This window comes from Anopheles moucheti, chromosome 2 (genome assembly GCF_943734755.1).
Source record: "Anopheles moucheti chromosome 2, idAnoMoucSN_F20_07, whole genome shotgun sequence".
Classification (NCBI taxonomy): domain Eukaryota; kingdom Metazoa; phylum Arthropoda; class Insecta; order Diptera; family Culicidae; genus Anopheles; species Anopheles moucheti.
Window position 1 is genome coordinate 80,312,192 of NC_069140.1, and position 72,089 is coordinate 80,384,280.

Here is a 72,089-nt window from a genome sequence, read left to right on the forward strand (position 1 = left end):
ACTGGTACTCAAGGGTTGTTTAATTTCTTCAAGCAATTCCTATAGACACTTCTAACAGTATCTCGTTTTGTGTCTCCTCAACCATCACTGCTCAAGGTTCTAGCGTTCCGTAGCGCAGAATTCTCTAACAATCTCTTTTGTCCCGTACCGCAAGGACACGAACTGAGGCTTAATCTGATGCTTAATCAACATCGTGATTGATTCTGGTTGGCGCTAAAACTAAATCCAACGTGTCAAGTGAAAAGATGTGCCATTTATTAACATCCAGCAGCAGCAAGGAGAAGGCAGCTCTATTGGCAGCACTTGGGCAAGCGTGTGGGTTGCTGTGGGTCTCGTACCAAACGAGGCAGAAGGTTTTATGTCCCAGTGATTGATGGACTTTGACTTAATTCGCATCATTCTGATCGACATCACTCAACGGAAAGAGCCCGTCACCTAATCGCGCGGGCCACGTTTCCTAATGCTGTTGCTTTAAACCTTTTTTTTTTTTTGGTATTTTGCATGCCTCTCGTGCTAGGCAACGAAGTTTTGAAGATCAACCAAGATCTACTAGGTGTTACATAGGAAGGTTCACTCTCGGTATCGAGGTGATACGGAGCGGTTCTGGTGTTCTCGTTAATTTCGACCTAGCCACCACCAACGATCGTTCATAGCGCGTTTAATCGTCGGCAACTCTTGTGTCCTGGCATGGCAATGAGTGAGAAGTGAAGATTTTTCACTGTCAACGGGCCCTGATACACATCCCGACGACGTGTTGCTTCTCCGATTTGACGGTTAGAAGCTGTTAAAATTCGACCAATTGCTGAGATGACTTCAAAACGATGGCAAGATATCAACCGAGGGAACAGGTTTTCAATTGGGGGAAAACATTGTTGACATTCAAAACGACGTCGTAAAGGCGCATTCTTTTATGAAGATATTCTATCCAGATATATAAAAACGGAAACACCATTACTGAGGACTATAAAAGATGTTGAAGTTAGAAAAAAAAGTTGATTTGGTTTAATAAATACATTGAATGTATTGAGAGTACAATTTAGGCAGTCCCCAACATACGCTATTATAGCGGACCGCTATAACCCGGGAAAAATCCGCGTATCTCGAATTTCCGTTTAAGTCGAATTTTGGTGCAATTTCGTTTATACTTCAAAGTCACAGAGTCGACTTCCTTATCTGAACTTAATTTATTCCGCAAATCAGACGATTTTAGAAACAATGCATTAAACTAAGTTACAAAACTAATGCTTTTGCTTAGATTTTGTGCTATAAATGAGCTGAGCTGTCAAATTTCCAATAACCAATAACAATTTCCAATATCTCGGGGACTGCCTGTACATACTGATCAATAAGGAGCTTAATACATGAAATCGCGAGATAAATATTTGCTACTAGATCATACATTTTATACTATAGTATATAACTACTATGTTTATCAAGAGACTAAGCTGTCAAATATGTACAGGCAGTCCCCGAGATACGCTATTATAGCGGACCGCTATAACCCGGGAAAAATCCGCGTAACTCGAATTTCCGCGTAAGTCGAATCCTGGTGCAATTTCGTTTATACCTCAAAGTCATAGAGTCAACTTTCTTCTCGGGGCTTAATTTATTCCGCAAATCAGACGATTTTAGAAACAATACATTAAAATAAGTTAGAAAGAAATGTTTTATGTAACAAAGAAAGGTATTTTTGACCAATTTTCATCATTTGCTTAGATTTTGTGCTATAAATTAGCTGAGCTGTCAAATTTCCAAAAACCGCGTATCTCCGAATCCGCGTATAAGAGGAACCGCGTATCTCGGGGACTGCCTCTAGTTTAATTACACTTTTTATGGGTTTAAACTTTAAAATTTAATGTTTGTATTTTTATTGTTTAATTGGATTTATAGCAACTTACAGAAATATATTCGTATCTTTTTTTTTGCTTGCATCCATTATAGCAGAAATGTTTGTGAAAATTATCCCCTGAAATAAATTTAATGCCTCAAAGAGCACACACCACAACGAAGATCTAAGTCAAACAAAGTCTAAGATAGTCTAGATTTTAAACAATAAACCAAGCCCCCATCGTATATTCCAGTGTTTCAAGCGAGATGTCTATCGGTGTCTAGCCCGCCTAACCTTCAGCTGAAAAGCAAAAAGCCTACAATCATAGAATATCTGCAGGAAGGGAAATAAAACGCCACCGAGGAAACGAATTCACACGCTGAAACCGGCCAGCAGAACTTTCAATTTCTAATGTCCATAATCGCTGGAGCTGGAGTCGAGCCTTCGGTCAGCTGCCCGGGTGCGAGTGAATTAGACGAGACCCCCCCCTACCATAAATAGTCTGCTCGTGTGTGCCACGAATGTCGAGAATCAAATTCTGGCAGTAGTTGGATCGCCAACAGTGCGGGCCCCACCGTTGACAGTATTTCCTGCGGTCGTGACTTTTGAGACTCTTCCGCGACATGCTTCCTTTGCGAATTGTTTCGCCACCCGTCATCGTTCGGCACACGACTAGCACACACCAACCGCCTTTACTATGAGCCATAAAATCGACTCCGGTTGCTTGGGTTGCGGCTGCTTCTTGATTCCTTGGATTTTTTTTGCTGATCTCGGACACGATCGTAAAGTCGTCCGTTCGAAGTTAAAGTTTGCCAAAGTGTTGTTGCTTAACCCAGCAAACGTCCTCGTGGTCATGTACGTTGCCAAGTTTTTACATATGCCGGACGCGTAAAGCAATTACTACAAGAGGAACACACAAAAAAAAAATACACAAACTATGAATCTCCCTCCATGCTAGAAGAATAGTGTTGCAGTTGCTTGGTTACGTTTCATTGCGTGTCGGTGTGTTCTTACCCAGCAATCGTAACCATTTTTATTGATCGCTTATACAACGACACCTAATTAACGATCGATTAATCATCGTGCGCCTATTCGCATGTTTTACAACGCCGAATGGAAGCGTTATCCGACGACAATTTGCATGCGCGGTGTTGAATTTGTGTTGGCAATTGAAATAGAATTTCTTTCCAATCTTCAACGTGTTTAACATCAATAAATTCAGCATCAATTTTTCATTCCGCTATTGGAGCAACAACAATTCAACCCCCCGGTAATTATTGTGGTACGTTTATTTTGGTCGCTTTAAATGGGATTTTAATTACAGTCTTGACCTGCCCCACTAAACGCATAGCGATCGTTCCCGTAGAAACACACTCGAAACGGTTCTAGCGTTGCTATAAAGATCGTTTATCAATATTGATCGCGCTTATATTCCTTCGACCTTGAACGGTGATTTTTTCCATCAATCATAATTGAAACCATTTTTGTGTTGCATTTTGTTTTTCTTTTCCCTTCTCTGTATTGCCACATCGCCGAAAACGAACCGCGCGGGTTGGTTTCGAATCGGTTTCGTTTCGGTAACCGTTCCCGGGGGCTCATATTACCAACAGCCGGGCACATCCGGAGTTTGTGTCAGAGAAAGACACACCGTTGGCCTCGCGGGAGGTTCGACTGTCACGGCGCGTTTGTCACCGACAAGTGCAGACCTAATGATCCATCGCTAACCAGTTTGTTGTTTTGTTGTGCCCTAACCGTTCCCCTTTCCTGCCTCGCCAGCTCCCATTTTGCATCCACACTGTGTTCGGTGTGTGTTTGTGTGTGCCTTTTCTAACCGATTCCGCATCCAATCAAAACCATTTATTAAACGAAGCTGCCAAACAGGTTTACACCACCCCTTTTGGACGGGGTGGCCAGTCATATTGGCTGCCAACGGGCGAGATTTGAACCCGGTTGATTGGAGGCCTGATGGGTGGGAGTGTAAAACGGATTGGGTATTGGGAAACGGTAAGAGCAATTATAGCTAAATTGATAAGTCACCTAAACGGGCGCCAAAGTATCCTCCATGCACGAGACAGTTGCTGAGAGAAAATATTTATTTTTTAATCTAATATTAGTTCAATTTCCAACTTACTTAATAACACATTTTTGATGAACAAATTTAAATTTAAAAAACCGATTTTTATTCACATTTCCATCCACTTTCTATTCAAAAGCGCGTTGCCGGTTGGGAGGGCGCTCCTTTTTGCTTTGAAAACCTTCGGCGGTCTGCTCAAACACTTCCTGGAGCAAACGGTTCCTTTAAAGCGCCAACATACCACCTGGGGCGCCAACATAGCAACATCATTACCCGGTAGCAGGAAGTGTATTATAGTGACTGTGGTTGTGAAAATAAGATAATTAACCGGCAAACCGTTGTGTGCGACAGCTCCGCAAGATCATGTGATCGTGTGTGTGTGTGTGTGTGAGAGCTGCACACAAACGTTGCCGTTATGATTCATTCATTTGCTACTGCTTGATTCGGTTTCCATTCTTGGGGGTTACTTTTTCAAAATATAAAATATAATCAATATGATAAGTTTTAGTACATAATTTTGTAATATCAACAAAATTTGTTACATTTTATAACAATTTTTTGTATTTTAAGTTAAAACATGTTATTCGAAATCAACAATTTCATACATTGATCACATCAATGCGTATTGCTTTTATTTATAAAACTTTCTTTTTCATTCTCAAATTACCAATATAAATGCAAAATTCAATACAACTTTCAGTTTCCACCATCGTTTTGTTTTGTTTTGTTCGGTTGGCGTGGATTGTTAATTTTGACTTCTTCTGTTCGATTATTATATATTGTAATTAAGATGTTTTAAATAGTCAACTAAAGAAGTGTGAGCAATATTTGTTTTTTTTTAATTTATTTTTGTTATTTATTCCGTTTATTTATTAACTTATATTATTATTTTATTTATTTATTTATATATTTATTTCGTTTAATCTTTGTGAAATTTGACTAATTATTGTCTATCTGGTTAGAGTTCTTCTTCTTCTTCTTCTTCTTCTTGGCGTAATGTGACCTTTATCATGTCATATGTCTGCCATTGGCGGCCTACAACACTTATTTTACCACTGGTCCGGCTGGGATTTTGGTCCTGTCCGTTTGTGTGAAGAAGTGCCCCGCTACCATCATGCCACCGGGCCACCGACCTGTGTAGGATTATTTTGTCTTGCTAAAAAGATATGATTTGTTATAATTTCAATTTGCAATTCAACTGTAAAATGCTCCTCGAAATTGATAGCTTGTTTAGTTTGTTTTTGGAGAGGTCAAAAAGGTCTATTTTACTGAAGTTTTAGTTTATCATATAAATCGAATTGGGCCCAGCCGAAAGAGGATCCCAAATATAAGTAATATTAATTAATAATAATTAATAGTTTATAATAAATAGGTATAAAAGCCTAAAACCATCCATGAATCGTACTATCCCATTAAAATAATAAAATAATGAAATCAAAATTCTCAAGAAATTCTTTCTAGCACCTCTCGAATACTTTATTGTATATTTAATTTAATTCTTACAATACCTCAACTACCATATAATAACAAAAAAAGTAGTTCTGGAAACACTACTGCTGTAGTACGCGTAGATTCATTTGAAATTTGGCATATCGGGATGCAATAAATCGTTTTACTTGAATGTTTTTTGTGTCGCGAGTTGGAAAGAGAGGAGTTAAAGGAACATGTCCATAATGATGAAATTGTAAAGATAAACAATTTTTACCCCTCGAGGGTAACGTTAACATATTAAGAAAGTGGATTATTTTAACAAAATAGTAATATCTTCTAAACGTTCAACTATAAATTGATATTTTAAGATTAAGAAGCATGTATCTCGAAAAAAGAAAAGTATTTCGAATGCAATTTGTATGCGAATGCATCGTAAGTTAACTTGTATAAAGAGCCCAGCAACGGCATTTTCAACCAATGCGGTTTGCGATATAAAAAGTTTGGCAACCCTGGTTTAGACCATACACTTTACGACCAAATATTTCGCTAAATTGTGTGCTACATGTGTAAATTGACGTTTTGAGTGTCCTAAAAATAAGTACATCATGCCATAGCTTCTAAACCTTCACAATGAAACAAATTTCAAAGACAATATGCGTTTCCTTGCCATCTTTAACTCCATATATAAATAGACCAAAAACCATGCGCCAATGCATTGTTTTTGTTCATTCTGGATAGAACTCCTGCACTCCCTGTGTGGTTTGTGTGGTTAATGAGTTAACCTTTATGTCCCATTCCGGCACCAATTTTTAAAGAGGGGAGAGAAAAAACTAATAAACATTATGCTTCCCAAAGGCCCATCTCCTGTTGTGGAACGATTACGGTTTAACCTGTAACGGTGCTTGAAGTTTGGAAATGATGAGGGCTTTTGTTTTTCCCTGTTTTTTTCCGTTTTTTTGGCAAAACAACCTCTCATTACGGTGACTTTCACCTTGCGCGTATCCTTTTTCGAGCACTGCTGGAAGAATGGCGGTGGGCAGAACGGAAGAGCACATAATAACCCTTACACAACGAGGCTCGGATTGCAGCATAACGGCGATTTTTTTCCCCAATTTACTCTGTGCGTTGTTTTGTTTTTTTTTTTGGTTGCACCAAACAATCACGGACGGTAAGAGAATGTTATTCCTTATTCTTTCCTTGTTTTTTTTTTGTTACTGAAATATTCTTCCAAAGAATGGCAGTGCATGGGAGGATGCACCGTGTGCACACTTCGAACACGTGTGCCGCTCCTCGTAATAATATTATGCCACAGCCGAACCCCCGATTGGAAAACCGGATCGACATTTTCATCGTCGATTATGCTCACCATGTCCCTGCTTTGTTGCTTCCTTTCGCAGGACACCCGCCTCAACCGGCCAAGATTGAAGGGCAGCAATGAGACTTAAGCAAAAAAAAAAAAAATACAGAACAAGAGAAAGAAAAGCCTCCATGAAGTATAAATGGAAAACTGATGATGAACGCAATAAACGCACCCCGAAACGCATCATCGACAAAAGGGAGGACCAAGAAGAATGGTTCGAAAGAAAAGAACGCACAGACACGGGCAGGACGCACGATCGTATGGAAGCGTCGGGTAACGGAGGGCCAAATGGGAAACAAACGGGCGACCCCAAGCAGAGAAAGAGAGTAACGTTATGCCGCACGGTACACGGGGTCTAACCGATTGTGTGTCCTTCATTTTCCCTGTTTTTTTTGGATTGCTGTTGTAAGACCAAGACCTGATCCTATAACCCGGTGAAGATCACATGCGTGGGAACGTTGAGCATGTGCAACGTTGAAACCAAAACCATCCACCATTCCCGCCCGCATCAACACCCCCCCTTCATATCCATGTCCTTTCCATGTCCCTGATGTATGTGTGTTCTCCTAGCCTTTCCTTTCCTCCCTTGTGTAACTGTACGCGCCCCGATCGCGTACCGGTAAATCGTAGCCCGAAAATAGAGAAAGAAGCAGCAATAAAAAAAAAACGCCAAGACGCATTTCATAAGCACCACACACCCAAAACGCGCAAGGGATCATCAGCACGAAGCTGCTGGCGAGGATCGGTCCGCTCCGGAAAAAAGGGAATGCAATTTCTCACTTGCCGCCGCGTGTTTGCGTGTTCCCGCGATCGTCTTTGCACCCGGTCTTTTTTTTTCTTCCTCCCTCTCCATTGTCCTATGACGACACTAAAACCTTGACACCGGGTTCGGGGGGAAAGATTCTTCGGTGGAGCGAACAGAACGAACACAAACGACAAAAAAGGATAAAGTGAAAGAATGAAATTACAGCACAGCGCACAATTCCCTGGTCGAATGTTTTTCCTTTTTTTTTTCTCGGGTAGGTGAAATGTTGTGTTTGTTGCAACCTATTTGCCGAGGCTTTGACGCCTCGGCCGAAGGTGGTAGGGTTTCGGAAGAAGCGAAGAAAAGCGGGACAAATTTTCCCACACGCAACGGTTTTTCCACTGGGTGTGGTGTTGTCAGCTGGAGGTAGCGATGGAGCGATGATGTCTTCGGGTGACGATCGGGAAAATTCCCAATGCTGCAGCTTCTGTCACACTTGCTTGCGTTGGCACCGCACTCTGGCTGTTGAACAGATTAATTTGTCTGATGAATAATTGACTCGTTGTGTTGGTAGATTTTAAATTATATTTTCTATTTTGTTTCTCGTTTCTTTACAGGACTGGGATGAGCAACCACTTTTTCCTATTCTGGTACGTAGGTTTTGTATATTTTGCATGTTTTATGAACATATCATGTTTTTTTATTTTTTTTTTTTATTTTTTTATGTATTGTTTTCATATTATTGGTTAGATTTAGATTATGGGGAAATTCAAGTTTTATAGGGTGTTCCACACCGGTGAAAATTATCTATTGGGGTTTTCCCCTTTAAATTTAATAGTATAAGTAGTTCACTATCAAAAACTGTCAACTGTCAAGCACTGTCTAAAAGATGCTGTCAAAAACCTCGTTGTCTCATCAAGAATCCAGGACTACTGTCCTTCAACTCCAAGCACCAATACAGGATTTTTCAAACAATTTGCATATTATTCCAACAAAGTCAAGTGCGTTCTAGTGATGTGATAATAGAATCTTTGTAGGGATTCGAATCCTACTAGGAATTCGGAATCCCAAATCCCAATCCCTCAAAATGTTGAGGCGGGGATATCTAAAGATTTTCTCTGTCAATAAGCACACACTAACATAAAAAATCGCAAAAAAAAATATTCGGGTGATGCAATCGTGTGCCACCGAATAATAATGCTTCACCGTACAAGAATGACGTCAGTCAGAAGATTTTCTAACACAAAAAAGCGCTAATACAAAAAAAAAAACCCAAATAAACCCAGAGCCTTTTCTAACCAGCCGATATGGATCCCTCATTGGATACCAATAGGACCTCAAAAAGCAAAACTACATGCTTTTTTTTCGCTCTTTCTAACAAAAAATCAACCCTGTCATAGCGCGAAAATGTTTTGTTAAGGTTTGTCCCCAACAGAATCCCTAGAAAATTTCAATCGGATCCAATCCCTATAGAGTCCCAATCGGATTCAATCCTTTTAGGATCCCAATCCTAACGAATCCTTTTAGAATCCGTCATTTGGGATCCGATCCGATCGAATCCTTCAAGGGATCGGATCTTCGAATCTTCCAAATCCCAAACTTCCCAACACTAGTGCGTTCGTAACTTCGTTACTACCGGGAACTCTACCATAAAAAGGTTTCTGGAGAAGCGCCTGCTCTGTGTTACATTTTTGCCTTGAGTGATGCGAATTAAAGTTGGTTTTTTACTTACCCAAGGAATGAATCCCATGAATGAACCCCCTAAGCGCACTGGAACTAGTGTCCATAGGATAATACTGAACACCTATGAAGCAGGACCATATGAAAAATTTTCAAAGAGGTCTAATTTTAAGCAGGAATGAAGAAAAAGTGAGCTCAAGTACAGAAGTAACTGCAACTAGATGTGTACAGAATCTAATGAGTGGAGTGAAGCATAAGGTGCGGTTATGGTATTGAAGTTGAATGAAATGACTATACCACAAACTTATTGCACTTTATATTTTATTATGTGAAAGTGATGAAAACTATCTGTCAGCTGGTTAATTATTTTCGGAGTAATTTGAAGTTAGACTCCCTTTATTAGGGTGATAACCTTTGTCTAGATCTAGATCAACAGATCTGCAGATTTGTTAAGATAACAGATCTAAATATGGCAGATTGTCGTGATGTTTTTTATATGTTGAGAGCAAAACTTTATCTTTTTCTTAAGTTTTCTAGAAGGTCCCTACCATCGTACGTAGGATTTTTTTTAAATTTTTCCAGGAACGGCCAGGCCGTATTGCTAAAGGATTTTTTGGTTATGTTGAAATTTATAATGATATTCATCAGCTTTGGAAAAAGGGTTTTAGATATTCACGTTCGCAGGTTTGTGTTCTCGCTCGGAGTGCTTCGACACTGCTTCACTTTTGAGGCAATATCTTTGTAAAGGAGTGTCTTAAGAACTCCTAGTAAAGTTTATAATGAAGTAGACATTTCTAACACTTTATTTACGGAATTGGTACTGCAACTTGCAGTAAGTTTAAACGACTTACTTGTACATTATTAATTGTACAAAACATAAAAAAATAAAAATCAAATATATAATCAAATCGATCAAATATAAAATTCTAATCAATACTTTTTTTACATGATGAGGATCACTATGCAAATGGCTTGGTTAATTTTCTATTTACCTTCTGTACCATTTTATTTTCAAGTTTTTAATAAACTTGCATTTTGTTGTTAAAATTACACACACAGCAGGTCGTCGATCATTTCTCATCTAGACTTAGTAATTTTGGCGAAATGGGTTTGGTCATTCGAATTAGTGCTTTTAATGGCTATTTAGCTATTTTAAATGGCTTAATGGACTTTTAGTTACCTATCTTATCGATTTTTTTTATTTGTTTATGTATTTATTTAATTATTTATTTATTTAATTATTTATTTATTTATTTTTTATTCATTTATTTATAAATGTAGTTGTCTATTTATATATTTGTGTATGTATTTATGTAGAAAATTTTTATAAGCATTGTCTGATGGTTTTGTGTATTTCTTAATACCCAACCCAAAAACAACATTTAACCGACCACACAACCATTGCTGTTGTGGTAGCGTGTAATTCCGATTCAAAGCCATATAAAGAACCAATTGCCTAATTGGCACTGCAGTTACTGCGTTGAGCTTTGCCTTTGTATTGGCATAGCATCTTCTGCAGCCTCGAGAAAGGGCTGCACCGGACGGCGCAAGATCGACGCCGGCTGTCACAACGTCACGCTTGGAACATGCGTGCATGAAAGGTACCACGAAAACTGGTAACCCTGAACTTGAACCCACCAATTAGTGTCCGCAAAAATGTTTTCACAGTTGCTGCTACCGTATCGCTGGCATGGTAGCATTAGCCGTGCCGATGCTATTCTCTCGGGTTTCGGGTGTAAGGAGGGGTGGATTGGGAGGAGGGGGGGGGGGGGGTTGTTCTGTTTTTGGCAAACGGAGAATGTTGGGCTACGGGTTGCATCCGCCATGCCAGCGTGTGCATCATGAATGAACAACTGACAGAAAACACTCCAGAGGGCACACACACGAAACAGCTCCAATTAAGTTGCTTCGCCCGAAAAGCATCATCATCATCATCGGTCTGTCCCGAACTACCGAACTGCCCGAGCAGCATAGTGGCAAACAATTGGCAGTTGCTTTGTGCCAACGAGAAAACCCTTGTCCATCCTGACGTATCGTTGTCTGGAACTGCACTACACTGGTGGGGGTTGTTGTAATTGAGGCAACAAGTACCTACGACTGTGTACGTTTCTTTCTTTCCCTTCCGTGCTCCTGTTAGCGTGTCGAGCAGAAGACGGATGTTTCTTTTGTTTTGTTTGATAATTTGATGTTTGCAGAGTTTTTGAGCTGCTGTCCTAACAAAGCTGACCCGAAGGAAAGGGATCGGCCATAATTAATCTGCATTAACTGATTCGTTTCTTTGAAATTTTGCCAAAAGTCACTCGAAACGACAAATTAGCTACAGAAGATGGATGTTCTCTTGATTAGTGCATAAGAATTGGACCGCCTAACACCAGCCATCACTTCCGCTGATGAATGATTCATTCTCAATTAAGTGAATAGTATATGGCACAGGACATCACGTGTAATCCACGTGAGCCTTATCATTATTTTGTTGTATTATTGATTTGTTTAACTGCTGTCTTCACATTTGCTCCCACATTGTTTCAATGTGAAAATTTAAGTCATTTTTGTTATATGAGATATTTGTTAGAGATTCAAACCATTTGCCTTTCTTCAACTTCTTATCGATAAAACAGCTATTCTTTACTTTTATAATGAAATGTAGGGATTAGATAATTAAAATTATCGTCTTGTTTTAAAAAATCGGTCTTTAGTTGCGTAAATTTATTCCCACTGTGAACAGCACTGAAACAAAGGAAAAATTTCATTTTAATGTGTGAAATATTTCAAGTATAAAATTTCATTGAAACATTTCACAGCCGTTTCCAAAGGGAATGCGAAATGGTACTCGACCAGATTGTTTTTCAGTTTACTAATTAATTTTTTTTTCTTTTCAAAGTGTGTAATATTGAATAGTTTTTATGATGTTTCTTCTGTGAGTTAATTATAGTAAAAAGAGCTTTTGAAAATTTCATAAAAAAAGTGAAAGGACGATTATACTATGGAAATTAATTGAGCTAAAGGGCAAGTTCTAATTGAGTTCATTTTAGAATATATTTAATTTTAAGTTCAAAATTTATAAACCAATGGAATCCTTTGAAGAAATATGTGAAAATGAACGATAAACGAAAATGATAATTTTAACGTATTCAGCTCATTTGAACTGGTATAACAAACAGCTGTTTATTCAGCGGACACGAACACTGCCGAACTTTGACAGCTTTGACAAAAAGAGACGTTGCCATACAGATGGCGTCTCCATCTCTTTCGCCGGCATTTTTGGAAAGAAAACATAGCAAACAAAAACACTTGCTGGTGCTCAAGAGTCTACATCAAGGAAGGCAAAAGTTTGTTAATAGTTAAAGAAGTTTTCGTATTCTATACTATACTTGATTTAAACTCGTGTGCAACAATGGAGTTTACTGCTAAAGCAACGGTACTGGAGTTATTGCGACGATACGCAGTTGGTCATCGTGCGAAAGATGATGAGTTCTTTCGGGAAGGGAATGGTTACATCAAACCATTTGTTAAACTCGGTGTTTTAAGTGAATTCCCGCAGACCAACCCTGAACCGGAAGATGTGTAAGTATGCCATAGAATTTGATACGATTTGAATCGAATCCGATAGTTTATATTCGCTTCTCTTTCCAGTGAGATAAGTTGCAATGTTCCCGACTGTAACTATTTCTGCCAATCCGTGATTGAGTACGAGTTTCATTACAATGCCCAGCATCGCTATACGTGTGCACAGTGTAAAAAATCGCTCCCGAATGCCCATCTACTTGATCTTCATCTTTCCGAAACGCACGATTCATACTTTGCCGCACAAGTGCAAGCGTCCAGCCGACCAATGGTAAGGCTTAAACACTTTTCCATGGGAAATTTGATCGCGGCTAATTGAATTTAACTCTATTGCAGTATGCTTGCTATCTTGAAGAGTGCAAAGAACGTAGTAAAGATCCCGCAGAGCGCAGAGATCATTGCATACGGGAGCACAAGTTCCCGCACAACTTCCGCTTCGACAAGCAAACGCAAAGTGAACTGAAAGCAAGCAAGGTCACGAAAACAAGCGTACCGATGGACACGGAAAGTGCAACTGCTTGCGGATCCAACACAACAACCGTTCTGGAAACGGAAACAAAACCTCTCGCACCAAAGTGTAGGAAAAATTTCTCCTTTGGCCATCCGCAGCCGCGTACGTTTAAGGCGGTTAAAACGAAAAGCAACAAGTGTGATATACTTGAAAGTAACAAAATGGTGATCGATATGCTGGAAAGTCTTCCGCGTGAGTAAAACTCATGGCATGTACAGGCTTAGATGGTTTAAAAAATGGATTTCTCCGCTCAATTTATTTTCGTTGTGGTAGCAACAACTATAAATACGTTAAGTACAGTAAAGTGAAATAAATAATATGAATTTAAAGTGCAACTGCCCGGCTGGTCCGACAAAAGCGCACGTTGTGGATTAGGCTTCGTTGTCTAGATCTTCCGAGCTGTACTCATCGGTCAGGTAATCTTCGCTGGTTGCCGATTGCGATGAGTTGCGGTACGTTTCTAGACTTTCCGTCGCGAGCGTTGTTGCCGACAATTCTGACGATGCATCGCTGCTGGACGCATCGGTCGTGGTAGTAGTAGTGGATGGTTCCGTACTACTACTGCTCGTCGAAGTCATCATGGACATGGGTAGAATCTCACAGTTACGCCCCTTGTAACCGGTAGGACATTCGCACCGATAGGACCCATCATCTTTGATCAACGACTTACACTTTCCACCGTTCTGGCAAGTGTCTGGATTGTTTTCGCAGTAGTTCAGCTCTGGAATCGGAAATAGGACGCTAATAATTGTGAATCCTTCAAGGACCCTCGCCAGGACTCACCTTCATCGCATAGCATTCCTCCCCATCCGGGCTTACAGTTACATTCCCACGGTCGCCGGCAGTCTCCATTAACGCAGCCAGGATACGGATGACATTTGGCACATTCCTGTCCCATCCAACCAACCTTGCAGCGGCACTCTCCCGGACGTCTACAATATCCATGTTCCCGGCTGCAGTTTGAAGCGCAGATTGCTAGGATTCAAATTGAAGACGATTAGATTCTCGGTCTCTCTCTAACAAATCTCGTCTAGTCCCTCTCTGGTCTACTAGTTCAGGCTCGTCAAACCCTCGTCTACTACAGCTTGATAGAAAGTTTACAAGTTTTTCCAAGAAACTTACGCGTTTGGCAAAGTATTCCTGTCCACCCTGGTAGACATTTGCATTCCAACGGCTTCGTGCATGTTCCGTGCATACATCCCGGAAGCACCTGACAGTCACGACAGGTCGGTCCAGCCCATCCCAACCGGCAGCGACATTCACCCGGTGCCTCACAGTATCCACGCGATGGATGACAATCGGAACGGCAAATCGCTATCAGAAATACAAAGGAATCGAGATGAATATCCCCTTGGAGAGGAAGTCCTACAAGCTATTCAAGCTTCTCCTTACGTTCCGAGCAGAAGATACCGTCCCATCCCTTATGGCAGACACATTCGAACGACACCTGGCAGCCACCGTGCTGGCAACCGGGCAGCGGTATGCACCGGTTACAGTTTTCACCGTAAAAGCCTAGCTTGCAGCGACACTCGCCAGGTCGCTTGCAGTAACCCTGGAGCGGATCACAACCCTTCTTGCAGATCGGCACATCGCACAGATCGCCGGCCCATCCGGGCAGACACTTTACGTCACCGTTGTCGTCACAGACGTAGTGAGAGTATTCGTTTTGCGGTGTTGGCAGTTCGCAGGCCTGAAAAGAAAACGGTGAATCACAATCAAGGTTCATTTCATTCTCTTTATTCGCTACTTTCTATCAATGCAATTGCTAAATTAATGAAATGAAGTAGCTTTTACAGCTTCCAATAATAATTTCCAATACTTGAAATTCTTTTAAATATACTGTAGTTAAAATGTACCAACAAGATATCAAAAGTTGTTAAAAGATTTCATTTAAAGTAATTTCCTTGTATTAAAATATTATTTTTCTTTTTTAAAAATGAAAAGTTTTCAAAAATATTGAATATTTCCACTTAGGACAACTTAAAAATTTTCAAATTCTAGAGTGCCTTGAATTGCCATGTGTCTTAAAATTCTCTTTTTGAAAATTCTTGAATTCTATTTGCTCTTCAAACTTTCGCTATAAATTGATGCTAAATAGATAAAAGCTCTGTTCTATAATCATATGTATGCTCTCTTTTTGTGTTTACTTCTCAATTTAATCATTATTTCAACAATCTTAATCTGTTTTAGGCATCTTGAGAGTTCTTGGCACTCGCATACGGTTAACAATTATTGGCGTTCGTGCATTACATCACAACCAATTGCAATTAAGTCTGCAAGTGATACAAAACTGGTTATAAGTTTGCAGAAGCGATAAGCCTTCTTTTTTTGTTATGCACCATTAAAACAATCTCACGCATCTCGCACGCTGCTTAGCTGTGTTAAACCGTTGCTTTTTGCCGCGAGCCATCACCGAGCACAAAAATCGGATAATGGAAGAAAAACATAACAACATAACGGGTTTCTTCCGATGTACGTATGTAGTCCGCTCGGGAGGCTGCGACTACAGGCAGCCAACGAAACGGGCAAGCGACCAGCATAACACCATAACCGGAAGCCCCACCGTTCTAGGCCCTCTTCGATCACATTTCTCACGAGAACGGAGAGAGCTTTATGGTGTAGTTTTTCCACCGGTTGCAGTTAAAATTTCTCTTCGACAGTAGTCTTCTGCACTTTCCTCAACCGTAGGCCATTAATGGGCCAACATTTGTTTACTATCCACATTTCTGCCTGGTTGCGAATGAGCTGAGGTCACTAGTGCTAATGGAGAAATCTAGGATCAGTGTCATTGCCATCGTTAATCTGCGACCGGACCACGCAGGTCCGCCCCGTTTCAATCGGTGACGGGCGATCGGTAAAAAGCTAGCAGCAAGAAGTCAAAGCGCATAATTTCACTCAACCTGCTTCTTCCACTTTGGCACGTAACGGACAGCACCGGCGGGTGACGTGAGGGTGATCAGCTGCAGCAGCACACCGACGACGACGATCCTATAGTAATGATTGTGACTCATGATCTCACGTTGTCTCAACGGGGGCCGAGGATCAACAGATCGAAGAAAAAAAACTGTGTTAACTATCAGCGAACGTTAACCTTAACCGTGAACGAGGAGATGAAAGAAAGCAACAACAAAAAAGCCAACCCCAAACCGGGCTGGAGACTTGCAATAGAACGTCACAACAGACTGATCCACTCCGATCGTAGTTTGCGCGGCGACTGACGATTCGTGGCTCGAATGGTAGCGGTGGAACCAAGGGATTTCATAGTCTGGGTCGACAGGGAATTGGTTTTGCTGCAGCGGTTTGGTGTACGCAATTTCTTCTGTTCGAATGTTAGTTTGCTTTTGCTTTCTTGCCGCGTGCTTTCACCTGCACATCGTGGTACGCTTGTTGGATGCAGAGCTGAGCAACTCGATTTTCGCTTTAGGATCTTGTTCGTTAGCTCAAAGCAAGTGTTAACTGTAAAGTATTTAAGTGTACTATCAGCTTTGTTAAAGTTATGATCGAAAATTGGTCAAGAAGAAGCGAATTTTGTAGAACGCAAGGTACACTTTACCTCGTGCTCGTAATTTTAGAAGGCATTTATGTAAGTTTACGACCACTGTATTTCTGGTAATTCCGTACTTATTTGTATGCAATGCACGTTGCTCGTTGCCGGGCAACATGAAAGCTTCAACAGTCTTCCATTCAAAACGCAATACCAGCAATGTATGATGCGTGTATCAATTCACGTCTAAAATTTATTGAAGCTGTGTTTATTAACAAGATTTATGTTAAATTATGTAGCAAAACTACTAAAAAAGATTAATGAAATGTAAGCATATCTAAAATGACGAGATTGCAATTGTGTAGTTGTTGATACTGTTAATTTGATTTCTACTGTTAATTTGAATTTTTACATACATAACTGAAGTAGAAAGAATGGAAGTATTTTAATTATGTTAAACTTCAGTTTGTATTGTTCCAGTGATTTATTGAACTTACACTATTTCAACGAAACAATAATTGGAAATCGAGAATGTATCTCTCAAAATTAATGTTTTTTCCGAAGTTTATTGAAAAAGATTTGCGAGTCTTTAAACATAAATCATACGAATTTGAACTAATTGTTAGAAAATTGATCACGATTGAAACATTTTCTCGTTTCTACAGCCCTGCTAACTCAACGACCAATTCAATCATTCTGCTTCGACACTTCAACGATACCGCATAAACGGACACATTGTTGTATCCCGTTTGACAGTATGAAATCAAAACAACAATCGATTTAGAAAAAAGTAAAGAACACAGAAAGAAAAGCAGATTGTGTTTTGTGCATCGGTCACAGGTTTTACCGCTCAAAACCCAAAGAATACATGCAGTAAACGTGTTTGGTTGTGCGTAGGAATACCTCTCTACCATGGCAAACGATCGCGAAATATTGCGTGAAATTTGGGAGGGAAAAATTCCAGTACACTTTAAGCTATCGCCAGACGAAACCGATGTCGAGCCGGAAGAGTATTTTCTGCTCATACCGCGCTTGAGCTACTTTCCGCTCGTTACTGATAAAGTAAGCGCGCTGCGGTTGATATACTGTAGGATTGCATGGTGTAATCTATTGGCTTTGTTGTTTCGTTCTAGGTACGGAAACATTTTCTTCGATTCGTATCGAACGAGCTGCAAGATGGAGAAATGTGGATGGACAGCAACGGGACACCATTGAAGTGGCACTTCCCTATAGGTGGGTGTTTTATCGAGGTTACATCGCAAAATATGTGATTTGAATTAATTTTCTTTTCCTGTTCTAGGTGTTCTGTACGATTTGCTCGTCGGTACTGATGGGACATTACCATGGCACGTAACAGTACACTTTTCCAAATTCCCAGACGATATTCTTATTCGTTGTCCAAACAAGTGAGTGTTGGGTTATTGGGAAAGGCGTAAAGAGGGTTATTTACTACTAGCACGTGTAATTTCTAATTACAGAGAAGTTGTTGAAGCGCACTTTATGTCTAGTCTCAAAGAAGCCGATGTACTGAAGCATCGCGGTCAAGTGGTTTCCGCAATGCAAAAGAAAGATCACAATCAACTATGGTTAGGATTAGTTAACGGTAAGACATACGATAGCTTTTGATTGCTGGGCGTGTGATTTGATACTGTGATTATATACATTTTTAGATAAATTTGACCAGTTCTGGGCTGTCAATAGACGGCTGATGGAACCTATTCCCGATCAGGACGGCTTTAAACACATTCCAGTTCGGTGTTATGCCGAGGTAAGATGATTTATGTCTAGATGTAGTTAAGATAATGCAATTCTAGTCAATATCTAATCTTTCTGTGTTGACTTTAAATCTATCATATATTGGCATTGCAAAGATATGTTACACAGTTATTTCTCGAGTTATGTGAAGTCTAGATACGCGAAATTTTGACAGTTCGTGTAATTTTGTATATAAAATTCCTATTTTTAATTACCCAATTTCAAATTTTCAATCGTGTATTGGACTCTATTAGTCCATTAGTCTATCAAACACACAGATTATAAGCTACCTCCTATATTAAAGAAACATTATTCTTGTGCTTCTGTATTTTGGTATTAAATTTGGTTTAAATTAGAGAAAAATAAGAATATAACGTAACAAAACAGTAAAATGCCAAATACAAACACAAAATAAAAGCTCGAAAAAAGAAGAAAACCTAAAGAATTGAAGTAAACAAAAAAGAGGAATACAAGTGAAAAGTAAAAAGTAGGAACGAACGAGGAATGAATCATATAATTGGTCAGTAAAAAATATGTTTTGCATCAAGTCATGCACAAAAGTTTATAATACAAGGGTTGCTAAAGAATTTTTGAAAAGTCTAGATTAAAGATCTCAGAACTACAATTCGCGGGCCCCATGCGGCCCTCGATAGCTACCAGTGCGACTCTAAACGCTATTGCTAAAATTTAGAACATATCAAACTGCTTTGAAGTTGTAATATAGTTCAACAGTTTTTGTATGAATCAATGCTTTAATTCTCTAAAGCAAAAGGCTTACAATTTGCATAAAAAAATTATCTAGGGAGCAATATCAGTATATATGGATATATAAGATATTGAGTAATTGAAAGACAGTAGTTTCATCCAATGGGGCACGTGGACAGAAAAGTTTGGAGAACCCTGAAGATCTTTGATGAAATGATTCATTCATTTTCACTTGATGTGCATATAACAAGTTAATTTTTAAGTTATATTGTTGTATATAAACGTTTGAAAATATTTCATTTGTTGAAGTATTTATAGAATTTCATAATGCCAACATTAAAAAAATATTAAATTCTTATAATTAGGACATAATTTTATTCTAAGGAAATTTCTTATCGAACTATTGGTAGATTCTCGTTAGCTGTTGTTAACTGAGCAACAGTATGTAATGGATTCATATGTTTTACGTATACATTATTACTATTACGTTATTACTTATTACGTTTCGCGTAAATAAGATACATGAAGAAATCGTCAGCATGTATAGTGCCAAAATGCTCATGCGTTTGAACGAAGCGCAAACCTCCACAATTATCGTACGATCACGAATGCAGTCAACCGTTAGCCACTTTAATTATCATTTGCTGTTAATTTTCTCTTCCCCGGCAGGATGGTACGTACCAGCAAAAACTAGTCGCACCCAGCACTCCATCCGGTCAGAAGCGTCTTTTGCAGGATTTGTTGGACGATTTCTCAGCACCTGTTAGGAAGGCAGGTAAGTCAGGTTAGCTTTCCTTTGTTATGTTATGCTGCCGATATTCTTCCCATCTCGTGTGCCACTGTCATTGCAAGCTCCCTCCGCAGTACGCAGGCATGAACCGATACCCAAACAATTTGCCTTTTGCAACAGCCTTTTTTCTTTCGTGTTTGGTTATTGTGATGCTGTTGCCCTGGTGGCCCTGTATCAATTCATGTGCCAGTGGCACCCAAGTCGAAGGGATGGCATTGTGGAAATTATTGGCGTTTTCCGCTGTCCTGTAACGACGTCCGAACAGGGGGCGCTATTGTTTATGAGTCACAAAAGAAAAATCGAATGCGGGATCCTTATGGGCAATTGAATGGGTCGAGCGAAGGACAATAATATTGCAGTACGTGATGGTGCGTACGTTTAGGGATTACCCTGCAATCGGTGGCAGGTACTGGAAAAGGTACGGGTAATTAGTTCCACAACATTCCCCTGTGGAATATCCTTGAAACGGGGTTCACATTTCCTTTTGCATTACGTTTCAGGTCAGTTGGAACAGCGTTGCATTGTTGCCACATAGAAATAATGCGAGACAGCACGGAGACAGCCGAGGAGATGCTATCGGTGTTTGTAGCTCCGTTGGACATCTGGCTTACGGTTGGCAAAAGACGATGCAATCGGGATGGCTAATTTTCTCACACTTGTCACAACCCGGGTGACAAAAGTATCCGCTCGCCTTCTGGACGGAAGCGATATGTGTACCATCACAATCGCACCACGAACCGATCGATTCAATCGACAAAATTGATATTTTGTTTACGAATTTTACCATCGCGTCCGGCCGGAATACCAAATGATGTACAATTTTTCACATCGCACCGGCTGCTTCTCACCTCACACCAACCAGGTGTGCGGTACGGAATACGGTCGGCTGTCTTAAATGTGTCCCGCGACTCATTAATATTGCTAACGAGCGACGATTATTTCTATGTTATGTATTTAAAGTTGTCTTCTTTTTCGATACTTGTGATACGTTTTCTTTTATGGTTTTCGATCAGCTTCGCTCAGTTTGGCAGCGCTCTAGCGCTGTCCCTCGATTCGCGGATTTATGCCGTGTGTGGCCAGGTTTCAGCACACTTGCCCTCCCCTTGGAAGCTATTCCCACTAGCTGCGGCGGACGAATCAAAGCAAAGCGATCTGATTTGCCGGATCGCTCGCTCCGTGGTGTATGCAAATTTGTTTGCCGTGTGCCGAAATTTTGCGATTGGTCCATGGGCTGTAGGAAGCGCACGGGGCGCAACGCGTGAGACCCAGCGAGGGTATGTGTAGTAATGCGGTCTCCATCCCTCCGGTCGTTTTGTTGCTGTAGCTGCTAGCGTGCGTTTAGAGGCTATAGGCACGAATTGATGTATTTTATGGCCAATTAGGATGGTGCGATCGCATCCGTTTCGATGTGACGACGAGAAGGCCAGTAGTTAGACACGATAGTGTTTGCTATTTAGCTGCTACAAACAAATCCACCGTGTGTATTTTTATGAGACAATTTATTATAGCTTACACTTACTGGGTGTACCACAACGTGGTGTCTGAGTTTTATGAATATTGAAAGAGAGTGTTTAAGAAATTGTTGTGTTGTTTCAGAACCTCATTAAAAAAGGATATCGGCCAAGAGAACACCATTGGATGCCAGGTTTTCTTAATTTTTTGGAGTATTTCAGGCGAATTCTTGACGTTATTCTTGAGTTATTAGAAATTGATTGATTTTCTGAGCACATATCCCATCAGGTTTCCTGACAGGATCACAATAGAAGTCGTAAAATCTTGAGTAAGAACCTTCTAAAGAATAGAATATAGAATAGAGATCATGGAAAGTATTATCTTGGGCCAACATTTGTTGACGTTCTAGAATTGCGACACTTGAAAGGACTAATTCCACCATATCCTGTTTAAAGCCCGGTATATTCTGACGCACAGAGACTGTCAGAGATCCTGTAGAATTGCATTTTAGATCAACGTATGAGTAATCTCGAGGAAATATATCTATATTTTTATGATTATTTCAGAGTTATTCAGCGAGACAGCGAAATCTTGACATATTTCAAATTGCAGTTATTGGAGATTGTCCCTCAGGTATTCTGACAGAAAGAAGACAAGTCTCGGCAAATCTTGAATAAGGCCCTTTTAAGAAACAGAGCACAGAGAAGCGGCCTATCAGTAGGGAATAATTATTGAGCTGCATTATTAGTTATCCTGAACGCAAAGCCATCCTCAACAACCAGGATCATCATGTGAATCATGTCAAAGTACTGTACTGAGTATGATCTTGGACCAACATGATGCTTTATGACGACGACACTTACACTTACTAGCTCTGGTATTTTTATTACTCCAACAACGGGGTTTATTCCAACGGACAGAGGTTGTCAGAGATCCTGTAGTATTGAGTTTTAGACCAACGCAAGATTAATTCCTGAGAGTTGTGGTATTCTGACTACGATACTATGCTAAAAAGTTGTCTGACATCGCTAAGTGTCTAAGCATTGCATTAATTTTGTTAGGTCTCTCTTTAATATCATGCGTAAGTATTGTCCTATTTCAATTAATTGGACAAGTTTAGTACATAATGTGCGTGTTTCCGAACACACAAACATCATTCATCAAAGCCTTTCACTCAACCATTCAAGTCTAATCAATTTTAGATCGCATCGAATCATTTATCTAATTATATTTAATGAACGGGACTCGTTTTCTTCACTTTCCCGCCTACTGCAATCAGATCGTATCGACATTATTCAACGCTGGCTGGCAATAAGTGTCTCAATCGCGATTGTTTGCTTATTGTGTGGCGGTGGATTGACAGGCAAATGTGGCAATGACTGATCGTGCGCGTATATCATACGCTTGACAGCACTGAAAATTTTCGCCGATCCATCACCAATGACTCAACTTTTCCGATCTCGATTGTGAAGCACAGGATGATAAGTAATCGGTGACTGAGTACGCATGCAGTAATTGATGGTGGTCAATCGAGACGACTTCATCACTCTTTCCGTGGAGCCTGGTGTCTGGTGGAAACGTTTAAGAACAGCACGCGGACCATCGCCGTGGGCCTGTTTGGGGATTGAGTGTGCGATTTCATTAGCTCCTCCTGCTCTGCCGCTTCCATCTCCGTTGCGTGTTCTCTTCTTGTATTTTGCTTTGCAAAGAATAGTGCGTTTACTAGTACGCTCACGTACAATCAATTAGCGAAAATTTGTCCCCCGGATATCGTACCCATATCGTCTTGCTGCAACGTCTTCCCCAACGGAGGTTTTGAATATTTCATGTCTAGTACGGGCTCCCCCCCGGGACCGGTCGGTCGTCACCTGTCAAGTGTCAGGTGTGTGTGTTTCGGGTTCTTCCGCACAGGACGACGAGATAGCCAAGTCAGGGCGGCGAGTCGCGTGGTCCATCATCGAGCGCGCACATTCGTCCTCTACGTGAGCTTCAGGTTTTTGAGGGCCGTGCATTTGTTTACCCTTGTTCATCGATTGCACACGAATGGGATGGGGATCAGTTCATCGATTCGTTCGCATCCACTAGCATATAGCGGTGGGGGGATCGTTTTGGGTGTTGCAAAACCAAACCCAACCCCATCCGCGAACGGTACGGCACAACCCTCAAGGTGTGTGATGGTGGGGGAAAATTTTGGGGGAAACTGTTACCTCCACCGGCTAGTGTGTGTGTTTATTAAAGCAGTTTTGTTTGTTGATTTAGAGCTCTTTGCATACACACCGATGGTCCGATTGGGGCGTGTGCTGATCGTTCGCGTTATGTATGTAACGATCGACGATAAGGCACACTCACAGCACTTGATGAAACTATGCTCGAGCGCGATGCACAATACCCCTACCTTCCCAAAACGTCATAGTCTCGGCAAGTCAAGTCATCTATCAATTAGTCATTTATCATTCGCAGCATATGCGGTACGATTTGTCGATGGATAGCTTGACGACGGTACACTGTTTGTTGCACCGTTGCTTTATAATATATCTGATTTATGGCAATAGCACAAAACTCGCAAACATTCTACGGCCGCGTGACCCGCTCTGATACTGAGCACACAATCCCGACGTACCCTGCGTAGAGCGAACCCTTCAGTTTACATATTTGGTTCCCTTTGGGTACTGTCCCAGCAAAACACCGAGGCAAGCATTCCACAACCGCGCTGATTGGGTGTCGTCGTATCCGTCTATGCATCCGTCTCATTACCCGCTAGAGTGACGTCGACCCCCGGTCGAGGATGAAGATGGATCGGATCTCTATTCGTTGTGTGAATTCAATTAATGCAAACATTTCTGGTGGCATTTTTTCGTCCGGCAAACAAACAAATAAATTTCAAAAAGCGGGTGCGGGTGATTCCACATCACCACCACCAAGTCGCCCCTGCTGCGGTTCAATAGGGTTTTGCCGCCCCAGCATTCCGAGGATGCCACAACATCCCACAACGGCTAGGTGTGTGTTTGTACTGCATTCCTGTGCCGTGATCTACTTCGAAAATAGCACGGCATTCCCAGATTTCGCGGGACACGGAATTCTTTGGGTAATTTTATATCGCACGTACTTACTCAATTATTACCGGGTTGATGATTGTTGGCTCAGCTGCTCATGATCAGCTGCACGTAAAACCAAAGAACTCCTACAACGGCCGGTAGTTGGATTTTGGTGGGTTCTGAGCTGATTTATGAACTACCTGGTGCTTTTGATGTTTGGCGGAATTAATTAAGGGTAAACAAAATGTACGGAAATGAGGAAGTGTTTTACCAGTGCTAAATATTTGCACAAAACTTTTGATTTAAATTCCGCAACAGGAGGTTGTATGTGATCTCTGAGATCTTTAGGATGCAAAGGAATTGAATTGGGACACTGCATTGTACTGGAAGAATTGGGATGAGTTTTAGAAAATCGAGCAAAGCCCAATTAGATTATAGACGCCAACATCAACCAAATGCGCACCGGAAGCTTATATGTCAAAAGGTCGATTGAATTCGAAAATAGCGTGTATGGACAGAGATCTCACTTTGCATAGGAGGATATACCGCAGATTTGTAGTAGAAGTGCAGAGTGATCTCAAACCCTGATCTTTTAGGAGTACATAGATGGTTTAGTATGAGAAGAATCTGGTTACTCGCCGGATCAGTAACATTTTTCATATAGAATACTTGACATTATGCATCTACGATGTATATACATCTACAAGAACCAAGAGAATGGAGATCTTAAACACAAAACGAATATCAATACGGGTAATCACCGCGAACTTTGGGATAACGAATCGTTTAGACTTCTTTAATATTCGCTGACGTAAATGTCCTAACGGGCCATCCGGCATAGGTTCTGAGGCTTGAGGAGTTGTTCGTCCGTAGGCTCTCCGGCGAATCGGGCAGTTCCCTGACCATGGTGGTTCCTGTTTTAACAGGCATCCTTGGCAAGGATGTGGGTTCTCTATGAAGATTCTCTCCTCTGACAATCCAAAAGAGACTTCTTTAATACGAATTTCCAAGTATTTTTAATGCAGGTGACTTTATACTTAAATGTCTACGAATCCATAATTTCTTGTTGCAGTAGTTGAAATACTAACTAACTGTGACGAACCAACGAAAATCCTTCGTATTTCCACTGAAGCAATCACCTCTTAATCATTGTAGAGATACTTGTGATTGCCTGATAGATTTAAATCCGAAAACTGGAGGTTCGCACTCCTTGACGTCTATGGCGTCCTTAAATTTCTCTGATGGTATTAGTTCCAAAAACTTCAGGTTTTGATCATGCTCCCCAAGGATTTGTGACTGTTCCAAAGTTTGCATCTACAGGCCAGGAACTTTTTCACCAGGAACTTAATCTAATGGAATTATCTTGTCGGATATTATAGGACATTGTCGAAAAAGCATTCGCAAGTTGTTCGCAACAATATTACCAAGTAATTCTGTAAAATAATATTTTCAAAGTTGTTGCTGTATCTCCATATATCTCTTTGGAACTGAACATCTACTGCACCGTTAGATCTACGGTGATCTAGTGATCTAGTTCACCGTTAGAACACTCACAACTGACGTTTTGCCACATCTACTGATACAACTCACTTCGTATTGGTTTTTTTATTCTCTTCTCGAATTCGAAATTAGCCTAACAATGCTGATCCTTGATATAGCATTCTATTTCAAATATATAATTGCTACGTGCAAAATATGTACTATCCTTCCCAATTGCCAGCTGGTCTGCAGTTTGGAGTGTTGTGTTTATTGCCTATATTAAGGTAAGATCCCACGGTTTGCCATCTGCAGGCCACAGAGGAACACTTGTTTGCGCGTTGACACCTTGATGATTGTTATTTTTCCACACTCAATCATCGAACCTGCCGATGCGATTTATGGGAACCCGGTTTAAGTACGGTCTATGCAAAGTGTTCCCCGCAATCCCCGTACCTGTGTCAAGACGTGCCAGCTGGGATGGCACTTTCTAGGTGTTGGCGGTTAAATATTGTCTTAGGAGGATCAGGTAAACCCAAAAAAGGACGATTAAGAGGATGAAAGTATTCCAGCATCCCGGCGGTCGGCGGTAACGATTCTGTTTCCTCCACTGGCTGCACAAACAGCATCAGCGCATCTTATGAGCGGAAGGATCGTAAAACAAAAGATCGGTTTTTCGTAAGAAGGTAACCGAAGGACGGCGGCCAGTGTCTTGCACGGGTGTAATGAAAAGCCGAAATAGAAAAGCAGGACTAGGGATGGATCTTCTAGGGATCGTCCTGATCGGTGCCGTGCAACGGATGACCCTCACCTGGAGGAAGGATCACACGATGTTTGTTCGCTCGGTGTCCATCCACCGGTGGTACCTGTGTGTGCGCCTCCGAAACCAGGCTGCTGTTTATTCAGCAAGGTGTGAATATTTTATTACCATCGTAAATGTATAAATAAAGCCCAAAGTAAGAGGATGCACCGGCGGCCAAAGAACAACAGGCGCATCCTACGCGGGCCGTTTTATGTTGTTTCGTCCATTTCACCGACGAGCGCCTGTTTGCAAAAGGAAGGTTTTTGAAGGTATTCGAGAACCCGGTGCTTTCCATTCGCCCAAAAATTAAACCTCAGCACCTCGCACGAAATGCGAGTGGTGATGGACTTTATTGCCTTCTAGCCGTGTCTATGCTGGAGGGCATGATTTTTGGCGCAGAGATGGGAACTATTTCCTGCGGGCAATCGAAGGCATTCGTACCTCCCGGAGGTGAAAAAGAAACCCCGCATCCATCTTCCTGCTTTGAGGCTTGCGATTCCCTTTTTATCCTTGAGTTCTTTCCCAACCTGCCGACTGTGCACTGGCTCCGTTCACAACAACGGTACCGAGAAGAACCTGCAGATGGACGAGTCGGTCGCATAGAGGAGAAAAAAAATGCAAATCCATCTTTTCGAGTAGTGTCGGTGCAAAGTGCGTCGGATTGCGGCGCTGTGGCCGAACCGTCCGGCCAACGGTACGGTACCCCGTACCTGCCATTCATGGCCAGCGTCTCCCACGGTTTTCCAGTTCGGAACAATACCCGACCCGAGGTTCCGGCCCCCGGGGGCCATTTGGGAGAGAACATTTTTTCTTGTGTCGGTGAGCAAATTTGCATAAATTATTATTTCTTGCACCGTGCAGAGAGCATATGTGTTGCTTTGTGCACGTATTCTGTTTTTTTTTCGTTGTTGTATCTCAGGTCGTTTGCTGAGGAATGTCTGACGCATCTTCAAAATGCTTAAACGGCGTGGGAGGTATGTGACCACTCGCTTGTGCGTGCCTCTTTGTCTACGCACGCTTGAATGGAAGAGTATTTTGCTGCTAGCTTATGGTATGGTTTGAGCAGATGAGGGAAAAGAAAGATTTAAAACAGGTATATTAACATTGGGAGAACAATTATTGGGAAATATTGCGAAGCGTTCAAACGTTCCAAAAATAGAAGCGTATGTGATAATTAATTCAGATGCATGTAGTATCCCAAGAACCTCAGAAGTACCCCCATTTTAAAGCTCTTTATTTATTATTTATTGATCTGAAAAGGCTTATAATACTTCAAATCATTGAACTTGATATCTTTTTAACAATCTTTCTTCTACACCGCAGCCAATTGTTGCTATATTATCACGTGACTCATTCGAAAGAAGCTATCTGTTTTCCACGTAACATTGGTTCTTGTTTTGCTTTGGTTTTTTTATCTGCAAACGACGCAGTTTGTGCTTCCATTCGTTCCGCGATAACGTTCCTGCCGCGCAACATTATCCATCATAGCTGAAATAGATCATCTCACTTGCTTTAATTGCAAATCCGTCATCGATCGACGGTTGTTACAGTGGTGAAAATTGTTGTACGAACGCATACATTTATTTCGATTTTAATTTTATTTGTTTCTGTAAGTATTGATGATTTTTAATGTGAACATTTGTTTTTAACACTTTACGTACATTTCATACAAAAATGTTTTTTTTAATTAAAATGTTATTCCAGAACTTCATATTCTGCTCATGAATTTCTTATAAGTGCTCGAAGTAATGAGTAAGGATTGGAATTGGAGGTGTTTGGAATTCAAATTGTTGTAATGAATTGCATACACATATTAAAAAGTACCATGCAAGTTGTCACATATTTAAATATCAGTGTCTTTGTTTAAAGGAAAAGTTCCTAGACGAAACAGAATGTACAATAAATTGGGGAATTCACGGCAAATTAAGCATTAAGTAGCGCATATTATAGATGGAGAAGATGTATTTAAGTTAAATCATCTAAAAAAAGGACGTAAACATACAAAAGGGGAAGACAACATGGATAGGGATCAAATATTCTTACGAGAAGAATTTTTATCTCTAGTTACATTTGGACAACAAATATTTGAGAAGTAGTTGATGATTTATGTGATCGATTTTTTTAGAAGATTTTTATTGGACTTGGGCATGGACTTTGTCCAAAACTGACGAAACTGACGACTGAGTTGTATGACAAGTTGACTATCGTACAGCGAATCAGTCTCGTCAGACATCGGTGGGCTGGTCATGTCATGAGAATGACGACCCAGTCCGTAAAGTCCTTTTAGTTCATCCAAATGGACAGAGGCAACAATGGTAGGTCCAAGTAGAGATGGAGTGATGGCGTTGTCCGCCAGAATGTCCTGGTATATTGGTTTGACAGACGACGTCACTCGACCGTGAGCTGCTTGGAGGAAACCTGTAGGAATTTAAAGGACTCCTGAATACTCCTGAAAATCGCGAAGTGATAAAAGCAATGGCTATGTCCGTAAGTAAGCAAATTTATTGAGCGAAGCACTCAATCAAAAAGTGACAAGATATTGTTCTTCAGGACTATAATTTGGAGATACATTAAAAAGTGTACTTCAAGCAGTAATTTTGAACCATTTACCTCAAGTTCTATAATTGTTTTGTTATATTTTTAGGCATCTTTTGTCTCCAATACTTCAACGATAAATAATTTCGCTGAGTTGAAATTTCCCACGGTAAACGCTCATACCCGTCAAGGACAATTCATCATACTTGATCACGTTACATCACGCGAGAAGAGCAAACAAACGCTGCACAAACATTGACATTGGATTGCAATCGCTTCGCCCGACTGTGGACCAAATGTGCAACATTGCACTCTCCCTTTTGCAAACATCCACAGAAAAAAAAGAGAAAAATTGGCAATCATCGTTTCACCCGAAAAAAAGCGTCATCGATCGAGGTGATAAGGTGGAACTGTTTTGAAAAAATGATTATTTGTAAACGTTGTTACACTGCATGTATAACCGCGCGGAAGCAAGCATTGCTCTCGTTGGCCCACTAGAGGGTGTGTATAGGTCAGTCTGCGCAGAGCTTATCGCACGTATTGGTTGCACTTTGGAGCGCACTCGATGGTTTTTGTTGTTCCTGATTTGTTGCGTCCGCGGGGGCCCAGTTATCGGGAACGGCGGTATCAGAAATTAAGGAACGAACGAGCAAGAAGCAAGCAAACACTACTACCCTGGCGCCATTAGCGGTTCCCTTATCGCCGATTGTGTGGCCCGATTCCATCATCATCATTTTTTTTTCGATAGGGGTGGAACGAATTTGCTCTAAAACTCGTGTGGCGTTTGTTTGTCACATGGGGCTATGCGGACGATTTGTCAGTTACCAGATAGGCACCCGGGTGTGTTTGCGTTACTATTAAAACGGGAAGGAAGGAAGGGAGGGGGGGGGGGGTTATTTTGCACGATTTTCACTGCCGCAAGCGCGGACCCCAATATTGCTTGTGCGGTCAACGAGAGAGTAAAAAAAAAATAAACACGCAAACCGTATCAAAAAGCAAACCGAACCGAACCGGTGGCCAACATTTCGATGGGCTGACATCACGAGCGCGAAATAAAACAATGACCTAATCGGTCATCAGCGCTGCCCCGCTCAAACGCGGTGTGCGGTGCGACAAGACAAGTGCGCAGCACTGCCAAACGGAAGAGATTAGCCATCGTGTCGCCCCACCAACGGCCAATGGCAACAAATGTGCACGAAAATACAAAGCCCAGCAGGAGGGGGTCGTCTTTTCAACGTGCGTGCGAATTAACACGTCCGTACACGTTCACCTAGTGCCGGTGCACAGAGAGCCCTGCATCCCGGGGAGAGCCTTTTCGCAGTGCCAACGCGGTTGGCCACGCGCGGTTCGCTTCCATCGAATGTGTTACACTGCAAACAGAAACCAACAACCTCCCTGCATGGCGCTCGATCGTCAATCATCGCCATGCACTTAGCATGCAATTGAAAAATGCAGCTGCAAACCGAAAGCGAAACCGAACGGATTTCAACTGAACGCATTTTTGCTGATCAAAGCATTGACACTATAGCTGCCTGACGGTGAGGTGCGTGAGCGCGTTCTTCCTTACCCAAAACCCACCAATTGCGAAACCTTTCGGCGTTTGGGCTGTGCTGGCATCCGCATCCGATAATCAACAAGCGCGTGTAGCGCAAGCCAACCAAGTAGGGACGAATGTGAAAGGGAAAGCTGTTGTTGTTCTCGACACTGTGTGTGTGTGTGTCTGGTTTTGTTTTAATTAGCCAAAAGGTTTTTCACTTTGTTCTTTGCCGCCTTGATGTGCGCAAATTTTAGCTTAAACGCCCATTAAAGAAAACGGCACCGAAACAAAAATTGAACAAAAATATAAAACCGGGCCACTAAACGCATCTTGGTGGGCAATCGGTCACATTGATGTTGCGCTAATGTAATGCGGTTGATTTCATAACTTTGTTAAACCTTTCAATTAATTGTGTGCAATATGCTGTAATGTACTTGCCCATAATCTTTAAGCTTTTAATTAATGTTATGTGTTATCAAGTTTTGATGCAATTATTTTCTTTTTCGGCATTGAGATTTTTCTCTAACCTGAAAGAGAAGTAAGTAACCCTGTAATTATTGATAATGACAATGATATCGTCAACAGATTTGTAGTTACTATTCGCCTTTGGAGCTGTCAGTTATTAGTAGCCCGGATAATCCAAACACCCGGATAATCGGCATTTCACTGTATAGTAAATGCTTTGAGTAGTTGATTGACGGAAATTCGTTATAGTGTCAACTTTTTATGACTTCCACACAACTTTTTGTGGTTTATTAACAATAATTAAAAGGAAAGTACATAAAACTTTCTGAAACTAACCCTACCTAGGAAGCACTCTTTTTAGATAACTGTTTTGTGACGTTCAATGCTGTGCTGTCCATCATTGGTTTTTTCCCTCCCGCTGAACGTCATCGCCTAGCGTGTACTTTTGGGGTAATTTTATTTTGCGTGGTATTTCTCCTGCTTTTTTTTCTCTTCCTTTGCCCACTCATACGGGCTGAAAGACGCATCGGAATCCCATCCCACTTGGCAACTCTTGGCACCGATCCCTTGGGTAGAGGATTTTTTTTATCACGTTGCTGCTTGCTGTCACGCGCATCGCCTCATGCGAAAAGCATCTGCTGGGGGTTGTTTTCTTTATTTCTTCCTTTATATTTTGAATTAGAAACCCGAATAGTGTTAAAATGACGGGGTGACGGGAAGGGTTGGTTTTGGGTGGTGGTGGTGGAGGAGGGCGCTAAATGGGGCACTAAGTGCAGATCCGGTCGATTGTAGTTGATTGATGCAGCTCTAAAAGTGGATTGTAACACATGATGGCAGGGCCGCCGACACTGCTGCTGTACTGTTGAAGATATCGCCGTCATCGCGATAACAATCAGAACAACAACAGGCCACTGATTATAAGATTTGTTTTTTTTTTTATATTTTGTACTTATTTTACTCTTAAAAAAAATAATAAGTTCAAATTAACAAACAATTTCCTGTGCGGTCTTAATAAATATGAAATAATGAAGAACTTTTAAAATTAATTGCAGTAAGTAATTCTCAATCAAACTATTAATCCTTTTTGATGAGATTTTTTGTTATCTTTTAGTGAGCAACACAACGCCCATTAGGGAGGCTTTTTTTTGTCGATAAGATGGCGCATTGCCTCATGGTTGCATCATGCAGCTGCACATGCTGCACCTCCGGCGCAAGGTGTATGGCAAAAAAGCGGGGCGGCGCCCCAATGAGGAGCAAGGCACAGCTACGGCCCCCTTAGCTGGGGCGTTGAGAATGTTCGCTTTATTTTGGCAACCGTAATTGCAGAATCGAAAGAAGAAAAAAAAACACCAGAATCCTCTATCCGCACAACCTCCCAGCAGCAGTATCCGTGTGACATCTTGTGATGTGTGGCGTGGTTGGGACGGTTTTTTTTCTCGTCTTCTATTCTGCTCCGAGTGGCAGTGAAACGGTGACTCAATCGGTCTCAAAATATCCTTCGGATGCGATGCGGTGTTGTGGGTTGCGTGTGGACGCCGGAGGACACACCCACCTTTATAGCCCAAGCGTCGTTCGGTTGCCCCGAAGCAATCAGCGCAGGTTGGTGGCGGTGTTTGGCACATTACAGACAAATTGAGGCCCGCGAAAAATTCCGTCCAAACGTCTTTTGCGATACAAAAGCGACTCCGCTTGGCAGGGGGCGAAGAGGGGGACGGGGTGCGGTCGATTTCGAAAATAGATCATCTTAACCGACAACAACCATCATACCCACCACCACCGAACCATCGGCCGTGCGACAACGGTCAACGATTTGACGTACATCAAACTAACGTGTACGAGGTGTACATCACATCACACCCATCCTCAGGACGGACACTATCCGTCCCGCTTGGTACCGATGTTAGGTGCTTGCCCAGTTGGAAAAGGGCTTTTTTTCAAAATCGATCACGAGCTACTGACTGGTCGAAAAAATATATCGTCCAGTGTTCACCTTTTGGGCGAACTTGGACGAGCCTTCCCGTCTACTCAACGTGACAAAGGGAAAGTTAAAGAACAGAATGGGAATCGTCCTACGATTGTCCTTTCTACTTTCGACGACTTTCCCCCCCGTGTGAACCGAGTTCACCAGATTCCGCCGCTGGGTGGGCGAATACCAAGAAAAGATGGAAGTTCTTCTCCACTCCCTACTGGTTCCATCGTCATCGCAGTCGTGGCAGACATTGTGTCTTCATATGTGTCCACCGTCTCCACTGTGTCGTTTTGACAAATCTCCTCTCTCTCTGTGTCGACCAAGCAACGTCTATGGGGATGTACCCCTGCCGTCTCCGACCCTTGGTGGAAGGAGAACTTTATATTTATTTTTAAACGCACTGTACCGGTCATTATCGCTCGAGTACCGCTCACCTGACGGCGAAGAGGTTTGACGTGAATGGTTTTGCCGACTAAACTGTGCGCCCGCCAGCTGGTCAGCTGGTGGTCATTGGTCTTGAAATGACGTACGTTGCGGATGCATGAGCGGAAAGTAAAATTTCCACACAATACAGAAGAAATGGAAGGCGTTTAGGTGCGTGACACCCGACGTTTCAGGTTGTCACGCTAGTTGAGTCCTACACGGTGAGGAAAAGCAAGTTATGAATGGCTTGAAAGAATGTTTTTTTTCGGAATTGTTTTTAAATCCGCATTTTTTGGTATTAACTTATTTGCCCAGCATAAGCAATTGATTAATTTTGAGTAATCATCGATTAATACGAAGAAGGCATGTCTACAAGCTTTTCATGCAGTATTCGCCCTGAAGGTTAATGAAGATGTTTCTGGTAAATCCATGAACGCATCTTTAAAAACTTAGAACTCGCTAACAAAAGGGTCGTTATAGTATTTTTCAGTGTAATCATTGTGCTCAAATACGCCTCTGAGACATGGATTTTGTCCAAAATTTAAGGAACCCTCTTAGCCGCATTCGGGAGGAAGATGCTCAGAAGGATTTTATGTCCCTGTATGTGTGGAAAGACAATGGAGGAGCCGCTACAATGATGAGCTAAATCAGCTATACAGTGAACTTATTGTCGTACAGCGGATTAGATTTGACAGGCTCCGGTGGGTTGGTCACGTCATGAGAATGACACCGAACAACCCAACCCGGAGAGGCCTTTTAGGTCGTCCACATGGTCAGGCCTAGATAGAGATGGAGTGATGGCGTTGATGCTACCACCAGAAAGACCGTGATTGGCTGACGACGGCGCTCGACCGTCAGCTGTTTAGAGGACTTTGTAACGTAACGTAACGTAACGTAACGTTATCAATATCCAGGAATTCATCCTTCTTTCCACACAATTACAGGCCCATATTCAAACGATAACGAATGTGGTTCTGAGTTCTTGTCTTTATTTGATCGAAAGTTTTGGAGATAACCTCTACATTGTACTTATCGCTTAGGTATTTCCAGTAGTACCTGTTCTTCATCAGCTTTGTAAGGAACTTCTTGTAGTTTTTAATTGATTCTTCCAGCTGTTTTTATTATAATGTTTAATATGCGTTGCCTAACTACTCTCTGTCCTATTCTTCGTCGTGGTTTTACGATCAAGAAAAGCATATCTCACATTGGCAAATAATGGCTCATTTTTATCATGCATTCGGGAGAAGCGCAGAGATCCAGATGGGATTCGTTCCAGTAGAGTCAGTGAGCTAGACCAAATACCCTCCATCATTTGTACTGTCATTTCAACTCTTTCTCTGTGGATTTAGCCAATAGCTATCTCAGAGACGTCACCATTCAGTCGAGAATTGAATTAAGATTGGTGAGGTTGTGATGTCCTGTATTGCCGACATAACCAGTTGAACGTAATATTGACGATTAATTAAGTAATATTGAGGTAATTGGCAATTTCAAAGAGAAATTTAACAAAAAGCTTAAAAGATCTTAAAAGTTAACAGTTACTTTTATGGTTATCAGCGTGTTTTTGTTTTTATTTATCCAGGAATATCATTTTATCCATCAGAAATATTCATCAAAAACTGATAAATATTTTTTTAAGATACTTTAAACGCTGCCCATTATTCAAATTATCAATAATAATAATAACCTAAACGAAAATTCCTCTTATAAAAGATGACTTAAATAGAGCAACATTCCACACACTCGCTGAGGCAAAGAATTTCGATCTTCAAAACCTCAAGAAACGGTGCACTGTGTGCAAGTCCAAACATTCCTTTCCACACTCGTACCGGATGGTGAATGGAATGTTTTCAATTTCATCCCCGGTGGATCAAACCCTCAACCCGCTCTGGGGGCGCGGATCCTGCAAAAGCCTTCTAATGAATTATACAGATTCACAAGTAGGCAACAACCAAAAAAAAAAACAAGTTACTCATTCAATCCAATTTCCGAAGCAAAAAAAAAACCGAAGAAGCTTGTTGTTGGTGTGTCAAGAAACTGGCCCGGCTGGAGCATAAGAGCTAAAAATAATATGCGCCAATGCTGCTGATGGTATGCCCGGCCTCCCCGAAATAAAAACGCACCTTCCGATTGACAGGATCTTCCAAACGGCAATCAGGCCGAGAATGATCGGCGGATTTAAATCAGCCCCCAAAAAAAAAATGAAGAACCCCATACGAATGGGTGCGGTTTTCTTGGAAGTAGCGCGCGGTCTCGAGAAAGCACCTCAAGAAAAAAGATCTCCGGCGGGGATATGGGGGATAGAAATGGGAGATTATTTTGAATGATTTCCATTGTCCCTTCAAAAGGTATCCGGAGGGAACTTCAGGGCAAGAGGAGCAAAAAAGGAGAGCTTAAGGTGCGAAATGAACCACAAGTGACTAAAGCGAGGGGGGAAAAAGAAGGAACACGTAGGGCCACTTTTGCTGAGGTAATCTTGATCATTTTTGTTTTTGTTATTTTCTAATGTTAACATATTTTTTTGTTAAATTGCTTTCGAGGTGTGCGAAAAAAAAGCAAAGGAAAGGAAGGCAAAAAAAATATGTGTGTGCCGCCGGTGCAAAAAATAGAAACATAGAATGATCCAGGGTGTACCAGGGTGGCGTCATCCGACCGACCATTGAATCCATGAAAGTTTGTTAAAAATTAACACACGCTTAACACTAACCCGTAAACATAGGCCCGACCGTCTCAGACCGTCAACAGAAAGGAACCGAAGGATTGATGAAAAAAAGAACGATCTCTGGGCTCCTCAACGTCTCGGTCGTTCGGTTGCTATCTGGTACCCATCATCGCTCGCTCCGTTCTGTGGAATTTGTCTTTCCTTTTGGGCTGGTCTTGCCAACGCTTGACGGGGTCCGTACATGGTGAACTCATTTCAAAGCAATTTTCGATCGTTTCATCCTCTCGTACGAAGCTTTCGGACGTTGCGTTGTGGCGTTGTGAAGTACCCTCAAGGCGGAGATGAGGAATAAATGAGGTATCCGCGGTCGGTTTATTAATTTTCTAATCGCTCTTTGACGAGCCTTTGGCGCAGCTTCGCCCGTTCCATTCTGCGCCGAAAGGGGGAGGTATAGGACCATTTGGAGACCGGTTTTGGGCAACAAGAACCATCTCACGGCACGTTTTACACTTGATGGTGGGGCTTGAAGTGGTCCAAAAAAAAAGAGCTAAGAACCCATCAGCTCAGCGTGGCTCACATGAGTCTGAGCAACAGAACTAACCGCGCTGTTTGACGTTTCGAGATTCCTTGGGGACGTTCCGCTAGCTAAAACAGTCATGGCAGGCTCGTCGTCGTCCGGAATGTTGTTAAATCATTTTCAAAGGAGCGCATTGCCCAAACGCCACTCCACTCCCGGTGGCAGACCAAAAAATCCTCCAAAGATCTTCGCTTTCTTCACGACCCTTTTGTATTTCGGATCCCATCATGTTCCCGAGTTGCGAGCGCGGAGAAACTGTTTAATAAGGAAAATAACGAATTAAGAATTTCTCGGAACGCGTTCTCGCCTCCCTGTGGACCCCTAAATGTGTTTATGTTTGGGAGTTGGTTAAAGGGTTTTGGGGTCTCTCGAATATCATAATTTCCTCCGAAAACCGATGGGTGATTGTTGACGGGGATGCTGATTAACTTGGAAACGGAGAATGATGAAAAGAGTGCTTAGAAGGGTTTAGAATTTCTTCAATATCTGATACGTGTTTTATGTCCCATCTTTCTGAATTGATCAGAATATTTACAATAAGTTACAAAACTATTGCGCCCTATGATAGTCTTGCTGTTGTAGGGTTCTGCCGAACCGGCCTTCACCAACCACTTTCACCGCGAACCGTAGAGTAAATGAACTTTATAAGTCAAAATATTCGACATTAAATTTATATTCTTCCAAGGATTCAACTCATTCCCAACAATATCAACTAAAACAGAACAATATTAGTCACAATGTGTTAAAATCCTTGGAGTCTTAAATTTCTCTAAATCAATTTGTGTCCTCGATGATTTAGACACTTAAGGCACTTCATTTATTGTTTAATATTTTGTATAAGTTTCCTATTTTGTTGTAGTATATCATGCAAACTACCTTGAAGTCGTAGTCTCAATGATATTTAAAGACATATATAAATTTCTTAACTGAATGGTAAATTTAACATGTTTCCCCATACCCTAATCAACTCTGCTAGCAACTCTCATTTTTATACTCTCCTTTATCATTTCCATTTTGTTTTATATGTTGCTATAGCTAATAAAACTGTAATTTATTATAACGTTTTCCATTCTTCGTTCCAACGAGATAACCTACAACTCTCGCCAACATGTTTACTCATCAGAAAGGAATCGAAGAATTTCTACATTGTCACAAACCGGTTCTCTGGTTCCATATTTGGAACATACTTAGATCGTTTGATTTGGTTTTTTATTCGTATCGGTCCGTTCCTCATTCCGGCTCCTTCTTCAAGGCGGAGATCCTAATTGGAAAAGATATCGTGGTTATGTTGGGGCAAGCTGGGCCCGCAAGCTTGAGGAGAACCAGCCGAAAGAGGAGCTTGATTTTGCCTTTTCAGAATGGACCACCACCATCCGCCCCAAGTCACCAGTGTGTGGCCGATGCACCACTGCTCATCGTTCCATCCTTTTCGTTCTCATCCACAGTCGAGGCAAGAACCCATGGCGTTACGGTCCCGGAATCGACTCCACTCCAGTGGCTCTCGGAACACCTCAGCTATCCGGACAACTTTCTGCATCTCTGTCTGTCCTACGCCTAAAGGGTGGGTGTAAGGGCGTACCAAAAAAAAAACCCGTGATCAACCCCCGTCGTCATACTGTCGCTTGCCGCATCATCGTTCTACCCCTCTTAACCTGCTATCCGTCTTCTCCCCCATCTGCCTCTATCGGTTTTTGCCTGGCGCCGCGTACTGGGCTACTACACGCTCAACCTGAGAAAAGGGGGTAACGGCTCGAAATGATCACCGTTCATCATTCCGGTGGTGTTCACTCCAGGATCGGATGGCGTCATATTCATTCCCACGCAGAGCACCGGCCCAGTCTCCCGTCAGATCGCCAGACACTATGGAACCTGTGTCGCTTCAAACCCCAATGGGGAGTGAACACCTTTACGCGCCCAACCGTGAGCCAACGCACCATCGGTGTATGTGGTGAGACGATCGTGAGATAACGTCCGCTGGACGGAGTCTCATCACTCACTCACCGCGCCCGTATCTCACTGCCGTGATCGCAGTCGCTCTCGTGGGTCGCCGCCATTTGGAGCCGCCGCCTTTTGCTTGCTTGACATTTATGTCTAATTATACGATTATCGTTTCTCTTTTTCGCGCCACGCTTCCTGCGCGCCCTCGGATGCAGTACCGATACAACAGTACAGGCACGGTGAGAAGCACCATTAATGTTGTCATAATAAGAAGGTAAAATATATGCATTGCGGCTAGTTACCTTTATTCCATCGCGCTTTCGAGCGGGGTTCGTTTTTATGCGCTGTTTTTTTTCTTCTTGTATTTGCTTTTCCGTTTTGTTTTTGCTTCTTGTGCATTTTAATGCGTTGCCAACGTGGCGGCGGGAAAGAAAGTGGGCTCTCGTGGGGCGTTCTCGGTTTTGGTGAAATATGATTCCCGGTTAATGTGTCATATTAAATATTTGTTTCATAATTTCATGATGACAGCAATTGGGGGGTTTTATTTGGCGCAAATACTGTTAACTTTTTATTCGCGTAGTAGCACGCGCTGGAGTTGTCCACAATCGTAACACTCTTGTATAGCGCATGTAAGACCACCCGTAAGCATGCTTTTCAGAGCATTGAGTGAGCAATTTGCATTTATGTTTTGCAAGAGGGTGATAATTTTCGCAGCTTCCGGGGGTATTTTTTTTTTTTGGGTCTCTCTCACCTAGATCAACCTAGGTGGCAGATGGGGCATAGTTTCATATGTGTGCCATAAACCTGTCCTGAGGTGATTGACCGCTTTTCAATGGCATGTAATATTGCTCGAAGGCATGATACCATCAATTTTATTATTTCTACATTTTTTTTTTAATCTATACGTTGTATCAAATGGCAGAATTGCCAACTTCACCTATTTTTTTTAGTAAACTGCTGCATAACTTATTAATTATCATTTATGCTTTTTTGTTACCTTTCGTATAGTTATGCTGTGAGGTATTTGCATTTTTTTGCCTTTTTTTTAGGTATGTACATTAACATACATTCATGTTGACATTCACCACCATACAGTATTGGAATGTGTTGAAAACATGTTTTCGAACAATGCTTTATTATAACTTTGATGACTTTGAGAAAATTAATTTAATTTAATTTATTATTTAATCATATTATACGGTCCCGGCCGTTCTTCCGATAAATAAAAAAATATATTTAATCACATAACTTTTTTCTAACATAGTACAACATATGATCATAACATTAACATATACAGATGAATAAAAAACACGTAAAGAGAAATAAAGTTTATATTTCTTTCCAACTTTAACTACTATCTATTTTTTATTCTCAATAATACAAACGATAGTCCCCGATAATCGTTATGGTAGGAACTAGTGTTAGGTAAATTTGATTCAGATTCACGAATCTGAACTGAAAGAACGAATTTGAATCTCTATTTCGAAAGTTTCCTAAATATATAAATATATCAAACTCTAAACTAAACTAAACAAACTAACTAAATATGGAGTTTCATTTTATTAATTTAATTTTTTTGTACTATTTAATTTTATCTTCAGTTTTCTTGGTTTTCTACGAAATTCGCAGCATAGAAAAAACACACGGTATGTAATTAAGAAATAAGGTAAGTTTGAGATTTGTAAATTATAAATTAAACAGTTGTTTTGCATAATTATAGTTGTATAACTTTCATAACACAAAACAATTTGGAAAAAAAATGTTTTTACTATTGAATATTCATAATTTAATAACACATTGGCAGACACCTAGCAAAAACGTCAGCTCAATTAGTTTATGCAATCGAATTCTAGCAGTGCTTATACTTAATTAATACAAATCTCAATATATTTTAGAACCATAAATAATATAAAATAAGTTTAAAATTGGAAGAAAGGATTTCATGAATCTTGAGAGTTGACACCTGATTTAAATGACTCCTCGCCAAATATTTATATGAATGACACTTCTCCAAAGTTTAATTAGGCACTCTGATATGGGCTGAATAATTTAAATGCAATTGTATTTCTAAATTTGAAAAAAAGCTTACGAAAGTTATGTACTACGAAAATTCCACTAAACCTATTAGAACAAATTAAAGGAGATGGATTATAAATTAACCCTGGCGTGTATATTACACAAGAAAAAAAAAACCTGAACTCTTTATCCATTACTTAAACCCATAACATTACCGGCAACACCTCCTGTAAGCATGCATCACGAAAATACCCGCAGCTGGAACCATAAAGATACCCATTAGCAATCGGCAACAATTATTCCGTTTATTACCGGCCAAGCGTCGCTCCGAAACGCTACAGTTTACGAGCTGCCAAATTGATGATTAGATTATACCGTCCGGTTGAACGCCACCGGCTGCATAACAAAAAAAAACCCTGTGACTTATCCTCGCGCGACTCGGGCGAAAATAATTAGCATAATAGAGCCAGTGGCAGTTGCGCTTCTAACCCAACATGGCCCGAAGGCATGCGGCGTGTGCGCATTATTACCGACGATCGTATGTTTACCGCTACCCCATACCATACGAAGGTAAATGATCTCTTCCACCGTTCGGAACGGAACGTATTTCCTTTCGTGGTCTTTGGCTTCGGTGTGAGGTAAACCTAAAAAAAAATAAATAACATGAAACCTTCGGAATGTTGCTGACACTAGCAAACACACACACACACACGCTGTTGTTTGTTGGATGGCATCGGGAACCCTTTATCGGACCCCCCACCCTCGGCAAACCACATTATTTTATGTGCATACAGTTTTGGGTGCACAAATGTATTTAGCAGTTTTGCGCTGTGCCGGTACCCTTTTTGGAGTCCTTCCCCGGGGTTTGTGGACAACTCCTTCGGGAGTAGCAGCTGTGGAGCCGGAATCCACGGGAGAGCGGCCCTTGTTTGGCGAAGCGTTTTCCGTTGTACCGAGTGACATGAATGACGTTCGTTTTCCCGCTGGGGTCTCGTCCGGAAATTGTACGGAATCTAAGGATGATCATGCTGCAGAACGGTCACCTACCACCACGCACACATCATCACAGCTATCAGTTGTGACGTTTGCCAAACATCCAGCATACCATGGACAGTGTGTTGTAGTTGGCGAACCTAGCAACTCTCGGTGGAAATGGTTTTCTCTCTGGTCCCTCCCCCCCAAGTCGCAATTAATGTCACTGGAGGCAACATAAATTGTGCAGTACCACGCCACGAAAGCGTGAGGAAGACGGTTTGGGCCCATTTTTTTGTTGTTCTTCCTCAAAGATGGCGCATTAGAGACGGTCTCTTAATCTTCTGCCAAGTACGTGTCTGTAAGCCGTCAACATTATCGTCTTGCGATCCCGTCTCGAATGGGACCCAACCCGGGCGGAACGGCGGAAATCTTTATGGATCGTAAAAATATTAAAAACTCCATTGAAATGTACCGCAGGGTTATCGAAATCGTAAATTCCAAACGAACCCTCCTCCACTCCAACGAGGAGGACAAGTTGAAGCAAACACAAATTCATCATACACTAAGTAATTTGCGTTTCATCTCGGCACGGTTGCGGTGTGTGGTAAAATCGGCACAATAAGATTAACACACACTGACCTTTGAATTGCTGTTTTATTACATTTTGTGCCATCGTGTGATCTATGACAGAAATTGCACTGGAAATGATCAATTACTTAGTGGGTTTTGTATGGACCACTAACAATCTGGTAGAATGAATTATTTCTTAGAATTGGTTTGAGATTGAAGAATAGTTGAGGGGTTCTAGTACGTTTGTTAAGAGATAAGTAGCGTTTTAAAATCGTTTTGAGCAAATATTCAGACGACTCGTCTGATGTCTTCCAACTACAAACGCTCAAAGTTGTACGGTTCATTAACTCCACTGGACGTTACACTCCACCAGGAGCACATATCCCAAAAGCGTATAGACCTTGGTAACGGCTGTTAATAGCATGGTAAAACCTGACGTTACGCTAGACATTTATTTTTATATTTATTCATCGCCGAAATTAAAATAAGGCGAATTTCGTCTATTTGCAATTTAAAATACATGTGTGTAGTGATGTATACTGTAATGTACATCTTCAGATTTAACATCTAACCTGCCTCTTTGCAACTCATGAAAGAGGCGTTACAATCATTTGTTTTATTAGAATTCATATTTCAGACATTAAAGTCGCACGATCTTTAAATCATCTGTAACGCGAAGTTTACTATTATCATTAAAACAATGTACGTTAAGAGATCGTGAATTAGATGGGTTTCAGAAACTAATATCAAAAGATCAATTGTTGACAAGTCGTTGTGATTCTACAATTACTGTATGACAGAAAGGTATTAAAATTTATGCCTTCAATGCATTATTTCAAGTGATTCTATCTCATAATAATTTGAAGAGATCACAACTATGAGGTCCGCTACGTCATACAACAGCTATGACCAAGTTGTCATGGTGCTTGACATTTTTAATATTGATCTTCTAAATTCTAGCGAGATCATTATAGCCGAATCATAGCTCTTTGCCGAATAGAATTGATGTATTTCAGTTGATCATTGACGTATTGGAGGGATCCAGTTATCAACAAGATCAGATCACCGTTGATCATTTTGCTCCATGACACCAACCGACAGCAAGTCGCTCGTATTATTATTACAATAGTGTACTCTTCAGACCTTTTTCACCTTCCAAATAGGACTTTCTTAATCTTCATGCAACTTCCTGAATTCGCACGATCTTGACGTTTACTTTCTAGAAAAAATCAATCGCTTCCCAATTTCTCTAGAATGGATTCCATCAGCACTTAAGGTAGATGGCAGAATGTTGTGCAGGACCATGGCTAATATTTTTAAAATATTTGAGTTATGTGCAAATACTGACTTGATAGATACCTTCTAAGCTCTTATGCAAATTTATCTTTATATAAGTCAAAGCACATAGTTTTTATATACTTTTTCGTGATATTTTTTTCAAAAATTGAAGAATTGAAATTGAAGAGAGATTCATTGATATCAAAGTGTCGTGTGATATCATCAATCGTTTATAATTGCTAATTGAAGGAATTGAATTTGAAAATAGACATTACACCTAGACATGGCATCCATCATCTCCCTGGAAAACTCCTACCCTTTTGAAGATCACAGGCCCCCAAATGACTCGCTTCCCGAACAGCAAATCAAAATGAAGAACGATTGATCTGCAGAATAGCCACCGCAGCCACAATTTTCCACAAATAAAAAACTAAAATCAAAACCTTCCGACAACTTCCGTGTGCGGTGCGATCACCCAATATTTGTAGTGTTGAAAATAAAACCGACATGTCACCGATTGGCCCAGATCAAACGTTGATGGAAGACGCAAATCGGTGCTTCGTGCTATGTGTGTAGCGGGCAACTTCCTGACCACACACGTGTGGAGAGTGGCCGTTTCGGCTAACCATCATCGGACGCAACCTAAATGATGCGATTTGTATCGGTTTTTTTGGACCCGATGTGGGTTTGGTCTGATGGTGGTCCCGCGGGCACCCCTTTTACCCCACCCCCTTTTTCGCCGGGAACCCGGGGTTTTGGAGATTGCGCATTATTAACCGCAGGGTGTATGGTAACGCGTGAAGCACTTGCCTTTGGTACGTGCGAGATGTTCTAATAATATCTGAAGCGTGTAATTTTCAGTAAACACACTTTCCTCAATTGAAGTTGCCCACACAGAAACGCGCTCATCATCCCTCCTTCACGTGGTTGCCGTTGGCCTGTATCTCTGCTGAGATCAAGGCGAAGATAAAAAATTACATATTTTTGGATCTTTACTCTCGTATCGATGTACTATAAGAGGACATATTTGTCCTCATATTATATTAGAGAGAGAGGTATATATTAGAGAGACAGAGAGACATATATTAGAGACACATATGAGAGAGAGAGAGAGCGAATAAGCGTATATTTAGTTGCCATAAAAGATGTTCAAAATGTTTCCAAATTGCAAAACACAAACCCCGTCGTTGGCAGTTTCGAGTGCCAAAGAAAATGGCCTCGATAGCGACAAGTTTGGCGCGTTGAAAATAAATAAACCATTAAATATACGTCCCAATACAGCACAGCCCGGGATCGATCGGGCCCAAAATGTACGGTAGCGGTAGCGGACACAATGTGTGTGTCGTCCTACCTTTTGCTCACAGTGTGGTGAAGTTGGCGGTGGTTTAACCGGTTCTGGACACTTCTCCATTCTTGCGTGCAGCAGCGTGTGGAGAAAACATGAGGGACAGTGAAAAGCAGCCCAAGGAGGAGCAGTCCAGACAAGACGCGATGAATTTGAGATAAGGCGGCGGTATCGAGATAAAATTCAGATGATAAACGCGCAAATAAAGAAACCACCGGGCTCGGGCCGAGTGGAACAGGGGTGGAACAGGACAGAGCGATAGATTCCGTAGCAGATGCGTGTGAGATAGCTTGTTGGGTGTGTGTGTGTGCTTGGAGGGCAGAAAAAGGCACACACAGTACGCGGCAGTGAAAATATCACGTAGCGTCAAAAAGTCTGGCCCGTTTCGGTGTTCGACGTCGCCCGTCGTTGGAACGCAACATGGATTCGCGCGCGGGTTTTGGGGAGGAGTAAGTAGAGCTCTCCCCATATCACCACCTCCCGGATGGCCCTCATCCCCACATCGGTGAAGAGGCAGCAGCAAACGCGACCAAAAGCGCGCCCGTTTTAAAACCGATCGCGCTACAGCGCTGCGTCGCGCGGCCCTTGTGCTGGCGTGGCGGATATGGGGATGTGTACGCGTCTTTTTCTGTGTGCGTTTCTTCTTACTGTGTGCCCTCTCCCCCCCCTCTGCTATCTCACCCGGAAGCCCATGGCCGCATCGGTTGGAGAGCATCGATGTGCTAGACGCGCTGGCACCGACGATGCGGTCGCGTACACGCAATATCGCATTAGCTGCCCTTTTTTTCCCTTACGCCCCAAACCGGGAACTCGAGCAAATGCACTTTTACGATTTCCTGCTTTTGCAGGCATAGAATGTTTTTTTTGCCTGTTTCACTTCTCCGCTAGCACGTGCGCGCACCCACCGCCATGTTGTTTCGCAGCATCTTCAAACGATCGCGAGCATAAGATCTTTTCCCCCCCCGCTTTTTATGCGCACATTGCTTCGCATTAGGCGACCAACATTGCACATTGCATCCCATTATTATGTGTGTCTTTCATTAATCCACTGTTTGAAGATGTACTTCCCCGCCGGAAAAAACGTGCAATAACATGTTGCCACCGTATCGATTGCAGAAATTGACAAACACCACCGCGGTGGAGTTGTCGAGTGTGGTGCACTAGGGTAACGCTTTGATCCACTTTCCGGTGTTGTTTCAGTGATCGCTTCGACACATCAAAGTTTCGTTCGATTGTTCGAAAGACGGCCGATAATGCAACATCAAACATTGCGAACATTATTGTGCCACGGGGTGTTGTTCTTGCAAACGACAACAATCGTTTATCCGGTGCCCGCCATCTACTGCACGCGAAGATCCAAAAGATCGCGCAGGATATGGCTAGACGGTTGGGATAACAAACGCTTCAATGATAGCATAACCACTTCAAAGGTCCGTTTTCCGGAACACCAATGGAGTTGAAAGGGTATTGCCCTCCAACAGCTAGGAAGTTATTGATATGTCATTGAACCGTCTGATCGGTGGGGTTTGTTTGCCGACATAAAACACTTCAAAGATTGTGAAATGTTTGAACTCTATTTTAAATCATTGCGGAAATGTTTTTAGTCAAATTCAATCTGTAATTGGGTGAATGAATTAAGAAACAACTCAAAGATATATAAGAACACTTATTATGGCAATATTATAGCAAAACTGAAATTATTCGTTAGACGACATTTAATCACAAACAAAATTGAGGGTAACGCTATCACATCGTAAAACATAATTCAAGATTTGTAAAATTGTCTTATAAAGCATAATATTTTTTTGATATGTTTTTTAAACATTTCTAATGAGTTTACATTAGACAATTCATAAACAATGAATTTGCATAAAATTGCCATAAATGCTACTATTAATCTTCGCAATTATCCCTTTTTCCTTAAGTATTTTATAGCATAAATGATTTTATCAATTTACTTTCTACACCAGAAAGAGTTGAATTTGATTTATTGTAGTTTAAATTCTTCATTACCGAATATAATATCTGACTGACAGTACTAGTACCAAGAGCTTCCTAGTTTGTTTCAGTTCTTCAATTCTTATTGTTGATAATGTGATCTGATCAGCCCTGATCTGATTCTGACATCAGAAGGGTATGTCAGAAATTAACATATATATTTGATACGATGAAGAGCCGTCATTATATCTTAAGAAGTAAATTTCGCTATAAATTGGAGTATATCAGAAATATGGAAACCAATGAACCACTAAGCCACTTTTTTTATTTATTTAATCTATCAATTAGCTCCCCAAAACATGTTTCAATAACCTCATATCACCCCATTCAATTTGCAGTTGGTTCAAACGTAAGGTGGCTTTATTTATTTCATTCTCATTATTTTAATTGTAAAGGGTAAATAAATAAATCGTGTCCATCGGTGGTGTACGTGGTTGATCGAAAACCGATTCGCCATTGTAATCCGATCGATTCGAAAGAAACGATGATTTGGACGTACTTTGTTCTGCAAACGTGTCCGTGCAATTACATCACATGATGTAGGGCTGATGGTTGTGCTCACGATGATTGATTACATGTGGTTACCGAACCTATTACGGTTGATGCATGAACGGGTGTGAATTTTGGTCGTTGTGGTGTTAAGACAACATTAGCCATTTAACCTTTATTTAAAGATTGATGAAAAAATGGTTGATCTAAGCTGTCAAGTGTCTGTAGATATAATTGGGTATGTCATTTTCGGCATTTGACAGAGAAGGTTTTGGGTGAAATGATGCTTTGTGGTATGAAGAATTCCACGTTGTTCCCAGTTTCATTGATCACAGTATCAGCTTCAGATTTTGTTTCCAGATCAGATTAGATTTCATTGATCATCTGCAAGATCACTGTTCTATTTCAAACTATTCTCCAATATGTTCTATAGAACTCCACAGCAACATCTTGGGATTTCACATCAGCATTAGCCACGAGAACTTGTCGGAGTTCAACGACACTCTCAAGGATTTTGTCCAAGATGTGGGGCACACATATACAAGCTGATGCTATAAAGGCAGAAGTATGAAGTTTATGATCGTCTGCGATGCTCAAAATAACAAACTACTTGAAAAGGTACTCTTTTATTTCATTTAAGCGAGATTTCATACATTTTGGGCTCTCTAAGTCACAATAGGTTTGTTAGAATTATCAAGTTATCTAGACGTTTATTAATTCTCAAGACATGTTGTATTTTAATAACCGATCCACTACTGTTTCTGGAGTCTCGTGTTAGTTCGTAATAACAATGTCAATCTCTCAATTAAGTTAATAAATGAGGGCAACTATAATTATTCATTACATGATACATTATCTTCATGTCGTCAGTCAACCATAAAGAACAAATATTTAAAAGAAGCTAATATCTTCTTGTCGTCAGGCAACCATGAAGAACAAATATTTAAAAGAAAAAGAGATTTTTGCGTGAAAAACACTCTGTCCCCGCAGCAGACCAACGTGCTCTGCTAAATCGCCAAAGGACACCATGATCGTTACACGTCCGTGATCATGACATTGTTCCACATTTTATCCTTCCCATTCGGATGCTCTCGGTCGTAAAAATGTTTTCCCATTTGCCTGTAAGGATTACAGCAAAGTTCACAGATTTAACCGTGGATCTCGTCTCGCAGATCCGTTGCACACAGGGTTTTTTGTTACCAACGGTCCACAATAATCCAATCCGGCGGCCGAATTCGGGGCCTCCAAACGGGAGAGTGCCCCTAAGGGATCGCAGGATCGACCACGCTTCTCGGCCAAGTGCATTCAGGCACGAAACCTGCTACCTTCATAAGCAACAAATGAACCATGGTGCATTGGATTTCCTTTGGCAGTTTTCTGTTTCCCCTTTGTTCTTCCCTCTGCAAACACCTTTCGGATGTGTGCGCGTTACGTGCCAAGAGGGAGAGCCGATCCGATGGGCGACAATGGGCTACTGGCACCAAACAATGAAACAAGAAACTCGCAAGCGCAAGGGAATTGGAATAGCTGCGTCCAAAAAGGCGATCACTTTTGAACCTAACCATCGCAAACGCTTCAGCCTGAAAAGCCCTCACATCAGCCCTCACTGTGCCTGGTAGTCGCAAACCCTGGGGGCCTCACCTCTAATATGCTGTGGGCGCTACTTATGCTTCTTCTTAATCAGATTACTGTGCTGGTGATTCTCGGGTTCTGCCAGGACGGTTCCCGGATCTGGCGATGTGATGGCGCACTCCCGTTTCGCCGTTGGTAGCAACATTATGCTTCGAGCCTTTTCACCTTCACCTCCCTTTCCCCCGCTTTAACCGTCCCGTTGCGACCTCCGTTCGTGACACAAAAGAACTTTCAAAGGCGAAGGAACAGAACGACCGAATGGAAAGTATGAGCACAACAACAACAAAAATCAAAAACACAAAAAAAAAGTTTGAGCCGTATTTCGACTTTTGTATATTTCCGTTCATCCCAGGCCCGTCCGCGTTTGGTTTCGTTTCGACTGGCGTTTTTTTTTATATGCTGTCAACTTACATTCCCTTTTCCCCCAGCCACATTACCTCTTGCACGGCCGTGGTTCGAGAAGAAAAGATGGAAGTTAAGGTTGGAGCGCGTTGCCTTCGTATGCGTTTTATGTTTTCGTTTTATTTTCGTTAATTCTTTTTTTCCCTCCTCCTGAAAATTTCGCCCTTCAAATGAGGCGAAGATTTTCGGTTCCCTCCCACATCCGTCGTTTGCGTATTTTTTCCCCTTCCCTCATGCACTTCTCGAGGGTTCGTTTTTTCTCTCTCAATTTTAAGAATTCCGATACTCCTTTTTCTGCGTTGTTGGCTGGATTGATTTTGTTTCCTTACTTTTTCGTCATTTGTTTCCTTACTTTTTCTGCGTTGCTTCGTTAGTGCCCAGTTTGACTTTTTAAGCCTGAATTTGTGACAGCAAACATTTCGTTCGCTTAATGTCGCTAAGAATTCATAACGAGATGGAATTTTTATCAAGTGGTTTTTCGCTTTCTTTGAAGTGATGTTCATTTTACATCTTCAAGAGTTGCTTTTATTGTTTGTTTTTTTTTCATTATTTTCTTAAAAGCTTGAAGGTGTTTTTATTTATTTATCTTAAATTTATCTTTCATTTTGAATTTTGTATATCTATTTTATAGTTGTTTTATTTTTATTTCACGTGTTTTTAGTTCTTAACGTTATGCTTATTTTATGTTCTTTTATATTTTTTCCTAAAAGATTCAAATAAGCTATTGAATTGCTGCACTGTTTAATGTTTACCTATTATTAATTCATAATTTTCTAGTTACATATTTGTCCTTTTATCGTTATATCAAAACAAGGAAGAAATTTGCTTTGTTCGTTGATGTTAACTTATACATTTTGGTAATTAAATCACCAAATACGTAAAACAGCAAAAGCGTGTTATATTGGATCTTTAAATAAATAAATGTACACATATTTTGAAATCAGAAACCTCCTTAAGGCAAATTCGTTGTCTGGCCTAGTGAAATATAACTAACTACAGGGTGTCCGAACATTGTTCCAAAGGCTTGGCCACCTAACACCCTGGACTTTAATCCGATGGAGTATTTCTTCTACTAAAATAAGTTATGTTAAAATAAAAATTATTTGAAAAGAATACGAAACAACAAAGCTCAGTTAGTTGAAGAAATTAAGTCAGATTTTGCGTTTCCTTTCCATGAACCCTGTATCAACTAGCATTAACTAGTTGTAGGTTCCGAGGCAGGATAGAAGTTGTTATGGAAGCTAATGGTGGATATTTTCAATGAAAATAGCTTGTAATTCACCATTCCTTGCAACTCTCTATTAATGAGAAGATGAGAAGAAGATTTTCTTTTTCATTGCGCAATTGTAATTTTTTCCCCATGCGTGTCCTGTTTATGTGTAGAAAAAACGAAGATTATATTTTTTGCTACTTTTTACTTAACTTATGTTTGTAGAATATCATTTTATGCTACAACCACATTTTTTCTAAATAATATTTAAAAAAAAAAGTGGTCATATATTCATGATACGCACTGTACGTTATTTAGGAAATTTTAATAACAAACAGTGCACGATAATATTGAACATCTTGATACTAATTCTTACCATGCACAACTCTCATCATTTTGCGCATCCCCCCTAACGCAACGGTGTGGGTACCATTTTAAGATTTTTGGCCGGGGCCGATTGCTTTGCACTGCCAAAAATAACCCATCCGCATCCATTTATCACGCATCCTAATAAATCATGCGACTTATTAGGAAGTCATTACGCGTGTGCAAACGATTCGCCGTTTTAATGCTGACTGTCGCTCACTCAACACACACACACGGTGCGGTGGTGCAGCAGCATCACATTCTGTTGGTTGCACCTTTGCGGTTGGTTGATTTTTCGACAATCTATTAAAACCAGGAAACGATCCACTCGGGCTCGTCGGCTGTCCTTATTAACAGGCCACCACCACGGTTTGTTTGCTACGGTTCACCTTTTTCCTCCCCCCCCGCAAACCCGGGTACCCCACCCCGCCCTCCACGCCAAACCCGTCGGTCGTTTGATGCATTCGAACATAAATATCAGACGCTCCAGACAGCATGGCACCAACACCCAACACGACGCGCAGCCCAATGGTTTTGATTCTCCCGATCGGCTTTTACGGGTGTTGCCTGCCTGTTTGCCCAGTCCCAGTGGGTGTGTGTGTGTGCTGTGTTCTGGAAGGGTGTATGGTTGAAGGAAGGGTAGAGTCCATTTTTAAGATCCCCTGTCTCTGTCCCTCCGGCCTGCCCCATTCCACATCCTTTTGCCCAAGTGCGCTAGCAAAAATCCAATCCGCTGCCAGTCTGTCTGCCACGAACGGGGGAATACAACGCGGGACCACTGCTGCCACCAAGAAGACGAAGATGATCATGTTGCGATGTTGCCCGTTGGGATGCTGACGCTGCTCGTTTCTTGATCCCGCTTTCCTCGTGCCTTGGCTCGGTATTGACCTGCCCGCCCCTGCCGGGAGAATCCCTTTTCGGGGTGAAACTTTCCAAAAAGAAGAGCAGAGGGTGGGAATGGGAAGCGGGTAAGGGATCACAGCGGGTGTAAGGTGCAACGGGGCAGTGTTGAGCATCGAGCGAACGAGCATAAGAGCACAGGATGGGCCACGTCAGCATAGCGCGAAGCGAACCGAAGAGGCAAAAGAGGAAAACAGAAATATGCTGCCAACGGGAAGAAGAGCATAAAATGAAAGGCAACATACACGGGGAACGAAACCGTCCCACAAGGGGGCGGGTGTGGAGGGGGGGATACGGTCGAACCGGGTGCCAGGATCAGGTGCCAGAAGGAGGCGGCAGGGGAGGGCTTAAAGGTTTTCAGCACCGCCGTCCACCAGCAACCACCCACCCACCCGCCCCTGTTTCCCGCTTTGCTTTTGGTGCGCAACAAAAGCAACAACAAGAACTCCAGAATTCACCGAAAAAGGGATTGAGAGATGAGGCCTCGGGCGCGCATTTGTAGCGATCTCTTAGAGCAGCGTGTTCCCTTTCGGCCGCGTCCAGAATCGATCGCGAGAGTCAACCGTGGAGAACGCATCGAAACGGGCGGCGATCGAGACGGGATCGACAACATTAACACAGGAAGGCGTACTTGGGGGTGGATTGGGAGGGGGGAGAGGTTCAACCACGATCACTTTGGGGATGGTTTTTGGGGGAAGACAGGGACGGTAGCGTTTTGGAGGGGTACATCGAAAGGGGGAAAGTCCATTCGCAAACAAACATGTACACACATTCCCTACCGCGGGACCCGTAGCAACTGCAGCGCGCACCATCGTCAGCCAGCATCACGTTCGGTGTGTGGGCATTTTGAGTTGGGGAAGAAGAAAAAAATACAAACACACACACACACACACACAGCCATTAAGCGTACATCAGCGTGCGTGGGGGAAAAGCGCAAGAGCAAGTAGCTGTAGGAAATAATCAATTGGATGTTAATGCGCGGGAAAGGAGCAATGAAACATTGAACTATGTACATAAACATCCAATGTGTTTTAACGCAATTAGTTTGGTGTATCTTAAATAAGTAACAGGATTTATTGAATGCTTTTTAATTTATCTTATTTGAAAATCTATTTAAAAGTTCTAAGAACACTAAATGATGCAGATCATTTGCGTAATAATTCTAATCCAAATGATCTAACTCAAAAGACGCTATTGGGCAAGATTGTAACTGCTCTGAACAGCGTTGTTTCTGTAAATAGTAATTATGTTTAGTATATTAAACATTATTTGTCTAAACATTATTGTCCGACTTAAATATTTCGTGTATTAAGTGAAGGACTACTGTTAAAATATTATATTATTAAAATTTTATAATTTATTACACAAACCAATTATTGCACAATTTTGTTTGTGTTTAAATTGCTTTATATTTACAAACCATTGATGTAAGACATTTTCCCCTATGATATTGAAAATTTCTGCTGCAGATACATTAATTCATTTCAAATTCAGGTCACTTCAAATTTTTTAAGATCGAAGAAAATTTTTACAAAGACACTGATGAAAAAAAAATCTGCATCACGAAATAACGTTTATTTCACCGTATGTACCATCGCAACGGTATATTTTAGTTCAAATCCAACAAATAAAGATAGTTCTAACGATTAAGTCACATAAATACTCATCTTTTATAAAAAAAAAAACATTTTTTTCAATCAACTGTCCAATAATTGGGCGACCCCAGTGGTGTATTGGCGACGCCGTTGTTCTTCACACGGCAGGACTGGTACAAACCCCCATCCGGAGTAATTGTTGTTGTGTCGATAAAGAAGAAAAAGTTTAATAATTGGATCAATGAAAGTTCACAGATCCTGTTTTATTGGACCCAAAAACGATTTTTTTATTTATTAAAATAAAATAGTGTTGCAAAATCGACTATACAGTTTTGCCTTGATTCGAAATGGACAACTACCCCAGGAACTACCTCAGTAGCCCAAAATATTATCCTACAGGAAACACTAAATGTGGCAACAAAACAAAAATTCTTAAAGATTCTCAATCCAGAGCTGATCTAACTGATGATGAAAATTTAAAAAATCGTACAATAACGTATCGGTCTCGACGAATGCGCCGATTTTGACAGTGTGCTACACTGTATTAAATTTTGTAGAATAATAGAATTTGAAGGTTATGTTGGTGCAAAAATTGGATTTTTAAATGAGTTTCAAAATCTTCTTAACTTTATACTCCAACATTCTGCCCAAAATAAAAATGTATATAGTATTTTTCAAGCGAAAATGTCGGATACTAGTTATAGTCAGCGGATCATCAGCAACATGGAATATTTTCATTGTTTTCTGAGGTGTGCAATAATTGGCAAACAAATCTGTGTAGAAAACATTTATATTGTCTTTTTTTCAACCGGTAACAGTTGTGATAAGACCTGAATAATTATTCAAAATTTTGAAAGTTCACATTACTGTCTAAATTACTGCATAACCACTAGCACAGATATTTAAGGAACATCATAAACAAGAAACAGAATTTGAAATGCGAGGATTCATTTAAAATCCGTTAACTTCATTCCGTGATGGATAGTTTACTGAGGTCACTATATACTTCTAAGTACTTTATAGCAATATTGTCACTAATGTGCAATAAGTAATTATTACCTCACTGAACATTATCTGATGCAGTAAGCGGAAATCGATATTCCAAACGAAAAACCAACAATGACTTTGAGATATCGAAAAGAAGTTTGGTGATAATGAAAAAGATGCCCATCTAGCAGATGACGTCAATGTTATCAATCAGGTTGCAATTCAAAGTCAATTCCATTCGCATTGCGATGCAGATTTCTTTCGATTATACAGTTTATGCAGCAGATATGCGATTTAAATAATCTCGACCTTTAGAGCCTGATCAGACTTTCAGATAAACTTTCCGGTACATGTGGCTGCATATTTGGTTACCACACCACACAGTGTAAATTAGGAAGTGCTTCTGGAATTAACTGTTCTGGAAGTGTGAATTATTATTAGTATTTATTTGTTTTTTTTAATCAATTTAAGGGCCGTCAATTTTATTTGCAAGGAGCCTAGCTACAGCTAGTAGTGAGCAGCGGTCAAGGTATCTCACAGGATTAGATAGACAAAACCACTAAACATTACAAAATAGGGGCCAAACTGCAGAAAGGGGAGTCTAAGTTATAGACTTAAACTTAAATTTACCTAACGAGAACTATGTCTCATATCTTACGGGTTGAAGTACCTTGTAGTTCATTGCAGTACCTTGCGACTGTTGCGACTAATAGGCCAATTCCACACCTAAACCAAACCTGATCCTGATCTGACGGTGTTATTAAGGTCCATCAGGTCAGGTTAACATTATATGGGGTCTTTGGGAGTCTTTGGGATCCTGATATTTGTTAGAACTTTGTTAAAGTGATGTCAAAAAATGATAGAAATGACAGACTTAGACCTCTTGAGGTTGTTATGTCGATAAAGAACAAGACTCTTTTTGGTTTTACTGATGAAGTCTCTTCAAATTCACTTTTCATTTGCAAAGTTCTTTATACAAACATAATAGAAATCTCGTTAGATTTACTACAAGACATGCAGGAGATAAAATATGAAGTAAATTATGCTATCGCTTAACTCGAAAAACAAACTCTATTCCATTCCAGATCGGTTTTATTCCTACAAAACTCCACACTATTTATTGAACATTTGCAGTCAAAATATCTGCTGTATTTATGATAGCCCCAAGTGTATGTTTCAACACAGTATTTGTACTTCGTTCTTGCGATCAAACCACCATCTCGAAGTCAAAACGTGCCCTTCCGTCGGACATCTTTCTGCCTAAGGAAGGGGTGAAAAGTGAGTAGCGTATTGGGGGTGGGTGAAACACCCAGCATTCCCCCAGTCACACGCCACACCAACGGCAGTAACTTGAACCGCAAACGGCAGACCAACAAACAAAAAACCCAAGACGCCATCCCGCGCGTCCTCGCAGACGGAATGGAGCCGACGAGTTCGGCGTCGTTTCCTTTTTCGGGATATTAACGAGAATTGAAGATCGGTCCATCGGCGTACGTGTTTGTGCGAATGAGATGGTGGCGAGTCGCGAATACGATGGGCAAACAACCCGGGCACCCGGGAGATAAATCGACCGGACGGTCCCGGTTTGCAAAAAAGCGGAACACACGCAACGATGGATTGGAGTTTTAAACGCTTCGGATTTCTGGAGCACTGCCCCGAACTTGCTTCTTTTCCTTGGCGAAACCTAAATCATTCATTTAGCAGATCGCGCAACGTAGAAAAATAAATTTGGTAAAGAAATCCCGCTAGATGTCGCTGCTGCAAAAGGAGACAATGATGCTGTGGCGTGATCATGTGGCACTTTATTTGTGCCTTTTTTTTTTAGCCATTTTAATGCTAAATGACGACGTCTTGGGATGGTTGCTGTATGTGCATGTGTATGATCGTGTGTTTTTTTCAAGTTCTTTGGCCACTTCGTGGCCAATATAGCAGTGGCTTTAAAGCGTAAAGCAACAGAAAGGAAACGGCAGAGAGGGAACGACGATAATATGGAAAAAGGGAAACGATCGCCTTAGGGTTGCGTCGATGGTTGTTGAGTCAAGGTGGCGAGAATGAATAAACACACATACACACACACACACACCGCCGCATGGGACCGAGCGCGATGGTGCGAGCGAAAACGTGAAAAGAGCACGCAAAAGCCAGTCGCACCAGACAACACGTCGCCAGTCGGTTGTTGCGGTGGCCGTGCGGGACAGATTTACATGGAAGTTAGGGCAGCAGCCAGGCTTGCTGGATATCGCCCCCGGGGCAGGGCTCGTATGGAATTTCGTGATGGAATCGTGTATGGGGGGCGAGTGACCAGACGTATTGGGTGTCCCGCGGAAAAGGGAAACCCGTCGACCCTGTCCCCTTGCCGACTCCTGCACCGTCCGGATACGATATGCTGGATTGTTTTTATATTTCTTCCTCTCTCTCGATCGCTCGAGCTTCGAGCAAGGGGGATTGTGTGTTCCCCCCCCTCGCACCTGTTTTGACCTCAAAGCCGATCGGCTCAATCGTCGGACCGCGTGTGCCCGACCCGGCAGGAACGCGGCGGTGGTGGTGGTGGCACGGGAAACGTGCGGACGATGCGATCGGTTAAAATTTATGACCCCGAGAGAAAGATTTGTTGCGAGATCCGTTGCCCATCTGGGGGCCCCCGCTTCGCCGTGTTAACGTTCCCAAGGCGATTAAAGGCATTTATCACAGGTGACTCCGCCGGTGTCACAGGTGGATGTCGAACGCCGGCGGTATAATAAATGCGGAGGTCGAGCCGATTATGCACCTCTAGGGGCGCGCCTAGTTAACGCCACCGGGGTGTGCGATCCCGGTGCAAAACGATCGAGAGACTCGCGTTCGTATTTTAATGAACGGTTTTGGTGCCCCTCTCCCTGGGGGGGGAGAAGGGATGAGGAGGGTGAGCGGGGGGGATTTCTTCCAAAATGGCCCCAAGATGGATTGTGGAGGAAAATAATAATTAATTTCAACCCAACAGTATCAGCAAACTCTGAAGGGAATGGAATAAATTGACAGTTTGTTGTTAATGGTTCTGATCAAATTGACAAACAGGATTATGTTGAACGCTTACTATGATTTATACAGGCTTTTCCTAAGTGTTTTAATATTGTACTAATTCATTCTTTTTTATAAATTATATAGCAAATTACAATTATAGCAAAATTTGGTTTATTTGGTAATTTAAGCTTATTAATAATTAATCATTTTTAAGTAATATAATTATAGTATGGCACACAGCCTTTCATAATACACTACAGGACAATGTGAGCTAAGGTTTCAGGCAATAACGATTCGTAAATAAATATTTATTGTTCAAAATTTCATGTAAATAACAGTTCCACTTCATCCATTTAAATTACATTGCTGTGTTGTTCTAATAATTTACCCAAGTTGTTTATTCTTCATTTCTTTCTACATTTTTATGGCATTAACGAAGTTAAAGTATGTTAAATAATCTATATGTATATCATATTAGGGAAACTACGTATCATCGCATATTCAAGCAGTACATACTGCCTTAAATTAGCATAATTGTATATTAGGGTATTCATTAATCTACAGCTTAACACTGCCAATTAAAAATAAAATAATTTTTCAGCACGTAAATAAAATTATAGCTTGCATTATTAGAACTTCATTTTTTGTTTCGTTCGTTTTGCATTCAATTTAATACCAGATGGCAAGACTACCATAAGTAGACTACTATGCTATAAATCGAAGTTAAACTAAGTTAAACTAATCGAAGATTAACTATAAACTCCCGGTCTTTGAGAAACATATAACCACACACATTATTGCCTACGATTAACTATTAAGGTATCACAAGATCTTTATTGGTGGCTTATTGTACCTTTCATAGGGTCACCAACCCTAATGTGGTATTGTTATTTCAAAACACATCTAATTTTAAGCTAGTTAGCTAACATTTCCCTATAAATGACCTTTTTAACATTTTGAAAACAATTAATAGATACCCAACCAACACCACAACACCATTTTCGGACCCTATAATCGATTGAATTATCAATTCCATCCCAATTCAGCTTTCGATCGCAGCTTCCCCGGCAGCTCCCGATCGATCATAAAAGCTGATCATAATCTTGACAGCCGGCAGCGGTGGAAAGCCAACGCGGTTTTGAATGCCTATAAATAGATTGTGCGGAGGGCCCATTAAGTCAATCGATCAGCACCTTTTTGGTCCACGTTTCGGGCCTCCGTTTATAGGCAAATGGCTGCGAAATGGTCCACCATTTTGTGTGTCCCGCTGTTCTGCTTTCGGATATGCGATGTCGTGCGATTTGTGATTTGTATGCCAGCATGCAAACCAAAAGAACAGTTTACTAACATGTTGTACTTATAGCATTTTATGGCAAAATATTGACGCTTGTTCTAAAAACCAACAATAAGGACTTTAGCACTTAGGCTTAAATGTCACACTATACGTTTTTTACTCTTCGTGCGTAGAATATTATTTTTAAAGATAAATTCTTATTTTTGTGCGCTTAAAAAAAAGCATCTTCCCACAAACGTTTGACCCGGCGCTTGATTATTGGCTATTTGCTTTTCCCCAAGTCCGACGCGAAATGGACCAGGCGGTGATAAAGCTGCCCGAGAGCGAATGATCTAATCCAATAAAAACATAATGAATTTTCGTATCAAACTGCGCCCGGTGGACGGAGTCCGTGACATGATCGTGTTTGGAGCTTTTCTTGCTAAACACGGCACAACTCTCATTCGCCTTAGTTTCGCGTTCAAGCAGTAGGGATAGCTTCTCCAACCACTTGAAAAGCGGCCCAGGTTCATGCGGGATGGTAAAGATGATCTCTAATTAATTCCATCAGAAAATCGAACCCCAAGATTTCTGTTCTTCGTCGCAGCCGAGCACCCCTCCCCAGCACTAGAAGGAAGCACCTATAAGAATGTGAATATTTTATTCATAAATTTCCACTAGATGGCGTCACCCGGTGGAGGCTCATCTTCGATTGGGTCGTCGGCTTTTTATCTGCCGCGCAACGCAAAAGGGAGGGGGAACCTCTTTTTATGGGGAGTGAAACCAGGCAGGCAGGGCAGCCAGGTCAGAGATTTCGGCGGTTCGGTTCGGTGTGATAAAAATTAACCGTTTGATGCCCTGGCCTGACGGTGGCGGCGCTGGACGAGCCAACAGTTATCGTCAAAATGAAATTCAATATTTATTGATACTGCGGCTAACGCTGAGAGGTGTCGTGGCGTGCTGGGGGGGGGAGGGGGGCGCAGTCCCGGCCGAAAAAGGCGGCAAACCAATCGAAAATTCAAATTATCACCTGTGTTGTCCACCTGTGGGCCGTGGTGGCGAGGTCGTCGGATGAGCGCAATCAGTGTCGGTAGCGCGATCTTGGAGGGGCACGCGGAATGGCAGGATGTTTAGCCGTTTGAATGGGTGCCTTTTTGAATGAAATGAGAAAAACAACCTTTCGCGTGGTGCGGCTCTGGAACCACACACTAAACAAAATGCGAAGCATCCCCGTACCCCTGTGTGTGCGCGCCCTGTGCGTATGCTAATGAAAATGAGTCGTTAAATTCGACAGTTTTCGGCGGTTTCACATCTGACAGTTTCATTAGCCGAAGTCGTGCCCGGACGGATCTGGAGATTGAGCACGAGTGACAGTGTTGCTTTCGTGAGTATAAGTTTTTTTTTGTGTGCTTTGGTTCGTATTGCGATGCGTTTCGATAAGACAAACAAACACGGTGAAACATGACTCATACTTTTTTTACGCAGATTTGTTTTTCCACCATTGACCTGAACAGAGACACACACACTTTTACCCTGTTCGCTTTAGCTAATGATGGTGAATGTGAATGTATAATTTCTTTGTTACCAATAATGTTTTGCAGACAAATTAGTTTGCTATAATCTTCTTTATGTTGAATAATCATATTATAAATTGAAACTTTCATTAGCACCGTTGTGGTGGAAAGGTATGCTAGTTTAGCACGTTTTAATTAAACTGAAAGCTTTGCGTTAAAATATGTTACTGTTATTGATATAGCGGGCAAAATATAAAATTAGCTAAAATGTCAAACTGACCATTGTGGTGAGCGAAAACACTGAGGAATTATTTTCTTTTGCCTTATCGAGATTTTATCCCAATGTCTAAATAGTTTGATTTTAATTCTGGTTTTCCTTTAAAACAAACACCTTAGCTTGCAAAAACAAGGTGATTTACATATGAAACAAGAAATCGGCACTAATTAGCACTGCTTTCAACTGACTAAATATGTAACTTGTGAATTATTGATATAATATGATATTAATTCACTGAGAAGATTGTTTTAATATTCATAAATTGTTTCCACAAATAGTTTCAAAACCCATTCCTTTTAAACTAAACTTCGAATTTGCGAGTTTATTCAACCATTTGTGTACTTAAAAATCGCAAAATGGAGACGCCTAGTTTTTATCTCATTATTTTAAGTTAATTTTATATTATTTTTTTATTGTGAGGAACAGTATTTTTAAATACTTTCAATAAGCCAGAAGCAATGTTATACTAGTTATTTATTTTTAATATTGACTCACGCATTGAAGTGCTAACAATTTCTCACATTAGTGTAAATTTTATTGAAAGTGTTTCCTAGACACAATAATCTAGAGCACCACATGTGCTAACGCTTGAATTAATGTAATCTTCTTTTGCAAAAATTGCTAGCATTTTGAAATTATCGCCACATAGCACAGAGCGGTGATTGTTATCAACAGCGGCAGTTATAGGGATGATGTCAGCAGCTAAAAACATTGAGTAATGTGTTACTCGTACCGACGGGTAGAACTTTTACCACATTATGGGCCGTTCCGTGTCAGTAGAAACACACTTTGATGGTTGTAATGACAGCGCAAAGTGTAAACGTGTGCAAATCGATTTGCCTTGCGCTTATCACGCATGGCGCATCGCGACGGTTGTGTGTGCGCAAGGGAAAGTAAGTGATTCGGTCCGGTACAGTGCACGAAGGCTTTTCTAGAAGCAAATGGGTTAATGATTAGCTGAACGTTGGTTAATGGGAAAGTTAATGAAGTTTCTTATCATCATTTTTATTTATTCTCGTGTTGTACAATACCTTTCTTTATGGTAATCGTTTAGAATACATGCAACAGCATGACACAATTCTAAAAAAATGATTCGAAATCTTCCCAATGAGCTTGTCCAACTGGGTTGCTTAGTCGTTGACATTTAGTACATCTCTGATAGATCTACTAGCAAAATTTATATCACTAAATTATAGCAAAATAATTATAGCATTCTACTACTAAAATCTGAAAGTCATGAGTATCTATATGGCGATATAATAAATGTTTAATTTTATTAAGGTCTTATTAGAAGTTTTTTACTCAAAATTTATTATTTATTAAAATTATTTACATAAAATCAACAAAAAAAAACCCCATCAAATCACGCCAACACCAAGCGTGTTAGGGTGATCAAACAAGCAGCTTTCCCTATGGCTCGTTACCAGCAGGAGATGCAACGGCGGTAGCGCACTCCGACATCTGTCAAACAATGCATCAAATGTCAGATTCGCGATGATTAGCTATTTGATCGAGGCCAGGCGCCATCTTGGGTGCGTGTGTTGGTGCTTATGTACATGCCCATTGGCAACAAACCGAACAACCTGACCCGGATATTTACACCCGCCGCTTACACGCGGTGTCACTCCGGTTTCGTACGCTGCTAGGCAAACCACCGCGCGGTACAAAATCTTGTTACCATCCACCACAGGACCCCTAAGCGGGGACGGGACCTGTTCAGCACGCAGCCGTCAACTTTCTCAAACCCAGCGTGGTTTTCTTTGTTTTTCTCGTTGCTTTTCTATCGCGACACGCATATCAATCGCAACGCGCAAGCATATGTTGAAATTCATGTTTTGCTTATCACACACTGGCCGGTGTGCTGGGAATCATAATGCAATTGAATGTTTCATATGCTGTCCGCTCCGGGGAAGGCGATAAAATCGGCAATCTGGATTTGATTAAACAAACCTGCTGTTCAACTGCGTGTTACGGCCGTACGGTACCAACAGCAACCTCCCCGCCAATAGCAGGGTGTTTTTAATTATTGAAAATCGTTATCTTGCGCTGGAGCGATTTATATTTAGACGTAGGATTCCTGAGCTTAATTTAATTTGTTTCGAGATGCCTTCAGGGTTTCGGGAAATGGTGTGACGTCAGGTCTGATACGAACAAAAGGTAGTAATCCGTCAAAGCGACTAAAGGTCTAGGGTGTCTGTGCCATTATGACAGGTTATGTGAATAATGCCATCGAAGATGATACATGCGGTGAACAAAAGAATCTTTTGGCTCCGTTTTGTCTGCAAAAAAAAACCTGAATATATCGATCTATTGAGCTGGAGGAATGTTGCCCAACTCGCATCAGTATTATTCTCTTACCTTCGGAAATAATGCTGAAATGCTGAAGAAATAGACAGGCATTTGTGGCCTGTCATAACAAACTCCTTTTCAAACATAATTCCTTCCCTCACAGGCACAATGTTATGTACACCTTTAAACCTGATGTCACAACGCTCTGTACGATCCTCTAGAAATCAAAATCAAAAGAAGGTTAATGACCATCGGAAGTGAACAACGAGATGGAGAGAGAAAAAAAAACGCACACAACAACCGACAGAATCCCTACCAACGCGACACGGTTCCATGCCGTTTCCATTTTTTCCCACCATCTCATCAATTGCCAAAAGTCACCTTAAAGTCTTCAGCGCAATATTTCATCCCTATTGCTCCCCAGTCACCCCAATCCCTCCCCCCCCAAGTCTTGTGGCACTGCCATTGATCTTGAACATCAACAGCATTGACAGCTCAAAATTTCATCGGACGAGTGACAGCAATTGACAGATCATTGTGGCACGCCAAAGAACAAAGCGCACGAAGGGACCGCAAGCGGATCGTTTTCGGCCCAAACAGACCGTAGCCTGCCCTTAGCAACAGTGTGCGATCAGCAGGAACCTGTGTGCAGGAGCGAGTCCACCGAGCGTGGATCGTGGAAAAGTAAGACGAGAAAAATAAAACGGAAAGTCTATCCCAAATTATGAATATTTGAGTAAACCTCTGTACACACAAGCGCTGAATCTGGTGACTTCTGACTTTCCGTCCCTATAAGTGCCACCTAAAGACAAACGAGACGACGCGAAAGCGCCGCGTACGCGTTGGAGGCAACTCACACACAAACAAAACAAAAAAAAAGTATACACCGGGAAAAATTAATCATAAAATAAATAAATGACTCTGTGCCAGGCAGTCTAGCGCGGTAATTTATTATCGCTTCTCGTCATCAGTTGCGACGACCATACGACCGACCCGTCAAGCCACGCTGGGCGCGGTGGGATGAATCGCCCTCTCCGTTTCGCCCACAAAAAAACCCTCGCCGAATGGTGGCCACGTGCTGGAAAGGGGTAGGGAGGAGGCAGGGGGTGTTATGGAGGGTTGCCGTACCGACAACGGCACGGAGCATAGGGAAACAGCGATGTTCGAGAACGGCATCGTGGGTTGTTGTGTGCTGGTGTTTGTAAACATCGCGCCTTCCCAGGTCCTCGGGGCGATGCGCAAACATACGCGCCGTATCGAGCGGGCGCGCACGCGTTCGCCGCCCCCCCCCCCCCCCCCCCATTCCGCACTGGTCGCGCACAGACACCAACGCACTTTGGAAACAAAGCGGGAAAAGAGGGAAGATAAAATCTGTTTGCAACTGTGTTTGAGGGCGCGCTTAGGAAGCGCACTCCCTGCCTGCGTTTGTGGGCGTACGGATGGTAAGAACTGTACATGAAGGAGAATAAGCCCAAGAACAAGCTGAAACAGACTGCACTTCTGCCCAAGAGGCGAAAATTAAAAAAAAAAACCGTCAAGCCTTTCGTACCAGCCATCCCAACATTGACACTTTTTTATGGTCCATTTGATTGACGTCACAACTTTAATCATTCCCGTGCGCTAATTAAGCTTGAACACGTTCGTATTCGGCTTGATCTCCTTACGTCGTCATCAAATTCAGCTGAACTGGCCTAGCAGGTTCGCAAGCATTGTAACAGAACATTCGATTTTTCATCATCTTCCACTGCTACGCCTTCGCCTCAGCGCACCCGACCAACAATCACCCATGGCGACAGCTTGTCTGGGCAAAACGGCAAATTCCATGCCAGTGCTGCCAGCACCAAACCGAACAGGTTTCGTGTTTGCTGAACCAATCGAGGCGCTCTCTCTCTCTCCCATCACTTGCCCGAACGACTTTTGGCACGATAAGTCTAATCAGCGAACCGAGGTCAGAGGCCGGACGACAAATGGCTGTGGGGGCCCCCTTCCAATAACCTTGTGTAGTCCCTCACCGTTCACGACGGTCCTCCCGGGGCTCGAATGTGTCCCATATTCGGTGCTAGTGGCGTTTTGCGTTTGTGCGTTCAAATCTGTACCGAAACCCGCCGGTCAAATGCGAAAGCGACTCAATATCAACCACCACAAAGCCCAGTGTGTGTCCACCCTTGTGGCTTATCAGTGTTTCTCGGAGCTAATGTGGTGGGCATTACGTGAGCGCTAAGTTTGGAACGTTTATGATCCGGCTCGGTCGAGTCGACGCACCGAAAAGTCACGGAGTTGTTTGTCATGCGGAAAAGGCGAAAAAGGTCAAAGGTGCAGTTCGAACCGGGGTGATGCTTCGGGTAGTTTGCGGATAGGAAATGTTTCGGAATTTTGATATTCATCTACTTGATCCTATGGCACTGCATTAGTATGGGGTGTAAGGGAACAAAAGATCTTTTTTTGACATATTGTTGAACGATTGCTAACTAATCTTCTTATAACCTTATATTGATCCTGAATTCTGGGCAGGAGTTCTGCACACAAGCAGACACCCTCTTCCACCAATTCGTTTTCTATCTTTAGTTGAGTCTACCACGCCTGCTCTGTCTCTGTGGATTGTCCGGTGTCTTTTAAATGACATGTACAAGCAACCTAAAGCTGTTGATCTCATAATTCATTATAAGATATTGAGTGCTCACTGAGCAACACTTGTTCAATTGTCTATTTTAATTTTTGTTACTCTGAATTTTCATATTATTACTAACTACTGAATTTTAAAAGATTAAATTAGTTCGAGTTTAGAGTACAGGCAGTCCCCGAAATACGCGGTTCCTCTTATACGCGGACTTTGGAAAGTAATATAACAGCTGAGCTAGTTTATAGCACAAAATTTAAGCAAAATGGTGAAAAACTGGTCGAAAATACCTTTTATGTCATATAAAACATTTGTTTCTAACTTATTTTAATGTAATCTTTCTAAAAATCGCCTGATTCGCTGCATAAATTAAATGCAGCGAAAGAAGTCGACTCTGTGACTTTGAAGTATAAACGAAATTGCATCAGGATTCGACTTACGCGGAAATTCAAGTTATGCGATTTTTTCCCGGATTAAAGCGATCCGCTATAATAGCGTATCTCGGGGACTGCCTGTAATTATCTGCTATAAAAGTAGTTATTCGCTATAAAATGGTGCTATAAAACAAATCAAACTAAATTTAAACATACTTAGCTCATCGGAGTAGTACACATCTGACAGTTTTTTCTGTCAACTGTGTTTTTTTTTTATATTAAGCAAAGGTAAAATTGCTCCTCTCTTTTAATTACAGTTTAACTTCCTTATAGCAAATTTTCCATTCTCTAATGAACGCAAACATAAAAGCTACGCTCTTAGACTCTATAATTTTGTAAGGCACTCACTTTCACAGCAGTTGCGCCAAACAGTCTAATAAAATCGAACTAAATGGCTTCAATGGTTGCGAGAATGCCTTTAGTCACATGTTCCGATGTGGAATAAATCCTTTCCCAACGATCCCAAAGGTAATTAAGGCAAGCACGCGCCTGTACGCAGCAGCGTTAGTGAAAATAGAGCCACCGCGTTTTACCTAGCAATTCAGCTAAATGGGTAACTATGGGCACCACTCCCCTGCGCATGTAGAAATGTCTCTTCATTTAAGACAACGACACCCAGCAATGATTGTGCACGCAACAAAGCACAGCGAGATATGATTCAACCTTCCCAAACGTCCTTGAGGGCCGTGTGTGACCACGCCGTTGGTGACAGATATTGGAAGTTATCATTAATGGTGTATAAACGTCGATAACAGGAACACACCGCACCGAAGGTAAACTGTGTGCACCACACCGTCAAACAGAGCACTGATTCACGCAATTAAAAGCAAAATCCGGTGTATTCGGTTGGGAGTACGGGGAAGGGTAGATCAGGGTGTGGGATATAATTTCACAATGTCACCAATAAGCGTTTGCACACCTTCTCCCCACACGTCAGGCATGGGGAGTCTTTTGCGACCACCTGACGGACCTGTCAATAAATTACTCCCTCGGGTGGCGCTCCGGCTGATCGCGTGGCGTACATCCAAGTTGCTTGGAAGAAACTCCAGCAGTAGATGTCCAATTTGGAGTGGAAGTTCTGCCTACGCCACACAACCAGCACTGCCGAGGTGCAACAGATCGCGTGTGTTACTATAGCTAGCTCTCGTTGTTTTCGCACACGTAATTGGGCCGTTTTGTTGTTTGCGCGGGATACCAAGGAGTGGAGTTTAATAGGCATTTTCTCTGCGCAGTGAAACCATATTATGGCAACAACAATTACCAGAAAGCATGCGATTGTACGATCGCATGTACATTTGCCATCATCGAGCTGCGGTGGGTGCCGCACGTAAACGGGGCCCGGTTGGGTTGTCCACGAGCAGCATTAAATTCTAACAACCCCGTCACTACTAGAAACTGCCCGTCAGTGACACTCGCAATAGCTTTAGATCTCAATCAGCGCGCTCCGCGCTGGTAAGTCCCACGCGCATATTCGAGAAGTTAGTTCTAATAGATTTCTAATAGCTACCTACCTTCAATTGCCCAGAAGAGAACCCGTTTTCGTTAGAGACGATCAGTTTCCCGATCGGATTAAACGCGGACCGGGGGATATCTGCTGCTAGAGGAGTTGCTTTAATCTCTCCCCTATTGCAGCATATCGGGGACCGGTTTGTCTAGACCAAGCCCTCCCAAACCAATATCCCTGGAAGCCCACGTAGAATTTAGCGGTTTTCGTTATGCAGAAATTCATTCTCGTCATTCATGGGTAATTCAATTTTCAAATCGATCGCAATCATCAAGCTCTGTTTCAGCTTCTTCCTCACCTTGGTTTACACTCTTTGGTAAAAACTTGGTGTGAAATACAAGGAGTACCCTCTCGAAGACACCCACCAGCAACCCTGGAACTGGTCTGCGTTAATTGATCTTTTGGATCTTTCGTGTGGTTCAAACAACGCTGCGAGACCTACCGGCGACACTGGTTTGCCTATCCAGCTTTTAAACCTCCCGCTTCTTTCCCTTCCCAAATCAACTCTTCCAAACGGGCCCCGAGTCCCATCGTGTGTGGTCTTTGCGCAGTTGCTGCTTTCCAGCGCACGTCCGAAAGATGTCCAATCGGTGAGACCGGGTGCTAGGCTGCTGGAGGTTTTCTGATATTTATTTGGATTGCGATCGACTGCGTAACGCAAACAATAAACCGATTTTTTTTCTTTGTCGAAATGAACAGCCCGAGAATGGTGGCAACAAGAAGGCTTCAGGTGGATGATGGTACGAGTGGCACAACGATGCTGTTTGCTCAATCCGCGTCTTGAAGACGGGTAGCTGCAATCAGGAAACACACTATGTAAGCACGATCGTACACACCGGTGCGGGGTTGTGTATTATTGGTTACTGCGACCGGGCTACTGATGTTACGGTTTTCGTTGTGGGTGTTCGCCGAAACGGCTTTTTATAGGGCCGGTTCGATTAGTCGATCAACATCGCTTCGTTGGTGATCGATTTTCGAGCTGCTTCTCGCCCATACGCAATGGAGGGCCGATACGGATCACCGAATCAACATCAACTTTGATCACACTGCCGTGGACGTGTGAATGGAAGATATTGAATCAACAAGCGACAGGAGCTAAGCGTGCTGGGCACACCATATTAGTGGATGCAAATATTTATGACCTAATTAGCCGTTCAGGCAACGAGCGGGGCGGGGGGAAAAAACGCAGTTGATCAAACAAACCATTTGTGCTCCGACACGTCCACCGGGGGTGTGTGCTGTTTGATGTTTGGAACTCTGCTTCGCATACACACTTGAGGTGGATTTCATTTGCAATCACTTCAAAATTATGCTTCCACACGCTGGATAGATTTTTTTTGTATCACTCAACGACGTTTTGGGGTCGGAAAGCTGTTGAGAAATTCTTGTAATTCTGATGATGTAATTCTGTCATCAGCTCTCTTGGAACTCTGTATTGCGTTTGCTTTACACATAAGTTCAGATCAGCTTCGCTAACATATCAAAAACGACTAATTTCGTATGACGTTTCTATTAAAAATTGATATCGATTTTTTGTTTTACAATCAATTTTTATCATACAAATTCAAATCAGTCTTACAATGTTTTACAAATTAATTCTCTAACTGCTGTGCAGATTTGTTACAATGTGTAGTCTGATTGGCTAGGTGGTGTGTTACTAACAGCACCGGACTTCACACGACGGGACCGGTCCAAAATCCCATCCGGACCAATTCCCCGTACGCAGGACTAACTATCCGGCTGTGAGTAAATTAATGCATAGAAAGCTAGAAATGGTTGTTCAGACCTCTTGATGTTATTGTGTTGATAAAAAAGAAGAAGAAGAAGAAGAATTAGTCTAATTAGATAAGTATTTATAGCTGTCCCTAGTTTAAAAGCTACTTATTTAAAAAGACAATTTGATTGAAGTTAGTAATTAAGATTGCCAAAATCGTTTAGCGAAATAGTTTATAACAAGTTACAAAGGTTAACATTGTGATATGGAAGCACCAGTAATTCTAATGAAATTGTCATTACTATCCGATGAATTGTTCATCTGCGCTAATTTATGTAGGAGCTATCGGCTCATATGGAGATAACAGTTTGAGAGTTGTCCAAAACCAACAATTTCTTCAATAAGGACGAAGTCTTGCAGGGTGTTGCCTGCCTACCAATCTTATTATATCTCAAAAGAAAATTGACTACTAGAAAAACTACTAGATACGAGAATTAATGGTGAAAACACGCTGAGACTTTTTTGAAACATCAGAGAGTAAAACGTTATTGCCGCAATTTTGTGGAAGGTTTCCTGTTTTGGGCTAATTTGACAGTGGGTCATTAAAGTCTATTCATGGCGTAATAGAAGTGAATCCACAGCCGAATAAATCAAGCTTTGGTCTTTCTTATATTCAAGGGTTTTGATTTCCAACACATTTTTCCCTTGATTAAAATCCAAATTACGCACAGCCGCCTAAATTTACTTCAGGCAAGTCGCAGGCAAGGCAAAGCACACATCAACGCGAAGAGAAAAGGAACCCATTAATAAGTAATTTCCAAAGCACTATTGTATGCTTAAAATTGTTAAAAATGGAAATAAAATTTAACTAACTGAAAGGAAAAAGTCATTAGAATGACACCGAAGAACCCAGTCTTTTGACGATTTAATTTGATGAAAATCCATTCATTATTAGGTGTTAATTATTATTGAACATAATTTTTGGTTCGGCGCCAACCATTACAATGACACCGAACAACCCAGCCTTTTGACGATTTTATTTAATGTAATGCCATTTATTGTTAAGTTTTATTTGTTATTAAACATAATTTTTAGTCCAGTGGTGTTTTAGTAGCGGCTGTGGTCTTCACACGACTGCACCGTGCAAAAATCCCATCTAGACCCTTTCTTCGTAGCAAGGACAGTTTATCCAGCTACGTGATGAAAATAAGTCAATACGGCCTGTTCGTTCTACGTTTTCGTAATTATTCTGTACATAATTTGTATCAAAAAATTGTATGTCATATATCCCAACTCTTGAACCCGCATATGGGTTTTTTGTTTATTTAGTAAAGTATTTTGAGATTCACTATCAATCTCCCCGTTTGTCATATTTGCTTGCTGGATTCAATGAGTTAAGTACTCCATATCCTATCTATTGTAAAACCCTGTAATAAGTCCAAACTGACAAGGAGTAAAAACATTGATGGCTTGTTAGTAGGAAAATATGATAAACTACGACTCCAATTTTTTAACTCACACAATATGTCACAAAGACGAACACCGCAGTGAAACTCAACATGATGTAGTAAAACGAAAGGAAATAAAAATCATAAAAACGAAATCTCGAAAGCAATTTACATCTTCAAAACAAGCAATTTTCACCACCCAACTGTGCGCGCGGCCTAACCATTATTGCTTATTCAAAACCGGTGTCCCATAATTTACGAGAATCTTCAACATTACGACCATTGGTTGTGTTTCGCCTGTCCCGCCGACAATTATGTGCGTGCGAGGCGATTATTGTGCGGATCCCACACCGATCCAGCACCGTTGTTCATCCGTTTGCATTTATGCATCGGTCAAACAGCGGACATTTCGAAATGGGGCGAAAGGTAACCAAAAAACAGAAAAACACTCATCGTCATTTTTCTAAACCGTGAGAAAACAATCGTACCGCATAAATGCGGTAAACCCCCCCGATGTCGGCTAATCGTGTAGCGATGTTGAAAATATCGATAAAATTATTTACGATGATGTTCACCGCGGCCAGAAGGATCGGCTGTTTGTGCATCGCCATGTTTTAAACCAACGCTTCAACGCTTGGATCAAATGTCGTGTCATAACACTTCATTTTATGTGTTTATTATTTGCGCCAAATCGTTCAACGCGCTCCGTTTTTGCCGCCCGAGGTCCGTTTCGAGCACCCCCCAAAAAGCAAAAAAGCAAAAAAGTTCTCGAGGCGTCTTGGAAGGAGTTGTTGAACACCTGCGCTCGTATGCAAAATATGATATGGATGCAAATGGAATAGACAAATGATTCCCACGACACTGGAAGCTCATCCATCCGGGCAAGGTCCTCCGGTCAGGTTGATCGCTAAACTTTTGTCCGTTAACGGAACTTGCCTGTCCGGCTGTTGCGACAACCAGGAGTAGCATCAAGCACTTTCACCATTCCGTGGGCACTATGAGTTATGGCGCTGGAATTTAAATCCCTTCGTTTTCCCGCCACCCTGTATAGCTTTTCTTAGCCTCACACAGCACCGAATATCCGTGTGCGTTTATTACGACGGTATAAACAACAATCAAAATGGCCATTGTGCGCTTCCTTCCCTTTCCGTCGCGGTTCAGCAGAAGGTGACGCAATCCGATACACGGGGCCATAATGCGAATCTTATCAGTTGACCACCGGGAAAATTAGGTCCGTTCGAACCGGGCGAACAAGGCAATCATCAAAAAAAAAAAACAATCATCTGATCACCAAGAAGCGTCCAGCTTTCACGCTAATGTATGCTAACGATCCGTGCATAAATGATTGTGATGCCTGTGGTCACCACCGCCACCAAATCGGTATGGCGAATCCGAGTGCTACCATTTATAGCACTGCTCCGTTACCCAAATCCACCGATCACCCATCGCTCGCCGATTTTA

General features: G+C 41.6%; 3 protein-coding genes across 4 annotated transcripts; 2 read left to right on the forward strand and 1 right to left on the reverse strand.

The window, feature by feature from the left end:
* Positions 1–12,512: 12,512 nt before the first annotated feature.
* On the forward strand, positions 12,513–13,528 carry LOC128296901 (protein lethal(2)k10201). Its single transcript, XM_053032425.1, has 3 exons — positions 12,513–12,682; positions 12,752–12,953; positions 13,019–13,528. The coding sequence occupies exons 1-3, from the start codon at positions 12,513–12,515 to the stop codon at positions 13,391–13,393; spliced, it is 747 nt and encodes a 248-aa protein (XP_052888385.1). The 3' UTR covers positions 13,394–13,528.
* Positions 13,529–13,564: 36 nt separating this feature from the next.
* On the reverse strand, positions 13,565–16,204 carry LOC128296900 (delta-like protein C). The gene is made up of 5 exons (XM_053032424.1): positions 16,094–16,204; positions 14,586–14,883; positions 14,316–14,507; positions 13,977–14,168; positions 13,565–13,914 (listed from the first exon to the last, which is right to left on the reverse strand). The coding sequence occupies exons 1-5, from the start codon at positions 16,202–16,204 to the stop codon at positions 13,565–13,567; spliced, it is 1,143 nt and encodes a 380-aa protein (XP_052888384.1).
* A 1,310-nt stretch (positions 16,205–17,514) lies between these two features.
* LOC128309642 (autophagy protein 5) lies at positions 17,515–38,659 on the forward strand. Of its 2 annotated transcripts, none has more exons than XM_053046076.1 (7): positions 17,515–17,739; positions 17,811–17,910; positions 17,978–18,083; positions 18,156–18,280; positions 18,348–18,445; positions 19,807–19,921; positions 38,306–38,659. In XM_053046076.1, the coding sequence occupies exons 1-7, from the start codon at positions 17,590–17,592 to the stop codon at positions 38,416–38,418; spliced, it is 807 nt and encodes a 268-aa protein (XP_052902036.1). In that variant the 5' UTR covers positions 17,515–17,589; the 3' UTR covers positions 38,419–38,659. The 2 variants fall into 2 exon arrangements, with proteins under 2 accessions (XP_052902036.1, XP_052902037.1); XM_053046077.1 differs by having other exon boundaries at positions 19,807–19,912.
* The last annotated feature ends 33,430 nt before the right edge of the window (positions 38,660–72,089 follow it).

Coding starts and splice junctions, on each gene's coding strand:
- LOC128296901 (XM_053032425.1), top strand. CDS start 12,513: ATGGAGTTTACTGCTAAAGCAACGGTACTGGAGTTATTGCGACGATAC. Junction 12,683..12,751: donor AACCCTGAACCGGAAGATGT/GTAAGTATGCCA, acceptor TTCTCTTTCCAG/TGAGATAAGTTGCAATGTTC. Junction 12,954..13,018: donor AAGCGTCCAGCCGACCAATG/GTAAGGCTTAAA, acceptor ACTCTATTGCAG/TATGCTTGCTATCTTGAAGA.
- LOC128296900 (XM_053032424.1), bottom strand. CDS start 16,204: ATGAGTCACAATCATTACTATAGGATCGTCGTCGTCGGTGTGCTGCTG. Junction 14,884..16,093: donor TGCCAAAGTGGAAGAAGCAG/GTTGAGTGAAAT, acceptor TTTTCTTTTCAG/GCCTGCGAACTGCCAACACC. Junction 13,915..13,976: donor AGGAATGCTATGCGATGAAG/GTGAGTCCTGGC, acceptor TTCCGATTCCAG/AGCTGAACTACTGCGAAAAC.
- LOC128309642 (XM_053046076.1), top strand. CDS start 17,590: ATGGCAAACGATCGCGAAATATTGCGTGAAATTTGGGAGGGAAAAATT. Junction 17,911..17,977: donor GAAGTGGCACTTCCCTATAG/GTGGGTGTTTTA, acceptor TTCCTGTTCTAG/GTGTTCTGTACGATTTGCTC. Junction 18,084..18,155: donor CTTATTCGTTGTCCAAACAA/GTGAGTGTTGGG, acceptor TTCTAATTACAG/AGAAGTTGTTGAAGCGCACT.